We start from the raw sequence: 72,089 nt of genomic DNA, 5'->3' as shown, positions 1-72,089 counted from the left end.
TATGCCTTTTGGGTTATGTAATGCACCGGCTGTATTCCAGGATCTGATAAATGAGGTTCTTAGGGAATTTCAGCATGAGTGTGTTATTGTATACCTGGACGATATACTCATACATTCTAGAGAGATTGAGACTCACCACGAACAAGTCAGAAGGGTTTTGCACAAACTTCTTCAACATGGTCTGTACTGCAAATTGGAGAAATGTAGTTTCGATCAATCCCAAGTAAACTTCCTCGGTTATGTGATCTCTGGGGAGGGATTTAAGATGGACCCGGATAAACTCCAGTCCATTCTAGATTGGCCTCTACCCAAGGGTCTTAAGGCCGTTCAGAGATTTATTGGGTTCTCCAATTATTATAGGCGCTTTATTAAGGGTTATTCTTCTATTATTGCGCCCATTACCAATATGACCAAACAGGGGGCTGATACTAAGAATTGGTCTAAGGAAGCTCTCCTTGCTTTCAAAACTCTCAAGGAGCTTTTTGCTTCCGCCCCAATTTTAGTTCACCCTAATACCACTCTTCCTTTCCTACTTGAGGTTGACGCCTCGGAGACTGGCATAGGTGCTATCCTATCCCAAAGGTTAGGTGTGGATAAACCGTTACACCCATGTGGATTTTTTTCTAAAAAATTGTCTGGTGCTGAGAGCAGATATGACATTGGTGACAGAGAACTACTAGCTGTTATCAAGGCTTTAAAAGAATGGAGACATTTATTGGAAGGGACATTACATCCTGTTACTATTTTAACGGATCACAAGAACTTGTCCTATATTGGGGAGGCCAAGCGATTGTCCTCCAGGCAAGCTCGTTGGTCGTTATTCCTCACCCATTTCAATTACGTTCTCACTTATAGGCCTGGTTCGAAAAATTCTAAAGCCGATGCCCTATCTCGCCAATATGAACCTTCTGCTTCATCTGAACCGGTTCTGTCCTCTATTGTACCTAAATGCAATATTATTGCTAACACAAGTCTCAAAATCCATTCTCCGTTGCTTGCCCAGATCATGAAGTCACAACATCTGGCACCTGGACAGACTCCTGAGGGAAGAAACTTTGTTCCTCCTGAACTCCAATTGGAGCTCTTACAGTGTTTCCACGAAAGTAAGGTGGCTGGTCATCCTGGCATTCGTAAGACTTATTCCCTGATCTCCAAGGATTTCTGGTGGCCTTCCTTACGAAAGGATATTAAGGAGTTCATCGGAGCTTGTGAGATTTGTACCAAGACTAAACAGCCTCACACATCGCCATGTGGTCTATTACACCCTTTGGACATTCCTGAGAAACCATGGTCCTGCTTGGCCATGGACTTTATTGTGGATTTACCTGCTTCCAAGAGACAGACTGTTATTCTCACGGTGGTTGATAGATTTACTAAGATGGCTCATTTTGTGCCGTTACCTAAACTCCCGACTTCTCCTGAATTGGCGGAGATTTTCGCGAGAGAGGTTTTTCGCTTACATGGGATACCTTCTGAAATTGTTTCTGATAGAGGTTCTCAATTTGTCTCACGATTCTGGAGATCCTTCTGTTCTCAATTAGGCATCAAATTGAACTTTTCCTCTGCCTATCACCCCCAGTCTAACGGGGCTGCTGAACGTACCAATCAAAAGATTGAACAATATCTGCGCTGCTTTGTTTCCGAACACCAGGATGATTGGGTCGGTTTGATTCCTTGGGCGGAGTTCGCACACAATAATCTCGTTTGTGATTCTACTCGTTCTAGCCCCTTCTTCATGAACTATGGCTTTCATCCTTCCATTTTTCCTTCGGTCTCTTCTTCCCAAGGAGTACCGTCGGTTGATGATCATGTCGCCAATCTGAAGAAGTTGTGGGATCAGACTCGTCAAATTCTCCTGCATAATTCTATGTTGTTCAAAAAACACGCTGATAAGCACAGAAGAGCGGCTCCAGTTTTTGTTCCTGGGGATAGAGTATGGCTGAGCACTAAGAACATTCGTTTAAAAGTTCCCTCTATGAAGTTTGCTCCTCGTTACATAGGTCCTTACAGGGTTCTGACTCGTATCAACCCGGTTGCGTATCGCCTAGCTCTGCCACCTGCCTTACGCATCCCCAACTCCTTCCATGTGTCTTTGCTGAAACCGCTAGTTTGCAACAGATTTTCCTCTACGGTTTCCTCACCTCGTTCAGTTCAGGTGGAGGGTCAGGAGGAGTACGAGGTCAACTCCATTATCGATTCCCGAGTCTCCCGGGGGAAGCTACAATATCTAGTCAACTGGAAGGGATATGGTCCTGAGGAGAGGAGTTGGGTACCTCAGGAGGATGTTCATGCCCCTCGCCTCCGCAGGGCGTTTCACTCCCGCTTTCCATCTCGTCCCGGTTCCTTCCGCCCGGTGGGCGTATCTGAGAGGGGGGGTACTGTCAGGGTACCTGAGGTCTCTACCTCTGAGAGAGGTAGAGACTTAGTCGTTTATCCGTCTAGACGAGCCGTTTCCTCCGTTCCTCGCGGTCCATCCAGTCACTTAAACGCTGGCCGCGAGGGATCCGCTTCCTTTTCTAACATGACGCTCAGTACGTGACGTCATGACGCCAATCCCGAGTGACCAGTCACTCAATTGTCCGATATCAAATCAGGACTTGTCGGAGGCGTGTCTACTCTCCGGAGTCAGGGTATTTAAGCTTGCTTCTCTCTTCAGCTCATTACCCTGTCGTGGTTCTAGCTTGTCTAGTCACTCAGTGCTCTTATATTCTAGTATTCTCTTTGGTTCTGACCCGGCTTGTTGTACTATTCTGATTATCTCTGTTATCCCTCTGACCCGGCTTGTCTCTCGCTTACCTGTCTTCTCGTTCCCTCGACCTCGGCTTGTCTCTGACCATTCTCTGTTATTCTCTGTACGTTAGTCCGGCCATTCTAAGGCCCGGTACACGTACCTTTCTACTGTTTGGACTCTGCGTGTTGGATCCCTGTCCCGATCCTGACATAGTGCCACTGACGTGGACCAATCAGTGTGCACCATAGGTTTTAAATCAAGTTTTAGCTCCGTTTCTCATTGCCCTGTTTTGGTTTTCTTGTGGTTCCTCATATAGTGCCTTATATTGTTCCCTGGTTTCTTTGGTTCTTTGATTTTGGCTTCTTGTACTGACTCTTCTGACTTCTGTACTCCTAACTTGGCTTGTTATATCGTATTCACGAAATTCTGGATCCTGATCTTGGCGTGTTTCATGTTGGTGCTTTCTTTCATTTTTACATTAAACCTGGCCATTATTAGGTCCAGTAATTCGGCCTTTCTTGTATTTGTTCCTGACCTATACTTGTAGGTTGGGTAGGGTACGCGTGACATTTATCCACTCAGATAAACTTAGCCACTTGCACAGATACTGCTGGACACAATCAGATAGTGCTCAAACACACACACATACAGATACACAAATTCCCACGCATACAATGCCACACACAAACAGAAATATATGTATACACATTTTTAAGCACTCTCCTGTTTGTCTTCCTTATGGGTGGGAGGGTACTTCCCTCGGGTCTATAGGATGACAGACTGGAAGAGGATGAAAGCATCCTTCTTTATCTACTCAGCATCCAGTGTGTGTAGAATGGTAATGAAAGACATCACACCCTCTCAGCGTTGTAACATGTGAAGCTGCCGTAATGCTGTTCCATGCAGCTTGCTAAGAGTTCCAATTCCATCTGCAATGCAGACTTACTGGGGAAGGAATGTTATCTCCCCATTTGGATTGCATATTGTTACAGTGCCCAAAGAGGGTCACAGAGCCAGTCTATACACCACTACACTATATGTTGTTTTAAAGTGATTTATTAATCTATTTTAGTTTTTGTGTACTGAATTTACATATCCAAATCTGAACAGTTTTGTTTCTAAAAACAAACAAACAAACAAAAAAAAGCAAGCCAGTAGGGAGTCCTATCAATGTGAAGGGTCAGATGTCTTGAAGCTAATAGACAGATATTCATGCAAGGCCCAAACAAAAACACCAAAAACATACCCAAGTGGCTAATGATAAAAATAAATTTCAAAAAAAGTAAAAAAAATTAAGGCTTTTGTTTAATAATAATTGTTGAAGTACGGGCCAAATGGGTGAAACACGACTAGAGAAAGGTGCTGAGCTAACAATACCACCCTGTTATTTTTGTTACTAGATCATAGCTGCCATTCCTCCTTCAGTCGCCTTGGCTGTGAAATGGGGAGTACTTATTTAAAAAAGGGGGGGGACCAAGAACACCACTCCATGGCTGATGGGTGAGGAGTTAATAAGGTAAGCGTGAATCAAACAAGCTGCCCTCTGTTCCACCTCCCCCAATTCCCTGGATGTGGGATACGGGTAACCCGATACAGGGTCCCCCACATTCTCTTCACTCATTGGTGGTAAGTGAGTCATTTATTGCTAGCTAAGGTCAGCAATAAGCAGAAAAACTACTTTTGCTTCCTCTCCTCAATCCACCTCACTGTTGGATGGTGGTACTTAGTTTAATGGGGGGGAGGGGAAGGCTTGCCAATGGTCCAACATGCAACTCACCCATTAGATGGCTAAGATTTTAATAACAGGAGTAAGAGGGCTGTACTCATACCTTTTTACTCTGGCCTCATCCCGTGCACTGTGGGATAGGGACTAATACATAGATACATAGTGCTTTGGCCAGCTGTTGTGTGCCCTCTTCAGTGATCTGCATGATGGTGGCACAATTAAAGTTGAATGATGGGCCAGCTCAATGGCCACCCAAATAATAGGGAACACAGGCAGAGTTGCTGCACAACCTCTGATTATATAACTGTGTCAGTCCTTCCTTTACATAAAGCACTATTCAGTGAATAAATCATTTTAGATGTAATAAAAAAAGGCATCAATTAATGAATAATCAATTTTTAAGATGCCATACAAAAAGCCTTTTGACTGCGGTACTGTGTGAGGTGCAGTTCTACAACAAATAGGGTTAGTCTTGTGGTCAAAGGCGAATTAGCTCTTGCAAATCTCTAACTCCTGTGATGCTTGTGGTGAAACATGTACTATTTTAACCTTAATCCTCCCTTGAAGAGCGATTCCACTATCCCTGGCTAAGGACTATGCCCCCTCCATGTTAAACACCTGAACACACCTTTATCCTGGCAGGAATTCAGTTCTAGATAACCAAATGATCCACAGCGGTGCCTAGCACCTAAGTGCGTGGAACTCCAGATCGGCCACTTCCCTGTTGAATGCCCGTCAACTTATCCGGATGTTTTACCCCACTTCCCGACCTGCCAAGAGAGCACTATTTGGAGGGGAGGTACTATGGACTAGAAAGAACTAATTCTCCCTGAAAACCTGAAGGAGCCCCCTTTTGTTTGTCTGCAGGAGTTCCCAGCGCTTGACCGGCCAGAAGCCCTAGTTGATCGGGTACTCTTTTGGGCATAGACCATGTGTGTGGCCTGTCAAAAATTTACCCTGGTGGCGATTTGTCATCTTTTCATGGATCCAGGTGCTATTTAACCAACATGGGCACTCAGATCAGAGCTATCCAGGGATATATAATGTGTGGGGCTCCTGTGTGGGCTTATTATGATTTTGTGGTATTTTTGTATTCGGCACTTTGTACCCGGGAGATCATTTGTTTAGCAAGAAGCAACTCAATCATCCTCTGGACACATAGGCACCTGGGCGGACACTGTAAGTACTGAATGGAGACCCCATGCTGGGGGCCTGTGCCTAAAAGGCTGCATTCAACTCAATAAAGACAGTTGTACTCCCAGAACTATGTAACAGTGGAGAAACCCAGTCGGGTATTTTAGCTCCGCTACAATGCTCATCCGACCTTGCTGGCTAAGCCTCATAGCAGGGCCGGTGCAAGCAATTTTGTATACGCAGGGAAGACGCATTTTGCTGCCCTCAAATTTTGTCTACACCTGTGTGTCTATCCACCCCCCTTTTGCCTATCTTACCCATCCTTTTGTCCCTTTTGTGCATCTTGCTGCCTTTTTGTTTCTCTTTTCCCTTTTTGCAAATTGTATCCTCTGTTTGTCATTCTTTTCACTTTTTTACTTTTGAGTCTTTATCCCACCTTTTGTGGATCTTAACCCCCTTGTGTCTTTCATCCCCCTTCTGAATGTTTTTCTCCTTTAATATAACTTATCTCCTTTGCCCCATTCTGTGTTTTAGCACCTTTATGTCTCTACCCCCTCTGATTTTCTTACTCCTCTCTGTAGCAAATAGGAATGGAAACCCTCTCACACATTATCGCTCACTGACCCATGCACTTACTGGCTCATACTTAGGCATGTACTTACTGGGTCATAGACACACACACTGGCTACATGTTTACATACAAACACGCAGTCACTGGCTCATATACAGTTAGGCTTTAACACACACACAGAGGAGCGCGCACTCACACACACACACACTTATTGTTTCTTACCATTGTTAAACAGGGGTCCCACGAGGTGTTGGTGCCCTATGGAAGCTGCCATTCTTTCTCCAGAGCACTAGGCCGCCGGGATAGGACATCATGTATCCCAGCGGCCTTTAAAGCGTTTGGCCGTGGCTGCTCCTCTCAGCTACCATCCCCTCTGAGACTGCACAGTATTTTATTTTCCCCCTCCCACGGCCGTCACCGGCCTCAACGTACAGAGGCGAGCAAATTTGGCATGGCAACATTCAGTGATCTTTGTGCTCCCACCTCCTGACGGTCACCCGGACTCATTTGCGCCCCTAGGAGCGGTGCGCCCTAAGGTGGCCGCTTGTGCCGCCTTATGTTAGCGCCGGCCCTGCCTCATAGAGATTGCTGCTCTGCAACTAATCAGGGCTAGTCTTTAGGTGCTGATCCCTTTCCAACAATAACTGTGCCCACACAAGACAGCCATGGTGGTGGGGGGACACTGTGCGATGGATACACAGAGCAACTGGCAATAGCTCTTATCTAATATGCATATTGGCCCTATCCCACAGTCTGGGTATGAGTACAGCTGTTTTGCACCTGAAATTAAACTCTTTACTAACCTAATTGGTGAAGGGCATAGGAACATTTCCATATTGCCCCCATTAATCCAGGTACCCCACAGCCCAGGGGATTGTGGGCAGCTTGGTTGCCTCATTCTTTCACTATTAACCCCTCACTCACTGGTATTGGGCGAGGGGCAAAGAGAGACCCTATGCATGGCATAAAAATTGGATTGATAAGAAATCTCCCATCCCATAGTACAAAGGTTTAAGGGACGAAGCAGTAGCTTCTTCCATTAATAACCTCTCACTTGTTGGCAAGGGGTGATGTGCACAGAGAAGACCCTGTTGTAGCGGAATAGACACTTACTAGCTACGTTTAGTCCCTTAATTGGCTGTCCATATTCCCCCTCCTCCCCCCCCATTAAAATACTGTGCCTTCTCCCCTGTTATTTCATGTGGATCGTTTTTTCTGTTCGGGAGACTTCATACGAACGGGATCCATTCATCTCCCGAACGAGGACCACCCCTGTACCCCATTAGAACGTTGACACCAGCCCCTTAAGTGTGAAAACCGCAAGGGAAACAATTAATGCGTGCTTCCCCTGTGTGGCCGCCATTTCGGTTAACCAAGCATGTGGCAGAGAGAATGGTGGCCATCTTGTCTCCCGAACGAGGGCAGCGGTACATGGTCGTCGAGTGCCTGGAACTCTTTTCGGCTAGGCACTCGCATGAACCCCTGTAAACTTTCTACCGCTGCTGGTTTCTGTTTCCGACCACCTACATGAATGGCGTTTGGGAGATTTGTATTACGAAACAGGGGGAGCATTCGTATCCAGAAAGCTATAGATTCCCTTCTATGGTTTTCGCACAGGAACCTCACAACCGGAGACAGGCCAGGACACCTATTTCTCTGGAACTATTTTGGGCTAGCGCCTTGTGTCTGGTCGGTCAAAACCATCACAATGGCATTCCCGTTTTGCTGAACCGATCTGAGTGATTCTTGGATATGTTGGTCATTCAGATCGGGGGGCTATCAGGGTATGTACCTTTTGTGGGGTTCCTATGTATGGTTAGGGTACTTTTGGGGTACAGAATATTTTGTGGATTTTCTGTGCCTGGTAGATAATTAAATTAGATGAGTTTACTCAGGAAATTATCTCTCAGGCACAGAGGATCCTGGGATTGAATCCCGTGCATTTTCTGCTTATGAAACCCCTTGCATGGGACTGGGCATAAAAGCCATGTATATGTCAATAAAATTCAGTTATACCCCCAGAGCTGTGTGTCGTCCAGTTGCTGGGGAGGAGGTGGGAAATTCTTGGATTATTTTACTGTGCCTGACTGCTCCAATGGATGGTTTTACTTGTTCCTGATTGTACTTTGGTGTAACCAGCGGAGTAGAGTCCCTGCTAGGACTAGGGCTCCGCTACACCTGTACTCCAATCTTTAATAAGTATCCCCCACCTAACATCTCAGAGTATTGGGGAATGCATTTTAAATGACAGTTAAAAACGCTAATTAGATGGAGGTGCCACGGAGCTCCCTCATTATAATTAACATAACAAAACCAGAAAAACTAATTGTATGAACAAATTTGCCCATCAAGCAACTAATTTTTTTTTTTACATTTCAAGATAAAGTCCATTTGTCTGTTAATGTTTCAGAATAATTAACGAAAAAAATGACCCAAAGTTCAGGTGAATTTGCAGTCATCCAATACACAAGGGTAGTTCATATCAGTGCGATGATAGTGGTCTGCGTCGGGAGGAGTTTTCTTTCCCATGCCCATAACTCCACTAATTGGCATGGTCCCTTTCAGAAAAATTATATGAACACAATATAAATATTTACTACTGAGTATGGTATAGTTTTTGTGAGTTAGAGAATGCTGACATATAAGGGGGGTTATTAAACACCGTACACACTTCTAATTGTGTAATAAAACAGCCCAGCCTTACAGCAACATTCTTTTGAACTGTAATTGTGTGTCCAAATCCCAGCCAAAGAATTCTTCATTATATCAGTATAGCCTTGTTTCCCTGGTGTTGTGAGGGTTTCACAGGTGTGGTCGAGAGCAGAATGTTTGTATTAAAAATAAATGGATAACAGAGGCTATTCAAATGTTACATATTCAAAACAAAGCATGTTCCTCACTTTTTGGAGGAAATGGTTTCTTCTTCAAACCAGGCCTGTGGACTCTATATCACCTTTATGCTATATACTATTCCTTCGTATCTTATACGCACTTTGTCTCCTTCCCTTCCTCTGCCTCTCACTAAAATTTTCAATCTCTCCCTCTCCTCTGGCACATTTCCTCTACCCTTCAAACATGCAACCGTAACCTGTATTCTGAAAAAGCCCAACCTTGACCCGAATTCCCTTTCAAACTACCGCCCTATCTCGCTACTGCCGTTTGTCTCTAAGATCCTTGAAAGAGTTGTGTATGCGAGATTGACAGACTTCCTCGAATCCAACTCTCTGCTTGACCCGCTTCAATCTAGATTCCGCGCTCGTCACTCTGTTGAAACAGCTGTGACCAAAGTATCCAATGATCTTATCACAGCAAAATCCCATGGCCATTACTCTATCCTAATTCTCCTCGACCTTTTTGCTGCTTTTGACACTGTTGAACATCAACAGCTTCTTCTCATCCTCCGTAATCTTGGTCTACGAGATACCGCAATCTCCTGGTGCTCTTCCTACCTCTCCCACTGCTCATTTAGTGTTTCTTTCTCTGGCTCTGCCTCTTATCCAAAATCCCTCTCTGTTGGTGTTCCCCAAGGGTCTGTCCTTGGTCCCCTATTGCTCTCAATCTGCACTGCCTCCCTTGGTAAACTCATCAGCTCCTTCGGCTTCCAGTATCATTTCTATGCAGATGACGCGCAAATGTATCTGTCCTCCACTGATTTCTCACCACCCCTCTTCACTCGTGTCTCTGACTGCCTCTCTGCTATTTCCAACTGGATGGCTGCTCATTTCCTTAAACTGAACCTGTCCAAAACAGAACTTCTGGTCTTCCCTCCCTCAAGTGTTGCTACTCCATTGTCTGTGTCCCTTTAAGTCAATGGCACTACCATCCGCTCTACCTCTAAGGTTCGCTGCCTAGGTCTCTGACTCCAACCTCTCCTTTACCCCTCATGTGCAATCAATCGCCAAATCCTGCTGCTTCCATCTCAAAAATATTACGCGCATCCGACCCTATTTAACGCTTGATATGACAATGGTGCTTATCCACTGCTGGAGGTGGAGTTACACCTTTGGCAGCAGAGGGGTTAAACTCTAATTGTGCAATGTTTCATTATAAAAAAAACATTATGATCTATTCCACTTAATACTACCTGTGTTTTATTTACAGTTTATTTCAAGATTAAATGAATGACATTTAGGAGCTGTTAGTTTACCTGTTCTGTGAGTGTATGCAATAGGTATGCTGAGGACAATGCGGCTAGTGTATATTGTAAGCGGTTACTGAGTGTTAGACATGGGTGAGGGAGAAATGCTAGCCAGCCCTGTTAAAATGTAGGTCATCGTTTCTAAACTACGCACTGGGATTACCTTAACATATCAAGTCTTAGTATATCCTTTACTAAGCGTAGGTAATATAATCTAAATGACTGAGCCAGCTATTATCCTCCATGTGCTCAGATGGGAATTTCCTTAAATGGTATCTGTAACATAAAAATGACAAAGTGTATATTAAATGCTGAAAGGGAATCTTCCTGCTGAATATACAGAAAAAAAAACCCTGACATTATTAATATGTGCTCTCTCGTTTTTAATTAGCCACCATACACACATTTTTTTTACATGTTGTATAAGTGATTGCAACTTTGGGGGTGATTTATAAAGTGTTGTAAAAGGTAATGCAAAGGTCTAAAAGTGGAGGAAAAATACCATGAAAACCAATGGAATGTTTCTGTTTATTGCATTTATTGTCGTGGTGATTTGTGGAACCATCATCCATAAGTAGGATCCAGAATTACCAGATCTTCGTCAATTGTTTATTATAGGTTTACTCCAACACTTGCAAATGTAAAAAAATATTTAAAAGAATAGTACTCTATTGGGCATTATTCTTCAGGTCCCCCCATCCAAATGCTTTAAAAACGGTTATAAAATAAGTTTTACTTACTAGAAAACCTGCTTTCCACGCCTCTCCTAATGTCATAGAGAAGCTTTTGATTGGACCATTTAGCTGACTCTGAGTGCATGAGCCTGCTAAGGGAAAGGGAGTCTAAAATAAACTGAACAGGTGAGATAGGGAGGTGGAAGGGCTGCAGAGAGGGACAGTAGGGAGGCATAAGAGTCCCTTTGCAGGCTCTGATTACATATTACGTATATTGCCAGTGTGCAGTGTGCGTTGTCGACAGACGCAAAATACGCAAAGAATTAACATTAGGCAGTCTGGAACATAATTCTGTCTACGTCACGTGTGCCAGCCCCCAGCCAGCACAAAAGTGCAAATAATTCTGGTTGAGCAGTGTTTCAAGCTGAAACATTGCAAAGCCATTTTTCTTCCTCCATTACCACTTCAAAAAGTAGTAGTAGTCACGCATGTTGGAATAAGCCTTCAATATTTTAGAGATAGGAAGAATTCCAATGTCAAGGATGAAGCAAGGTTTTATTTTACTTGGTTAGTAGCAAATTTTGCTTCTTTGCATTGCTTTACAATAAACAGTGTATGTGCTGCGCAGTGCACTGCAGTAGTTATGGTGCTTTAGTGTTCCTTTAAAGGCTTCTCCAAACTTACATTTACCTTAGCAACATTAATTTTGATGCAGCATACTTTGTGTCGGTTTAATTACCCACAAATTCAACATCATTTTTAAGTTGTCAGGAACATTATAATGTGACTGTTAAAATACTGAGATTTTAAATGTATAGGAGACACAGTTTTAGCAGGTAGACATTGTATGAATTGTTCAGTGATATTCACAGAAAATGTTCAATAGGGGGCAAAGTTGTAGTATGTATAGGCAGCACTCTTATGTGATTTTAAGTGGTCATGCTGCCTGGAGTCTTTGAAAACGCAGCACATATGGAGTTTAACCCCTATGCTGCTGGAGGATTAGCTCAGTGGGCAATCTGGGTCTGTGGACAATGGTACCAATGATCTCGCACAGAGTATTCTTGAAGTGTCATCAGCAGGATTTGGATCGGTAGGAATGAAACTCCATTGATTAGGATTTGTTGGTCATCCCTATGTGTTACATAAAATATTTGAGACTCATTATACAAGTAACCGAGTATTACCTTACTGTCGGAGTAGAGGGATATGAAGTCATTGTCCACGTTAAAGTTCCTTTCAATGAACTGTCTAGCTTCTGATCCATAATCTTATTCTCCCTCTAGGGCAACCTCTTAAGCCCAGATGGCTACAGCTGGTGATGGGCTGTTACCAAAAATGCGTACCCTCATTCTGCACTCCATAACTTCATCTTCATGGTAATTTTTGCAGTACTCCATAGAAGGTGCAAGCTTGTTATTGTCCTTATTGTTGTAAAAGGTTGAATTTCATAGTTGATATTGAGCCTTTGTGAAAATATTCTCTTTACCCAGGTTTTGAGCTGAAGAGATCTTGAACTGACTTTGACAACCATATCTCTCCTTCACATGAATTTTATTTGAGTAAGGACTCCGGCAGCTAGGACATTTGTCAAAATATTCGTCTTGATGGTATTTACAGATGAAAGTTTATGTTCACCTATTAGGCAGACATCTCCAAAAATGACCCATCCTTGGTCTAGTCTTTGAGAAAATGGAGCATGAGGAGGACAATTTCCCTGTTCGCGTACCTTGTGCACTTGGATTATGTCTCTGCCTAGAAGTAGGAGGATCTCAGCTTTAGTGTCTACGGTAGGCATCTCTGTAGCAATAGACTTAAGGTCAACATGGTGCTGTGCAACATCCATAGAAATGTCAGTTCTGTTGTCAGGAAATAGGTTAAACTCAATTAGAGTGGGAAGTGGCAAGGTGGTTCTTCCATCTATTGACTCCAAAATAAAGTTGCTAGCTCTGCTACCTAACGTTTCTACCACCCCAGCACAGGTCTAGAGCGTGGAAGCTACAATGTTAAATATTTCCAAAAATGCTGATCTTGCTAGAGACCTGATGCACTGATTGTCTAAGATAGCATACGTTTTGATCCTTTTTTCAGGATGGCCGCTTGGGTAAATGCATATGAGGCAGATTTTTCAACAAGACTTTCTGCATGTGTTATGTCAACAAACTTCAGTACACACACAACTGGTGAAGTTCCTCCCCACCATGCTCTGCAGAGAATTCTTTCTTAGTCCAAAGTACTGGTCCGGCATGAAGGGCTGATATATATGTGTCACTGTAACACTCAGAACAATTTATGATGGCTTTACAGTTCTTTGCTTGATGACTGTTTGAAGCACAGCATTGGAAGCAAATAGAGTTTTCCTTTAGGAACATGTTCCTCTCCTCTAAATGCTTTGAAAGAATGTGGTCTTTTGTGAATAGGACATTGTCTATTTAACTCTTCACCTATATTCTTAATCATCCACATTGGTATTATGGTCTAATTCTGTCTTGAGCACTGCAACAGAAAGTTTATGAGGTTGGGTAAAGTGCTTCTCTCCTTTTGGTTGAGGATGGTTAGATGTTATGACAGGGAAACTAGGATCATTTCTCAACGTTGCTTCATTTTTTATGAAACTGCAAAAGAATGAAAAGGATGGGAAGGTTAAACTGTACTCTTGCTTGTATTTCATTCTATGTTCGATACGGTTTAAGAGGGCTGCCTCCGTTGCCTCAGCAGAGTCATAGCATTCTTCTAGTCTTTTCCAGACCATATTGAGGCCGATTACAGGGTGATTGATATGAACTGATCTTATTCGTCTCGCATGCTCTGCCAACTCTGGTCCTAGCCACTTGGCTAACAGATCCCGCTCTTTACTGGGCTTGAGTTGGAGCACTTCAATACTGTTACAGAATGTGGATCTACATGCCTAGTAAGTTTCTGCCTTACCATTTGACTTGAGAGTCCAGTTACAAGCAAGTCACGTAGAGCCAGAAATGTTACATTAGCATGCTATGGTGTAGGTCTGTACTGCTTGGCACGGGGCCAATGTGACTTATATTCAGGATAAGGCGTGTTCTTTTTTTGGTAGTTTGCTGGTTGGAGTAGCGCGTTTGTCGATCCAGTCAGTGGTACAGCATTCACAGGCGAATAGAGTTCGATGCCAGTTGGACTTTCAACAGGTCTACCTAGAGAATTTGAATTAAATGACAGATGCGATTCATGTGGAGGTAATGGTTGGAGTTTGGCCTCATATGTTGTGTCTGCCTCAACTAGTGTAAGCCGGTTGCTGCAGTTGTGGGGACCATAGTCTTCTAGATACTTCCTTGTCCATTCTAGTAAGTAGTGGGAAGAGGCATGCGTATTGACCCCAGATAATTGTTCTACATTTTCTATGTCTGCAGTTGACTCCAAAACTTCCGCTTCCACTAGAGCGTATTTGCCTATTTTTTTTGCTGGAGAGCATGTAGCGTAGCTTCTAAGCAGGTATATCTTCCACTTTGAGCAGAGCTCTTAGTACTCTCACTTCCATTTTATTTCTGAACGAATGAAGCTCTTGTTATGCAGCCTCTGCCTTGGGACATGACTCTCATGCAGATAGGCTAATTGATGACTACTTAGAGTGCCTATATTATCTTGATGATCCTGGTGATCGAGAGCACAATGACCTGTTTTTCATACTCTATTTGTCCTCATTTAACATCTTGTGTTGTCAGTACTGAGGGCTTAGGGTAGGATAAATATGATTCCCTCGCAGATTAATGCATTTTTACTATTTTGTTCTCACCCAGTGTTTCCCTAGAGAGCTTTACAGAGCTGAACTCTCCTCACAGGCCACACTGATGAGAATTATGATGTTGATCCTGGGTTTATTTGCACATCACCAACCCAGTGCGATACATGAAAAAGAGTAAAAAGACAATACTATCTAGGAGCAAATACATATGAAGACCGGTAACAGTTCACATCTTCAGTTTTAACAGGATGTGGAACAAAATGGTGTCTGCAAGGGTTTCTTCAGTTGCTATGGAGAACATAACCATACCAAAGGTGTACAAACTCAGGAAAGCATCACTAAGTGTTTTTAAAAATGGCTTAACTGGAGCCAAAACAATTAACACTGTGTGTGCTTGCAAAGAAGAAAATGAAGGCTCTTGGTCCATGTATAGGTATGAGATGTGGATTAATTTGGATCACAGTCCACTTTACAGGAACAGCTGTATGAGACTTTGACATTGTGTGAGACATTCACATACAGTCACAACTGCGAACTGATGAACTCACCTGTGCTGGAGCAGGGATATGGACCTGTCAGAGGGCCTTAAACAAAATGTGCATTCTCCATTTAATTGCACATGTCTACAATGCCTTTTGCAAGAGTAAATTATTCACTTTTTTTCAATACATTAAACGTGTACTTACTTGGCCTTTTTCTCCAGCATTTACACAAATAGACATTAATAACATACAATTAAATGCAATCCTTAATACAATTGCTTCATGGATTATCTTCCTGGCAAGTCATATTTGTTTTTAGTAGAATGCCACCCCTTAAAATGATCAAACCCCCTTGTACCCTTTATATGCACAATAATAAATAATGAAACTGTACACATTTCATTTCCCGAGCACCCGGTCTGATAGAGCTAAATAAAATAGCATCCCTCCCCGTCTATCCCAGTCTTGCGTCCCATCTTACATAAAATGCATATACTAACATGTCATGCAGCGGTAAGCCCTGCTGTCATTCTGTACTAACCTCGTCCCCTCCGGCATATCCTTCCCACTGAATCCTTCAACTGAAAGTTGTATCCGTCTGCCAAAAACTCACTGACCTACTTCTGGTTTTATTTGCTTCTTTCATCTTGGGATTATCTAACAATTCAATTTTTAATGCTGCTGTGTGATGACCTTCAATAAAAAGAAAGTCTTTAAACATTTCACCCACTCCTTGCTCCCCAGGGCTTCTTCATGGAATTCCAACCCAGTTCCTTACTTCTCTCTTCTATCTATGCTTTCTCAGGCGGGTGACAGGATGTGGTGAAGGATTTCACTGTAAACCTAAGTAATAACACATTTTCTATGGAATACAAACTTAAAGAGATTCTGTAGTGTTATGAATACAAATCTGTATTCCTAACATGATTGTGCAATCAGGTACCCGCCTCACTCGCAGTTCCCCCTTCGGCAGATAGAAGGTTAAAAAAAAAAAACAACGTTATTTGCCGTCTTTAAGCCTCAATGCTTTCCTATAGGGATTTCACTAACGCTAGATGTCCTCATGCAGAGTGTGAGGACATCCATAGTCATTTAAGGGACCCAGAGTCCGATAAACTCCTGGAAGCGCCTCTAGTAACTGTCTGGTAGTAACTGTTCCTCAAAAACTGCAATGTTTTACTTTTTAACAATTCAATGAGATGAAGTGATATGTGTGCCTATAGTGTCCCTTTAAGGGGAGATATTACATAGTTACATAGCTGAAAAGAAACATGCATCCATCAAGTTCCCCCTTTCCCACATCTTCTTTTGCTGATTATCCAAAAAAAACACCAAGTCTGAAGCACTTCCAAACTAGGAAAAAAATTCTTCCTAACCCCAGAATGAAGAAGCTATTACTCCACTTATTAAAAATTATATCTCTGTATATTATGTTTTTGCATGCGTTTATCCAATAGACTACGATAAAACCACCTTTTCAGGCAGAGAATTCCACATCCTTATTGTTCTTACTTTAAAAAAAAAAAAAACCTTTCTTTTGCCTTAGACTAAATCTCCTTTCTTCCAGTCTAAATGTATGACCTTGTGTCCTATGCATAGTCCTGTTTATGAATATAAAATATAAATGTTCCATTCCTTTTATAAATTTTGTAGCCTGCCTCTGCACTTTTTTTAGTATCATAACATTCTTCTTTAGAAATGGTGCCCCAAATTGCACAGCATATTCAAAACATGGTTTTAAAAGGCAAAATAATATTTTCATCCTGAAAATTAATGCCCCTATTTATACATGACAATGTCCTTAGCAACTGTCAATTGACATTGCACATTGTTGCCTAGTTTATTTAGAACAATGACCAAATCCTTCTTGTGGGTGGCTATCCCTAATTCACTACCATTAGGGTGTAAGTTGCTTGTGCATTCTTGACCCCGAAGTGCATAACTTTGCATTTCTCTACATTAAATTTCATCTGCAATTTGAGTGCCCAGTACCCCAATCTATCTAAATTTCTCTGCAGCAAAGCAATACCCTGCTCACAATGTATTACTTTACAGCATACTGTGTCATCTGCAAACACTAAAACATGTCTTTCAATGCCCATTTCAAATTCATTTATAAATATGTTAAATTGAAGCAATTCCAGTACAGAACCCAGAGGGACACCACTCACCACTTTTGTCCAGCTTGAAAATTTACCATAAATGACAATTCTCTATACTCTATCTTTAAGCCAATGTTCTACCACAGAACAAGACTTTTCGTCAAGACCAATTTCTTTAAGTTTGAACACTAACCCATTGTGAGAAACCGCATCAAATGTACTTACTTTTTCATAGAATGCTATTAGGTTAATTTGACATGAACTATGTTTCATAAAAAAAACGTTGATATTTGCGAAAATAAATGTTCTTCCCAATGAATTCCTGAATAGTATCACTTAATAACCCTTCAAAAACTTTCCCAGTCACAGAAGTTTGAAGCGGTACTGTCATGCCGACCTTACTTTTTCCCAATCGCTTCTATTCCTCTCTCAGAATCTGTTATTCTTTTCTTTCTATCTGATCTAGTTTTCTTTAAAACATAAGTCAAAGTAGGGACTATTTTGTCTTATGTATTTTGGCTACGCTTGACCAGCTTTGACCCAGATGAGGAGCTAAGTCCACTTCATTTCCTGTGTTCAAAGCAATTTCCCACAATGCTTATCTCTCCCCCTGTTGTTTTGAACGCTGGCGAAACTACCGAATTTCGTCCTAACAGAATGAGAACAGTTTGTCCATTCGTGTTAGGACGCAATTCAGTAATTTTTGTTCGGATCGGAATTTCATTAAAATGAAAGAAACACTGATCTATTCGTGTCGCGGCTGCATCTTGCAACCACTCAGTAAATAGCTCCCTAATTCCCACGCTATTGGGGAACTATTTATTAAAAGGCTGAAAGACCAAAATTGGATTACTTAGTATTAGTAATCACATCAGTTTAAAATCTCCCTTTTGCTCCTACTCGCTATTCCGTGTGTAGGGGCATGTCTACTAAACAGTGAGCAGCCAGTGGCCAAAGCAGAGGCAGAACAGCCAGTGTTGTAAAAACAAAACAAAAACCCATGTCTCTAATAAAGTGCCCCTTAGTGTGGCACCTATAAAGATAGTGTCCCACCCGAGCCCCCACTTGTGCACCACTAAACTGAATGGGGGACCTAGTGTCCTGCCTTGGTCTCCACCCATGAACGGCAATTGGGGACCCTCAGCTACACTAGGGGGGACCTACTGCCTCCCCCCTCCAGCCCCACCCATGAGCAGTGGGTGGGATCCGTAAGGTACAAGGGGGAGCTATTGTCCTGTTCCCCCTGGCCCGCCCCATGAGCGGAGAGTGGGGGCCCTAGTGACAAGTGATAGGTAACTCTTGAGCCTTGCCTGATTACTTGCAAGGCTCAAGATTTACCTATCAGAGCACTCTTATTGGTTGTCTTAAAGCAACCAATTAGAGGGCTCTGAGTCAAATTGCTGGGCGTGGGAAGGCTTCTTCTCCCCTGCGGAGCTCAGTCTGCTCGGTGCCCTCGCTGGGTGAAGATGCATTTTTTTCTGCATGTTTTTTTTATTTTATAAATTCGACGGGAATTATGGATTATTATTTCGCTTTTTTGGGGCCTGAAAAAAGGTTCTAGAAAAAAAAAAGAGACATCCAATGATCAGTATAATTATTTTTTTTACAGGTATTTAGGTTTATCAGTTCCCCCTCACTATTTTTATGGCGAGGGGGGTAGGGAGGGCTTTATTTTATTTAACCCCTTAAGGACACATGACATGTGTGACATGTCATGATTCCCTTTTATTCCAGAAGTTTGGTCCTTAAGGGGCTAAAGGGGGTGACTAGGGGTTTGGGTGGGTTACTTTTATATTTAGCCGCCACCCATGGGTGGAGAATATAGGCCCCCTCCTATTGTAATTTAGGGCACCCACCGCTCATGGGTCACCCCTGAATGTGAGACTGTGCCCTGTGGCCTTCTGGCACCATAACAACTCTAATTTACATGAAGTTGTGTTGGTGCCTGAAGTGTTCCTTTAAGAAAAGCACAGCATATTTAGCATTTGAAGATCTATATAGTTCAGACATTGCGAAAAAAACGCTTCAAGCGCTATAACCACTACAGCCCACTGGTTATGTGGTTATGGTGCTTGGAGTGTTTCTGTAAAACTTTAAACAACAATGATTTATGTGTATCAACTGACAAGTCAGAAATAACTTACGTAATAAATGCAATCACAAGTAAATATTGTGGAAATATTTGGTTTATTATATAAATAAATACAATTACTGTTTATGAAAATGTATATATATTTAAATTATCTATGATTATAGACATTATTTACATTTTAAGGTAGAGCACTGAGAGCATATGTTGGAACACAATAAAAATTTATTGAAGTAACTCAATATCATGAGGTCCAGTAACAAACAGGACAATGCATCCAGACTCAAACCTGCAGGCTAAAAGTTGTCATTTTTGAAGATCTGAAGAAGTGTCTTGCACAAAACAAAACGCATTAGCTTCTCTCTCCTTTTTGTCACACTCCCCATCCCCCATGTGTCCATAAGGATTCCAGTTTATATTAGTCTTCAATGAAGGAATGACTTTTATTCCCTACCGTATATTTAACCTGGGTCCCTCAGAAGACCCTACAGATTGGTTAGGCATTTGGTTGTCATTAACTTCACTCATTATGCATTACCCATCAAGAGCAGGGATATAAAATACTTTTTCGGTGGTACCTCACTCCTCAGCATCTAGCCTCAATGTAAAGGATCACCTCCAATTTGTGCTAGAAACAATGTGAAGAAAAAGGTTCCTTTCTCCACTGCTGGTGGACCTGTCCCAAACTTACACCACTCGGGAATAGTATCACTTGCCTTCTTACCAGACTCCTGAATAGACCTTATCCAGACTTACAGTCCTATTCAAACCAGCATACCTCCCTCTCCCCCTCTTTAATAAAAATTGGTCTGTTTTAAGCTTCTCTATGGCCTGGGTCCAGCAACATGCCCACAAAGGAACATAATAGACCACAATATATCCCCTACAATGGTGTCGTTCTAAATGCCAAGACCTTACTGTAAATATAATTATACAATCCGTATATGAATAACTAGTCTTCTTCCTGTCAGTATAAGTTGATTCCTGATCAATATCGTTTTGTTTTATTTCTGTTTTATTTCAGTTACTGGTCTATGACAATGATGTTGTAATTCTCTTTTGAATTAAAAAAAAAATAAAGGTTGACTTTTAGCCTGCACATTTGAGTCTGGATACTTTGTCCTGTTAATAGACCAGGTGGCATAGCTTTACTGCAGCGTTTCGTGGGAGGAAAATCCCACATGGCAGGACTCTCGTACAGTAGGGCCCTGCTTTTTTAAAAATTCTGCTGCTGATTACTGCATATTTACTTTGTATTTAACATGAATTTATCACTAATAAAAGGGAAAAAAAAGAGAAAGTCCATTGGGGCTGATATGCTTCTCTTCGTGCACCATAATGGACTTAAAATCTGTTTTGTGCCATCATGAAAGGCTCTAGCTATCTCCCCAGGGGACACTAAAGGATTCATGAGGGTCTGTAACATGAAGGCACCTACACTAGGTAATAGTCTGAGTGTGGACACAATATTGGTTAGAAAGTATATTAAACCACGCGCACAGACTCAAGGGGCGCTATAAGAATCATAACAATTATAGTGCGTGGGGTACTGAATTACTCTGACCATACACAGTGTCTTAGAACTCTAGCGAGTTTTGTTGCAGCTATATGCCAACCTTCCACAGACATGACTTTGGGAATCTTAATGCTTACTCCTGCAAGTCCAGAGTACATGTTGTATGTGTCTCCATCAACTGTCTGGGAAGAAACAAGCTCAATTGCCACATGGTTCCATCTTTGGCTTCATTCAAATAACGGATGGAGCTGTCAGTAAGAGGATAGCAACCAAAGTACAGCTGCTATCAGCTTAAGCAGCAGTTTAAGTAATATTTTCTGGTGAATAGAGCTCGGTGGGGTGTTTAAAACATTTAAGAACAAACCATGGTAGGAACTTTAAATGTATCCCTTTATTTTAATGGATACATAATGTACTAAAATAGGAGTCTACTTCCATTCAGAGTGTTCTTTTTATCATCGTACCATAATTTATGAAAAACATGCTGTGAATATTTTAAGGCAAGCCATGCTTTGTAAGTGCATACTATTTCCTAATTTCTGTCAGTAATTTAAAAGGACATTAAAGTCTGGGTTTATGTCTTGGAATATAAGGAAAATAGACTTCTGCTAACCTTCAAAACTGGTCTCCTAAATTGATCTTTAATGGAAATGGAATCATGATAGAGGTAAGGTATATCACAGATATATGAAATTATATATGAGGCCTTTGTTGTCCCTTTTAATGAGCAGCCAATCAAGAAACAGCAGTCAGATGCATGAAGGTTTAAGAGGCAATAAATCTCAGTATAAATAAATGTTATGCACTTAACTATTGCAGAACTGTTTAATAATATAATATAACACTTAGTGGTTTATTAAACAGGTAAGGTGAAAAATAGTTTTTTTCTAAACAGGCCTACTGTCTTAAATTTTCCAAGTTTGGCACTCAACACAACTTACTGTTTATAGCGATTAAACACTATCCTCCTTTGATTTATGTCTTTTTAACAGTAACGCTATAGTGTGAAAATTCTGATTTTGAAAGAGATTTTCAAATAAGATTTTTCCAACATTCTGTTTCTTTGCTCGTAGAGACGTGTGTTCTGACATAGTCCTTTCAGACAGAAATGTCTTCCAAGCCCGCTGGAAATGTAATTGAAACAAATTGTTACTTCACAAGGACAAATGGGAAATGGGAGTATCTCCCATGGTGCAATGGGTCACTGTCAAGCAAAAAAGCAGGAAATTCCTCATTACAATGCTATCCCTGTCTCAGAGACAGAACATAAATTTACCTGTAGCAGCAATACTTCAGTAAAGAATGCAACTATTAAAAACCTGCATAAGTAAAATAGACGTATATATCACATAATGTGTTAGCAAACAAAATGTCCTTCTTGTGGTATATGCCATGTATATTTATTTATTTATTTATTTATTTTAAACAGACTAAATCGATCACAATATCTGTGTGTGGCGAAGTCTCGATCAGATAAGTGTACATTTAATTAACTGTGCCAATGTAAGTCATAAATATACATAAACTATGTCCAATTCCTCCAAGGTGGCTGCCAAAAACCATAGTGGTTGCAGGAAGGTGACAGGCTCTCATGTAGCTGTCATTTTTGTTCTGGGACCTTAAGACCATGATATTGGAATTGAGAAGATAATGAAAGGGTTACTCCAACCAAAAAACAGACGCCAAATTTGCACAGAATTGATATTGGCCAGCCTGGTAATCTTGTTCCGTGCTAGCTGATGATGCTGTCGGAGTTGAAACCAGCAGCTGCAGAGGGGGTGATTGCCAGGCACCATGAGTGGTCATGGTGCTTGGAGTATCCCTTTAATGTTAAATAATAATCTATACATTTGTTATTACAATGTATAGGTAAATTTAAAAGCCCTACAAAACTAAATGTCATTAGTGTCTGTTTAGTGTCCCCTCAAACCAAGTATTTCATTAACATAGAATCTTTATGAAATACTCAAATGGACTGTGTTGGAATTTCACTGAAATTCCAACCCATTCACAAAATATACTGAGACAAAGTAGTTTTCCTCTGCCTGAGAGTGTTTGACACTAGGCGGAGCTACCGCCGTCAAGCTTGTCATTTTGCCCAGCTGTCACCAATGACTGCATGGAAATAAGCTTGTTGTATAGAAGACTGCGTGGTCTAGCAAAATCTTCCCTGGACCTGAATGTGGTACTCTTGCGCATTCGCAATTATGCAAATTCTCTGGACGGTGACAGATCATCTTTAATGACAACTAAAAATGTATTTAATAATAATTTGTTTTTTAAAAAAAAAAACAAGATTTAAAATGTGATTAATTTCCATTATTTGAATCCATGTGTTACAATTTAAACCAGAGATAGACAAAAGGTAGATACCCTACAACAGTCAAGGATCTACCTTAGGGCTTAATTAAGAGGAACAAGTCAATGGCAGAGAATTGAGCAGTGACACTGCATGGGCATGATCTGCACACCACAGCTGCTTAATAAAGCTAAAGTTGCTTCTTAACATACCATACCATGCAGCATTTTACTATACTACAATTTAGCAATTGATTCAGTGGTTATTCACAAACTAGCAGAATGGATTAATATTCTACATATCGAGAATATTCATTTCCTTCCCTACTGATTCGAATAAAATGCTCATTCATATGCTTTAAAGCGGTTAATAAAATGTATAATATCCATAGGTATTTGTTTTCACCAGAGGGGAAATACAAACATATTTCAAATGTCAGCATAATAATTCATTCTTTAAATTTTTCCCACTAGTCCAGAATCTGTACCATAACCTTGTCTACTGCTAAATGTAACACACAAAAAATAGCTCAAAATAACCGTTACCAGATACGTAAACGTGATTATCTTTCTAGGAATCAAAGCCGTTGGTAACAATGGCAGTACTTGTGTCCCTGCATGAGTCAGATTATGCACAGACTTGTATTTTTATGCACAAGTACCATACTTACGTTTCACAGCAAGCAGAGTGTTACCATGGCAACACGCTACTGATGTAACAATGTACGGGTGGCTTTCTTCTAGTTGGACCATTTTGGGCATGCCAATTCCTTCATCTTTTCGTCCTAAACGCCCTCTAGCTCCTTTTCCCCAGGTGAAGACCTGGCCCTCTGTTGAGTAAGTATTAACATTTCAGTAGCAGTTGGGGAACTCTAATACATCCAATAAAACAAAACTGCAGTGCTTAATACAGCAGGCAGGATCCAGAATCATGGAATTCTACTAAGAATAATAATTCAACTCTGTAATAAGTAATTCTAATTATTTTATCCTTACTCACAATCCTACATATTGGGTGGATGGACAGGATGATATGGTCCACTGGGAAACTGTGGATAAAGGTAAAACAACAGGCACATGCTTGCCCAATGTAGTCTCGTCTCTGGCTCCTCCCTCAGCCTGAGCCCTCAATAAGCAGCAAAGACACACTCACTTCCCCAACGCTGGCAGAGTTTGACAAATACATTTAAAAAATAACAGGTCTCATCCATTTCTTCTTCACTTACACCTTTTTCTCATAACTCAACCCATACTCCAGGCATATCCCCTTTGTCTATACTCACTTAATGCTACTTTCGAAATCTATGGTACAAGCCTGCAAACTTCTCTAGTTAGGCATATTTATCTCACTACAGGAATTCTTTGCAAATTCCACCTTGGTGGGGGTCTGAAAATATGTGATGCCATCAACGAACGATTTTCTTCAAAAGCTTTTAAAATTCCCATTTGTTATGGCAAATATAGACTACAGAGCAATATCCTGCCCACCTTTTTTCTGGCCTTTAGTCCATAATACTGAGCCTGACAAATCCCACCTTTCCCCCACTTTTAAGGACACTATATGCAGGGGACATTTGGACCACGTGACGGAACTCATGGTAGCCTACCTGAGAAGAACACATGCTAATATAGCCCAAATGTGGTTTCACTTAAAATAGTCACTAGAATCAGACACCCTCCTATTTTTAGATCACTGAGTGTATCTCCATAATGTCCCCGGCATTGTTAATTATATGAACTTTTGGTACTTCTAACCAAGTAGATTTATTGGCTACGACTGTGCTCTAACTCCACCATATGAATACTTTATCACCCCTCCTTCTTTTCCCCCCTTCCCCCATACCCTCAATAATCGCCTATTTTCCATTTCTCACCCTTTTATGGTGGTTCACCAGTACTGTAACTACACTGTTCCTCTTCTTGCAAGTTCTTGCGGTCATACTGAACTTCGCTGTAAATGTGTTCATGTTTCCACATGAATGCACTTATTTCGAAATCATAATCACTGATAAAGGAAATCGCAGATTTTTAAACCAGTGGTTCTCATGCCATCACTCATGACCCACCAATGGGCCACATTTTACAAATCAACTAATTTAAACAGACCTGGACAAAAACTGCAATGTGGATGTGGTGTAAAGCTTTGAATCAGATGGTTTTCAAAACACTTCCCCGATTTATTTTTCACATATCCTACAGGGGGATATCTACACACATTTCAGAGCGTAAATAAATACTCCATGTTCTCATAGCATCATGCTGTGCTCTGCTCTAAGAAAAAGATAAAAATTGTGCTGCTTAGCAAGTTACATGAAAAATAATTAAGCTTAATTTGCTTAAAAAATGCATAAAGCTTCCTGCCATCAATTTTGATTTTGATGGATACAGCAGTTTATCTCGGTTCTCATCCTTGTATATGGCATCACTCTCCCTCCCCTAAACTTGGCCATCTCTCATGTAAATCCAACTCTATCCTGTCCCTAAGACAATGAGGCCCCAGTATGCTAATTAATCAATACAATTCAATCAATAATGCATGCCTTGCATGTAAACAGACAAACGTGAAGAAACATTTATATTTTATATAGAAATTAACTTATAGTTAATATCTCTTAAACAGAGCCCTTTTCAAAGAACTTTATATAGATTGCAACAGCTGATTAATAGCAATTGGATGATGTATTTAATGTATTATGGAATTGTTTTAATTACTCATTCATTGGGACAAAATAATGCACATTACAAGCAATCTGGATTCTCTTTTGTGTTTTATAACATGCAGGTATCTACAGTACTTTCTATGTAGATGGATCATTACTTCATGTCCCACTCTCCATACTCAAATCAATGCCTTTTGTGATGATTGTATTGTGATTAGATGTGTATAAATAATGTTACAATGGAAACTAATGCATGTCAATTGTACCTGAACAAACAGCAACCGTGAAGGCATCTCCACATGCCACCATTGTCACCTTCAAATCCTGAGCTTCACTCACAATATAGGGTACACGGCTATGTCGATGAGCAGTTGTACCCAACTGTCCATGCTGGTTACTGCCAAAGGTATAACATTTACCCAAGACTGAAGGAAGAAAGGTAAAACATGCAAAGGGTTAAACATGATGCTATGAATGGGGTAGATTACCCCTCCGTTCAGAACACGTAATGCAATAAATGGCTTGTTTTCAATTTTCCCAGGCTTGAAACTCTACCTAGCCATGAACACACATGCAGAACTTTCCAGTGTCTTTGTTTAGCAATAAACCATGAATCCCACCTCCCCCACTCATCTAACGTGCCAATGTATATTTATCTCAATTGCTGTGTGTGTCAACATTAAATGTTAGCTTTAGTAAATGCCAAGCAAGGAACTTTCCTTCCCATTCACAAACCTATAGTAGTGTAGGTCAGTCAAGTGAACAGCTGCATATAGACCGTAAAGCCTAATGTAAATAGGGTTTCTCTCACTTTCCTTACACATATCTATATATCTCTTTGTGTAACATTGTTTCCATTCTGCTAAGAAGTAGAGTTTAGTTAACACTCACCGGTTACTGCTGCAGAATGTGAAGTCCCCACATCTGCAGATATGATGGCCTCCTGGTTTAAAGGTGCAGACTGAACAGGAGTGAAGATAAAGGCCTCTTCCACTTGCTGCTCCTGGGTGGGCTCAGATCCCAACTGAATGTGGTCCAGACCCAGCTTATTGAACCTGACAAATCAATATGCAGGGAGGTCATCGACTGACAAACCTAAATCTTGGTTGTATCTGCCCTTCAATAAAAGTGATCCCGGAAACAATGACAGCAATTACTGTGGTAAGCTCAGTGTAGGATCTGCTTACTTTAATAGCTAAAAACAATATGCAGGGCTATTCGCTTAAATATGAAGTGTTGGGAGTTCGAAATAAAAAATTTGATGCCAAAATAAAAATATAAAAATGATTAATTGCGGCAGATGCTACCATACACATGTTCTCTTGGGCACTATGGAGAGACCGTGTCGGGGTGAGTAATGGCTGTGGAGGAAAGGACTCTCCATCTTTAGGAATTGGCTAAATGGCCCACTGACCTCTCAAACAATAAGGATGTATTACCTATGATACAGTTCACAATTTGCAAGCAATGTCTCATTCGTTATGTTTTGCCATTGAACACTAATAGTTTTATGCAATGGTTAACTCAAGTCCCAGTGGTTTATACATACGCTTAGATTCTCGCAGTTTTATTTAATTTCCTATACAAACATGCAGCTCTCCCAAAATTTCATGCAATGCATACACTTTTTCATAACTTTTGTGAAATGTCTCAGTACTCATGTTTGTTAAACCATGTACATTAAAAATAAAGAAATGTAAAATGATTAACTGAAACCATAGCTAACTTGCAAAATGTATCTGAATCGCCTACTGTGGCTTAATGCATTTTGAATATATTTTTAAATAATCAACAATTCACATTTTAGTAAATAACTCTGTGGGGTTTATTCACTAAATACCAAATTGACGTGAATTGTACAATTTCAGCAAAAACTCCTGATTTAAAATTAAATTCGAAATCAACTTTAGTTACAGCATGACAATAATTGTAATTTACTTTCCATTCAATACTATATGCATGTTGAGTGAATAACGGTCTACATAAAATGTTTGAAACTGAGCTTGCAAGAGGTGACACATTTCACACCTAATTTTTTATTTTTTTCTCGGTCTTCAGAAATTTATTAGCCAATGCAGGTCTTCCTTTTGGAATACTGGTTTAGGAGTGAACACTTTAGGTGACGCCTAGTTATGTTGGGTGCAGTTACCAACCAGTGGACGTGCTCGTATACTGTACAATACCAAACGCAAAGAAATCAATGTTGGCATCATAACTGCACCAACTGGTTTGCTATAATGCTAACCTGTTACTGCCACAGGCCAAGATCTGATTGCCCATGGTGAGTATCATAGAGCTGTCTATTCCACACACAACTCTCTGTGCTTCATACTCTGGAGGAATAAGGACTTGCTGCGGTGAATTATGAGATTCTTGATTGCCTAATCCAAGCCGTCCTGTGAAGAGAAGGTGAAACAGAAATCGTGCAAACTATCATAACATCGCTTATTTTACATTTACTTAGTGTGTAAAAGATCATTGACCGGTAATATCTACTTGCATAAGTGGATAGCAAAGATACCAATTGACTATCAGAGCTACTATTTACGGAGTAGTTTTATTAACCTCTTAAGGACCCATGACAATCTCTGCCCTCAGCATGCTCTGGTCCCTGAAGACTTTATGCCAGCACGAGAAGTCCTACTTCTAATATACCATCAGCTGTTACACAGACTCTTACTTAATAAGAACTTTCCACATCAGATTAGGTTCTCCAAACGCACTTAGTTCACCATAAATTCCCCTAAAAGAAAACCGTCATGGCACAGCGTCCATGTTCAGTGCTCATGGTTTGTTGCTCAAACTCTCAAACGTTGTCCCTAGACTGATATATAAATACTGCACTTTAAGCCTTTAAGGACTGCATTTAAAACCCCTGAAAGATCACAATCTGGTTCCTGAAGAGCCTATGCTAATTTGGAATGTCTGCTCATTTTGCATTTGAAGTTCGGTATGTCCTTATATAGAGATTCACATGCTCTTTAAAGGCTAGTTTGTTATGACATTTTATTACATTATTGTTCCTTAAGGAGTCCAAAATATACATATATCCCAAACCGAATTAATTAAACCACATCCATATTTTAATGTACTGGTTCTAGTCTCTGGAGATAGTTTTTCACATAGTGCAACAGCAAATATATCTCCCTTATGTATTGTTATCTCATTCGATCTATCTTGTACATGACTAGGCCCTATTCAGATTCATTTTGCTATTGGCTCCCTTTGCATCCATATTGATAAGGCATGTTTTTTAGTGCCTGAGGCATGGTGTTAAGTATATGATAACGGTGAACATTTTCAACACAGCCCTGTGAAAGAATTTATTGTCCCGAAGATTTATGGATAGAAAAGTCTAAACAAACCTCACCATTGTCCCCACGGCCCCAAGAAAACACTTCTTTCTCATTTGAAACAGCAAGAATATGTGAAGCCCCGCAGGATACGTGAACTATCTCATAACCCAGCAGAGCCTCTACGATCTTGGGCTGTGGGAGCAAGCAAGAAAATAAATACATTTGCAGATGAGTTCTAGATCACATACTGTTACTATATGGCCAAATTAAAAAAAAAAATCAAGTATAATGCAGACTATCATAGTGGCTAGACTATCTATTACGGCCAGAAATATACGAATAGACTCTTTGCTGGTGTCAATTACACAGTATTTAATTAAAAATAACCTAGTTTAGTTATTCAAGAAAAATACACATAGCTTAATAGCACATGCAATCAAACTTAAATCACTATAATGGAACTATACAATCAGTGATTCTTTTTTTAGGTATATCATTTGCTCATTACCCAAATAGTGTCATAAAGAAATTCCTCTGGGTGCAACACAAATATGAAACATGCGGACCTGGTCAAGAGATTTAGCTGTAATCAGGAATGTGGTATGTCTCTCTCTGCAACCCTCAACCAATTTTTGTAAGGTAAATTACATTTGCATACCCACATTCGCATAAATAAAGTTATACATTCATATTCATATATAACTTACATTCACATATACAGACACATTTACACATTGATATACATACACAGACATTCTCAAACGCAAGGACACAAAGACACAGATAGACTCACATATATGCATTCATATACACACAGACTCATATATATACACATTCATATATGCACACAGACTTGTACACACATTCATATATGTACACAGACTTATACAAACATTCATATATGCAGGGCCGGATTAACATAGGGGCTGATGGAGCTGCAGCTCCAGGCCCAGGCCCATGGGATAGGCCCATTTAAAAAAAAAAAACATTTTTTTTACATTTTTTTATTTTTCACACAATACTCTTAGGTTTTCCACCTGACTGGTATTTTACTGGCACAGCTGGTATTTGAGGCTGCCTGTCCAGTACCAGTATTGCAGTAATACCGGCAATACAAATGCAGGTATTTTTCTCAGTATAAACGGAAATTACGGGGACACTGAGACACTAGGAGACACATGGGGACACAGACACTAGGGGATACTGGAAGACCTGGGGACACAGACACTTGGGGACACTGGAAAACACGGGGGACACTGGGAGAAATGGGGACACTGAGACACATGGGGACACTGAGACATAGGGACATTGGGAGACACTAAGACATTGGGACACGGAGACACTAGGGACACAGTGTCCCCTAGTCTCTCAGTGTCCCCTAGTCTCCCACTGTCTGTGTCCCAGTGTCTCAGTGTCCCCATGGCTCCCAGTTTCCCCATGTCTCCCAGTGTCCCTAGTGACTCAGTGTCTCCATGTCTCCCCAAGTGTCTTAGTGCCCCATGTCTCCCAGTGTCTTAGTGTCCCCGGGTCTCTCAGTGACATGGGGACACAGTGAGACATGGGAACACTGGGAGAAATGGGAACACTGAGACACTGGGCGACTAGGGGACTGGGCGACATGGGGACACTGACACTGTGATACATAGGGACACTGAGAGACTGGTTGACTTGCGAGACTGAGACACTGGAAGACAGGGAGACCCCACTGGGAGCAGTCCATCTATACAGCAGAATCAAACTGTGAGTAGTTTGTTGGTGATTTTACAGAATTTTCTCTTATGTCACTCCTTGTGATTTACATCATGTGATGTCACGCATAACTAATTCATTATACAAATGTATAAGACTGGTATTTTTTTTCCAAGATAGGTGGCAACCCTAACTACTCTTCACATACTCTTGCTTAAAGGAACACTATAGGGTCAGGAACACAATCATGTATTTCTAACCTTATTATGTTAAAACCACTATTTAGCCTCCCTGGCCCCCTCTTGCCTCCCTAAATATAGTAAACTCTTACTTGTATTCAAGTCTGCAGCTGCTGGCTCTGTCCCTGTCTGCCTCTGAACTGACTCTGTCTGCTGACATCGATAAAACGTGGTGGTCTGAGCAAATTACAATGCTTCCCATAGGATTGGCTGAGACTGTCAACTAGGGAGATCAGGGGCAGAGCCAGCACAAGTCAAACATAGCCCTGGCCAATCAGCATCTCATCATGAAGATAAATTGATTCGATGCACCTCTATGAGGAAAGTTCTGCATGCAGAGGGTGGAGACACTGAATGGCAGTGCTGCACACTAGGCAGTACTGCCCCAGGAGGCATCTCTAGCAGCCATCTAAGGAGTGGATATCAGAGTTATTTTCTCTGAAAAGACAGTGTTTACTGCAAAAAGCCTGGATGGAATGATTCTACTTACCAGAACAAATACAATAAGCTGTAGTTGTTCTGGTGACTATAGTGTCCCTTTAAATTTGGAAGCTTAAGAGGGATGCATGGCTGACAGTAAAATTAGTTTAGATAATGCAGACTTTGGTCTCTCTAACGCTGTGGCATGTCCCCTTTCTTCTACACTCACTACATACACATTTTCTCTGTCTCAGACTGTATACCAGGAGCTTCTGCCTGCTAGTAAGATGATAAGGAGACAAGTGGACATGTGAGTGCTAGAGGACAGTCCTTAGAAAGCGTGGAGTAGGCGCATCATTTGATGCATTTATGCCAAGCTCAGGGTGCTGCCTGCATAGTATGCCCTTAGTTGGACAGCCTGCATGATTGGCAGGCAGCCTTACATGCATTCATGCCAGACTGGCCTTCCAATTCTTTGGACAGACATGCCCCCTTTTTGGGCATGTTCACCCCTTTTGGCAGGTCTGGTCGGTGATTCGCGCCAGTGGCACACTCTTTCACCCCGCCCATTGACTTCCTGCTTCACTGGACACTGCTGTTAGGGGTTATAGATTTACTTGAAAGATGAAAGCATAAATTAGAGAGAGATTAGCATAGGGTATGTGTTTTCGTAGATGCATCACCATCTCCATCAGATACATGATGCTTGGGAGGTATGATTGTTTGTGTTTTTGGTCGATAAGATTCTGTAAATAGGCCCATCATAATTGTCAGCACCAGGCCCACTGGACTCTTAATCTGGCCCTGCATATATGCACACAGACTTGTACACACATCTAGTTTTTATTCTATATATCTTTTCACTGTGAGGTCTACGAACCTTTCTTAGCTTGAAAAGGAAGTGGACTAGAACCTCATCCCTGTTGTTCAGTGATCTGCAGCTGGTTGGCTGTGGTTCGACCAAACATTATAATGGGAAAGATGTTTGATCTAAGATATTTGGTGGTGCCAAATGTGGTGTAAGCAACTTCTTAGAACTAGCTGTTCTATTGGGATTTTTGTGTACTACAGTCTCAAAAGATAACAGAGAATAGTACAACAAAAAGCAAACACCCATTGATGGTCGCTAGACAACGAGATCCAAGTATGAGGACAAATAAAGTCACCATATATAAATAATAATAAATGCATAATGATTATCATTTTTGATTGCTGACCTTGTCAAATCACTAATCTTTCTAAAGCAAATAAACAAGCTATGCATTAAATTAAAGTGGATGATATACAGAGGCAGATGAACACATTTGTCCACTTTAGCTAAATCTCCATTTTTCTTATGAGCTATGAAGACAGAAATGAAGCTAAAGTGGACATTTGATCACCACAACCAGACAAAATAAGTCTGGAAAAACTTTGCATGACCTGACAAAACCTTGATTTCAGAAGTGAGATGGTGATGGCAGAATCGGAACTTGGCATTGAACCATGCCACTTACAATTCAAGCAGCACTGTAGACGATCGAAGGTCGTTATCCACTACAAGATAAGTGTACATTTTAACATGGTCACTGACAGCCTAGCCAGTAAATATAAACATGTACTGACATTGTTTTCCTCAAAAAGCGGTCAGGAAGGGGTGACCCTAGCACACAGAATAGAGAAATAATTAGGAAAATAGAAAGTAATAGGTTACAGAAGTTACATATATCAGACCTTAGAGCGGCTGGGCTCAAAGTGATGCCCAAAATAGATGAAAATAGCAAAGTAGAAAATAGACTAAAGTTAAGCTATCCAGAAGTACACATAAACAAATAGACAAGCAGAGGTCAGGGATACCAGATAAACAGAACAGTCAAAACAAAGCCAGGTAAGTACCAGGAATACAAATGTTCTCTAGTAAGAGTAACCATGAGAGGGGCCCTACCACTAGGAAGAGGGAAATATATATATAGGGAGGACTTAAACACTATTGGTCAGCATCATCACCCTGTATCAAATCACACAAAGGAGTGTGACTTAGGAAAGAAACAAGTAATTATATATATATATATATATATATATATATATATACATATCCCTAAATATGACCCTTAAAAGTTTTATTATAAAAATACAGAGTTTTGCGGGGACCTGAACTGTAACTTTAAGGATACCAGAACTATGCATGGAGTTGCCATGGCTACCCGGCAACCCCACGATCCATCCGTCTTTAAAACAGTTCTCACTATGTGTAAGAGTGGTGTGGCTGACACTAATAATAATAATAATAATAAACCAACCAGAAAAGAACATGTAATTTATTCCATAATTTGAACTACCTTTCCACAACTATACTGTCTCCTTTTCTAGCCGGGATTAACCAAATTTTAGATCTGTGCCGTATTTGTTGAGGCACACTAACTAGTGTGTTGCCTGTTAGTTTTTTATTACTCTCAGTACAATTATAATTAACTTTGCATTGTATTGTTTTACTTTCTCACTGGTATCATCACATAATAATAGGGATCTGGACTGTAAACTGCAGACAGCAATTAGCATTGTCTTTAATTATAACTATATTCTCTAGTTAGAAACTGTCCACATAGAAAGGCATGTAATCGAAAATTCACATTTGTAAAGGAAATCTTGATCCATTATACATCAAAAGTCTCATCAATAACAAAAAACAAACGTGTTTGACATATATCCTGTAATCCTAGACTTTTACCTAGAGGTGCATCTCACAGACATGAATCCACTATAGAGTAAGGGCTAGGAGACCTTGTCTGTGGGAACGTGCACAACGAAACACCCAAGCAGGAAAAGTAACATTCCGCTCACCCACATATTGATGTATGTAATAGGTGAGTAGCAGTCATGGGTACTGGTACCGGCCACCCAACAATCAGCAACAGTAAAATTGCAGGTATTGTTTGTGGATAGTGATTCATACTTGTTCGGAGACCATTTTAACGTAGTGCTGTAGACCTTTTTGCATTTTTCACGTACGTTTCTGTTGTTTAACTGCTTAATACGGTAAAGTGCACGGACAGCATTTGCCAGGCTTACCTGAGTGACATCGTTGAAATTGCCATGTCCTAAGCAACCATTGCTGCCGCTGCCAAAAGTCATTATTATACCCCTGTCTGAGGAGAAAAAACAAACATCAATGTTCTGCTTTGCACATTCATCTTTCTCTGTACTAAAGAAGTGTTTCTAAATAAGCAATTTTTAAAAGCCTGAGCCAGCATTTCAGCAAAACTATGTTTTTATTGTGCAGTGTAAAAATCCCAGTTTGTAAGGGCAAGGTGATAAAATAATTTTTTAAAAAAACAACAACAACAACAAAAAACCTCTAATCCATATATCCACAATGTTGGATGAGAAGGAAAATGTTGTGTGCTAGGTACATAATTAAATCTATACTACATTTGCTGACAATTTCTCTGCACAAAGTAGAGACCAAAAGAGCTATTTACTAAAGTGGGAATTCAGCGTTTTGGGAGTTTGGCTACTTTGGCCTTGAATTTGAAATTCACTTAACATTTCGGACAATTCTCACTTTAGGGGAAATCCCTGTTAATCCATGCAGGTAAACTTCATCCAAACGATTTGTGAACGAAAGGTGCACTTTAAAAGTCTTCCTAAGAGAGGTCTTAGTTTCTGTCATAACTTAAAGTTGGATTTGTGCTTCATTGTTATTTTATTTTTATTTTACTTGATGCCACTCATTTATTCATTGAAAGAGAAGATCATGCTTTTGCTGCACCAGCACCTTAACTATTGATGCTGTTTCTTCAGTGATACAGCCATGGGATTTTAACTAATTTTTCCTGGCCAAACATGGCAGCATCACTTAGGGTTGGCAGCACTATATATGTATAGCAAGGCCTAGAAGATGGATCTCCTTGACAATTACTAAAGCTTATGCTTCCCAGGGTCTCCAAGCTCCCAGCACCACCAGACCAAATTCAACCAGAAGTTTGGCAACTTCATGGGCTTCTATGGGGGAGGTGCCGGTAGAGGATATCTGTAAGGCGGCTGCTTGGTCCTCTCGTCATACGTTTTGTAAGGCACTACAAACTGGATTTGTCCTCCTCTAAAGAATCTTGTTTTGGGAAAAGTGTCCTCGCTTCAGTGGAACGAAGAACCTAATAAACCTTCTGTGTGTTGAGCATCTACAAGGTCTACTGTTTAATTTATTTAACCCACCCCTCATGGGAGCTTGGGTAATACCCATAAGTGATGCTGCCATGTTTGGCCAGGAAAGTAGAAAATTGTTTACATACTTACCGTAATTTTCTTTTCCTGGCTATTCTACATGGCAGCATCACGCTCCCTCCCTTCTGAATTCCTCAGCTATTGCTTTTTAACAAGACTGGGGAGTTTGGAGGAGGGGGCTTATATTGACAATTCTTAATTGTTTGATTAATTATTCCTGTCCTGACAGCTGGGGAGGAGCTAACCCATAAGTTACGCTGCCATGTAGAATAGCCAGGAAAAGGAAATTACAGTAAGTATGTAAACTATTTTCTACTTTTTTTTTTTTTTTTTTTTATTCTTTATTTTTGTAGTGCAGATAAGAGAAACAACATGCCTGGGGTACCCCGACGGCATTCCCCATGCTTTATCAAAAAACATTTATAACAATCAGGGGTATGTTAGAGCTTGCACATTTTTTATATTTAGTATTCAGTTGATCAAGGTAATTCACAAACTAACTTTTGCGGAGCATGAGCGCAACTTATATAGGTCGCATAGAATAGGCAAAACATTGCTAGTAATAGGGTTACGTGGGTAATAATCAAGATTAAGTAACATGCTGGACCGGACACAACTGCGATTATGTGTGTCGTGACTGTTTGGTTACATACTAGGTATTGCGCAGTTGGCCTAGTTTAAGGGTTAATATATAATCGGTAGGTCGTAAGCTAATATCAGGTATGGATTTTTCCACACTGCTTAGGATTAGCCACCGGGAGGCAGCTAGTCACTGGGTTTGCCGGGAAATGCATACATTGAGGTAAGACATTTTTTTTAGACTACGTCCCTGCAATTTTGCAGTGATTACAGTAAGGTCAGAAATGATAGGGAGGTAAATGATAAGAAAATCACAGTGCTAAACTAAGGAAAGTTCAGTGCTCTGCTGGGCTGTCGTTGTAGAAGGTTAGCAGCTGCTTTGTTACCCCTGTGGCTGCGCTGGGTCGGCTGCCGTCCTGGTCACCAGCGTCAAGTCCCCCATTTTCCCGCTGCGTGATGGAGCGTTTCGGTACTTGCCGGTCAGGGGTGCGTTTGTGTCATTTGCCAGCATCAGCCTTGGGTGCAGAATAATGCTTGTATGCTGCGATCGCTGCTCCTCTCAGGGTAGGCTGAGTGAGAGTCTTGGTAAAGTCCCCTTAGTTCTGCCAGTGTCACAGGGAGTTGTAGCTTCTGATACTGTATGTGGGAGCTTGATCTCCGGCTTGCATTAATCGCGGCGGCCATCTTGGATTTTGCCACGCGGTTCTTGTGTGATCGTGTCGCCGCCAAGATGATAGAAGCGGTCACTGCCTCTCCGTTGGGGTCCGGGATAACCCCCCCGGCCCACAGGGGGGGGGAAACGGGGCCCTCTCAGTAGGCGTGCGAGAGGTCCCACCGGACTGAGCACGGGAGAGCGGCCGCCTCTCCCGCCAGGCCTCCATCTCAGTCGCCCAGCAGTCCGCTTTGCCGGCAGGACTGGGGTTGATACCGACCTCCAGGGTATCTGCCTGTGTCCCCTTTGCCTTCATGTGGCTGTTGAGCCGTTTTCGGGGGGGGAAAAGGTAGGTTTTGCCCGATTATTCTATTTTTCATAGCGGAGCCGAGGTGCCCCACGTCCAGTCGGCTCGGCGGTCAGGCCCCGCCCCCCACAATTTTCTACTTTATCTTGTAGGTGTGTTACAATAAAGCAGTTTGTTAAATCACTTTACCCTGTTGCACTTTTAGTTTTCCACGATTTGTCTTACATACCGTATTTTACTGAGAATACAGAACATATTTTATACCAGAGAAGTCATCATTATATGAGATGAGCCCTCATTTTATCTACTTTTGTGAGTTCAACATTGAATTTTAAATACCAAGTGTACATTTTGTATTACTCTATTTGGTCCTTGTCTAATTATTTGTTTGTAGATACATCTTTGTATAATTTAAAGTGGCTTACATCTTCCAAATTGTTCACAGCTAGTACCTCCTTGTCAGTTCATGAAATTAAAAGGTACTCAGCTGCCACTTAGTGTTCTATCTACAAATCTTACTCTTTAGTTATAATAAGCACAATGATCACTGCAAGGTGCCCCGAGGGCTTTATTACTCCTGTAAACGGTAAATTAATAACATATGCCAGGTGAGTAAGGATTAGTGGCCGGAGTGGGGAAGTAGATCCTCTTAGCCCAGACAGGTACTTGTGTCTTTCTTTCAGATGGTTATTGCCATTTAATCTGAATGCTCAATAAAATCTTATGGTCCATTAGAACTCTGGGCGCGTTTAAGAGCTCTCCGGAGCCACACTCCACTTAGACACCAGCTCTAATCACTCTAATCCATGCTGAATAGAAAGTCTCCATTCACATATTCCGCCCTGAGAACTAAACCACACAGTAAATTAAGTGACTTGCCAGGCTAGGGTAGGACAGAAACCCATAACAAAAACAATATATTGCTTCACATCATTGTGGTACAATTCTTAAAAAAATATTTACCGGTCAAACAAGTAGTAAACAAGTCTCCGCAAGACACGTGCTTTATAGTTACTCCAGACTGGCCTTCCAGAAAGCGTGAGATGAACTGAGGCTGTGTGTGATCTATGGAACCAGGAATTGTGGGGGACCCAGCTCCAATAGGTGCAGCCTGAAAGAACAGAGGAGAAATTTGTTTTACAAGTGAATTATTCATTATTTAGTGTTTTGCTTTTTATTATTTTTAAGGGTGCACACATAGCACACTGTTCTCTTATTTAAAGTATAATTGTATTGTGACTATCACAGCTAGGCAGGGAGCATCCATCTTGTTTTGCTAATGTCATATTAATGTGATATGTTAAAAAATCAGTTATTTTTGGGGGTTTTAATAAAGACAGAATCTTTATAAATAATTTCACTGACATTTCAACACAAACAAAACAAATAATGAGAAATGGTAGAGATTGCTTTGTCTTACAAACTAGTTGTTTTGTCAAAATTCTGCAAAAGCTTCCACATATTGCAGCATTAACTATCATTAAATAATTTCTTATTAACTATCATTATGGAATTTTACTGAGCAAGTGCTAGATGTATGGAGGATTACAGGTCTTACAAGGTCATAAACCTCATTTTGTATTTCTGCGTATGTGAAAGAGCACATCAGTAACACAATCTTGGTAGCTTCATCTACCAAAAACTAAAGATGAAGCTTACCTGAAACATGGGGAAAGAACTTCGGGCAACTGTATCTCCCTTTCCCTTTCCCCTCCCCCGGGGTGTACCTTGTAAGCGGTAATGATACCTTGGGAAGTCTTTGCAAAAAAAAGTCCCAATCCCTTTAAGGGAGACTTTCATATCTATATATACACATGGACACCAAATATTTAGAGGATACATAAAGGTGAACTGGGCATAATGAGACAATAATGCTATTGAGAGGTTCAGGAGACTGACGTTTTTATTGTTTTCTTGCAAAATATCAATGCAATATTTTTATAAAACAAGTGCTCATTATTAGCTCACTAATCATCATGCGTGGTCACTGACAGTGTCATTGTTAGTTTAATACATATTCTGGCTGAATAACATTAAATAATATTGGTTCCTCGTTTCATTATTATTATTTTATTATTTATAATATAATTCCGTAGCGCTGTACAATGGGTGGACTAATAGACACGTAATGGTAACCAGACAAATGGACGCACAGGAACAGAGGGGTTGAGGGCCCTGCTCAATTACATGCTAGAGGATTTGATGTGTGCATTCAAGGTATTTTGTTACAGCTTGTTTACAATTTTAAATGTTTAATTTCATAAGATATGTCCATGTCCCCAGGGCTGTACATGTAGCATCATGCAGAACTGGTGAGAATGATTTATTTATTTACTACGTTTTTATCTTTTCATCAAATGTGATTTCTCTACATTCATCCCCCCCCCCCCTAAAAACAAGCACATATCCTGTCAAGATATTTTGTGTTTGTACCTGCTTATGGTATTTCAACCTGCCTTTCCTAAGACACTAACTCATTTTATTGTAAATGCTTGTTCTTTTGAGGTGTCCCTGTGTTCCTGGATTACCTCCCACATGATGAGTCTTCCAGACTTTGTGACTCCAGCCTTTTGAGTCCGTCCAGATGATACCTGCACAATCTCAGTGTTTAACATAGGCAGGCGCAGGGGGGAGCTGATTCCACTTCCCCAGGTGTACACAGATGAGAGAGGAGGAGGAACGCCAGGCTTCGCTGGAGAGTAGCCAACACGGCCACCTGCTCAAAGCAAAACAGACAAAAAACTTTTTTTTACTAAATGCCTACTATCAAGAGAAACTTCAGCGCAAAACCTTAATTATAATCGCATAGAGCTGGCACATGTCACACTGAATAAAGGGGTCGCTGTGCCAGCATTTCATTAGAGTAATGAGACAGCTGACAGGTAGTTCATACAAATGACAAATTGTAATGCTTTGGGAAATTATGTGCATCCAGGACATTTTTAGCAGGACTGGATTATGAGAAACAAGTAGAGGCTGGCAAGACATTCAGATCTGCACACGATTTCACAGTAAGCATCAAGAGATTATATATGAATACAGGTACACGGACAAATGATGGAAAGGCTTCCTTTTTACAAAAATCCTATGATCTGTTAAACATGGTAATTAAATAAAAGTGTAGGCAGCTGCACGCAGTTCTATATTTTATCTTAATTAGAATGTCTAACTAGTTTAACACAAGTAAAAAGACAGGTTGCAGTTCCCTCTATGAGAACCATTCAATTTTCCATGTTCTCATGACCCTTCACCATTGCAACACATGTAATCATTAGTAAGAACAAATGGCTGGTTTTGATAGCTACCTTTGCATAACTGGATATGCAAGTTTAACATCAAACGAAAGGGCTGTTGTAAACACCAAAGAAAGAATGCTCACAAATACCAAAAGCAAAGGCATCAATTCTGACCCATTAGGTTTTACATTCTAATTGTTTACTCTTAGAATCAACAATGCAATATTCAGATTACATTTTATTCAATGGATATGACATTCTATAGCGGAGTATTTATTGTTGCTGTATAAGAACATTAGAAATTATTGCTTGTTATTCTGGTATACATAAAGTATGAACTAAAAGTATACAGGTGTTCTCTAGCAGCTAAGCTTTAACCATACCTACCTCTGGATCTGGCAGTGGGGATCCGTGTGGTCTGGCGACCACGATTCACTGCAGGCACAGCAGTCAAAGGCTTCTCCACCCTGCAGAATAGAAACACGGACATTTAAAGGTTAACTGTAAAGTAATATTACAGTGGTTTTGCAAAGCATGGTGATCTGTTCATCTACCACTCCATGGAACAAGAGCAGTTTGTCCTAAGTCTTAAGACGTTCCTTCACAGCTTGGTATTAATAGGAATATTATAGGTATACTGAGACGTCATAATACTCCTAATACCAATAACTTTAACTCAGCCTTTCTGTAACTCACAATACCTCATTTTGACACTTCCAATGTCACTGTACAGGTTGAGTAGAGCTGGGATGCAAATGGGATGCGCCATGATCTCATTCAACTGTGGTCTCTTCGATGGATCAAGGTTTAGCATACTAAGAATGAGGTGGCGGAGCTCAGGACTGTATCGGTCCGAGATAGGAGCAAATGTCCCACTCATAATCTTCAGCACTAAGGCAGGCAAATTCTGCAATGGAATAATTCTATTACTATGCATATTGCACTTAAAAACACATCTATATTCTTTACGGAGCCCTGGAACTAGGTTAACCATCAGTTTCAACAATCTGATGAATTATTGAAGAACAAAACTCTTCATAAAAAATGTCTACAAATAATGAAATGCAAAAATGAAATTATAAAAATAACCAAAAAAAGGACTAGTAAAGAAAGGACTAGTAAACTGTAAAACGATATTACAAAATTATTAGATTATAAAAAAAATTACAAAAATGATCAATGTGGAACAAAAGCCTTCTTGTTTTTAAAAATCATAGCAAACTAAATGTATGTTGCAGCAGGACATTAGAGAACCTCACAAAACCTTCAGCCTGATGAATTCACTACCAATGGTATTTGCAAAAAAAATAAATACCATCAGAAACTTGTTGATTTTATGGTGTTCTGGGAAGCTATGTGTAAATGTATTTTTCACATCATTTGGCTGATAAACTATTAACAAGGTTAAATCAGTCAAGCTGTTTTACGGGGTTACAAATTTCCTGATGTCACTTCTAGAACTGGAATCATTGTTGTTTTCAGAATTGTAGAAGTTCTCCAGCACTGGGGGAACTGTCTTCATTATTAGCCAGCAACCACCCTTTTATGTTCATCACTGATAGCTTCACCCAGTATGCGTGGAAAAGGTACTTTCTTTATTTCTGGCAAAAACTAAAACTCAATAAAAAAAAAAATACAAAAATAAAAGGCAATGCACAGGCAGTAAAATGCTGTATATGTGAACATGCCCATGTTATAACTAAATACATCATTTTACTGCATTTACAGGTTTATGCATTCTGTCACCTGACAAGTTCCATCTGGGTTATGTCATGTAGAATCTATTATTAAATCCGACACAGGTGCGAGGCTGTCAGTGCAGATAACCACTGCATGAATGGTGCTCGGCGCGGCAGCCACGTGTGGTCACCTTTAAGAGCCCACAGGTTCTCTCCCACCAGCAAATGCAATTTCTATTGGGGTTTATTAAAATAATAAAGAAAAGGAATAAGAAAAGGAATAAATAGAGGATTTGGAAAAATTCCAACTCAGCTATAGTCACAGATTAAAGAATATTTTAACTCAAATTCTGCAATACAATTTTCAATACAATACATGTTGATGTTAAGAGAATTGACTCCTGTAGAACTGGATATTTTACTAGTGGCGATACACCTCCATAAGGTTTTACATTTTTCTAGAAACATAGCTTGTGGATTTTGATGGCAGCAGATTTTGTTTCTTATAAACTATAACTGTCTTCCAAATTCGTCATTATTTTTACAGTTTGGTGTTAGAGCTCTGCAGGGTTTAACATGCAAAATATAATTAGCAGTCATTTTGGACGTTCTGCACGCTGGATGCAAATTTCGCATTCAGTGTCGCAGAAGCGCCTCTAGCAGCTGTCAGGAAGACAGCCACTAGAGGCTGGAGTAACCCTGCAATGTAAACATAGCAGTTTCTCTGACCTGGGGGGACCTGGCACCCAGACCACTTCAGCTCACTATAGTTCACTATAGTCACCCAGACCACTTCAGCTCAAACCTGGGGGTTTTAACCCTTCAGATGTAAACAAAGCAGTTTTAGAGAAACTGCTATGTTTACATTGCTGGGTTAATCCAGCCTCTAGTGGCTGTCTTCCTGACAGCTGCTAGAGGCGCTTCTGCGACACTGAATGCGAAAGGGTTAAGCTATGTGTGTTAAAATAGCCCATAATTGATATAGTAATCTACTGCATATCTGGATTGACAGACGGAATGATTGTTGGCATAAACAATGTTTCATAATATCCACGATTACACAAATGTATTGTCGACATGACACTCCTTGTCTCGCTGAAAGGTCTTGAAATGTAATGTTTTGCTAACTAAGAGCTGGATCGCAAATAATATCTGCGTGGGAATGCACTAATTTCTGGAGGGAGTGAAGTCTCAGGCAATAGATATGTGCTTGTGTTGTTAAATACTTTTTAAGACATATTTCCGGCAATTTGTATTAATATGTCACAAGGTTGAATAACTTAGCATGCACAAAACTATCAAAAACATTACACTCTGCTAACAGGAGATCTCATTTCATGTCAGAGGGAAAAGCTATTAAATAAGCAGAAGGGGTAAAAACCGTAGGCGTTTTACCCATAACAGCATTTAGCAACATTAATGCTCTGTCAAACTAGTTTATAAAGCTTTTCAAATGTCATTCTGTATTATTTGTAATGTAAGGAAAGAAAACGCAGTTGGATATCTCTCTGCTCCTAAAGCCGGCCTTTCTGTAGATTTATGGAGATATCGATTAAAGATCACGGAGGCCTGGGTAACCATTTCTTGTCATTTAAAAGAAAATAGTTCTTACATTGGATAGCTGTCTCTAAATAAAGTCTGCATCCCCAACCTATACATTGAGCTGTCTATCTCCCTCTCCTAGATTGTAAGCTCACAGGTCTTCTTGTACCTTGCAGGATGTTGAAGTCCATATGGGCAGGGTTTTATTATCCTTTTGTATCATTGTGTCTAATTATATATTCCATCTGTATAATTACCAATGATCTACATGTATAGATTGTAAAGTACTGTGGAAATAAGAACTGTTCAATAAAAATAAATAAATGTTATCCTCCACACTTCTGCAAAGGTCCCTGGTGATTCATAATACTCTCGAGTGAAAACATTGGCAGCATAGGCGTGCGCACGGGGTGTGCCGGGTGTGCCTGGGCACACCCTAATCCCCGCGGCACGCCTATGGAGTGAGACCGGCAGGGGAGATCTCAGGATCTCCCCTGTCGGCTCATGCAGAGACGGCGCTATCCGAGCTCTGGCTCCGCTCTAAGCCTCCACCATGGGTCGGTGGGGAGATCAAAGATCTCCCTCACTGACCCACATGCAGGGAGGGAGGCAGGAGTGGACCCGGGGAGCTCTAGCCAGCAGCTCCGACGGGTTCCTCTCGCAAGATCTGAGCGTTGCCGCGGCAACGCTCAGATCTTGCGAGAGTGAACTCTAGCCCCACAGGCTAGAGTTCACTCTCCACTGGACCACCAGGGATGGCAGCAGCACAGTTCCCCCTCCCTACAAAAGATAAGAAGGGAGGGGGGATATTAACTAATTTGCCCCCCCCCCCACCCCACACAACACACACAAACATACAGCACCCACACACATACAGCACACAAAAAGCACCCACACCGCACCCTCAAACTCCCAGATAAGGTATTTGCATCTTATTTATTAAAATTCACAAGTTTTGCTAGTCACTGCTTTACTATTTTCACCTCAGTTTTGCCGTCCTGTTTTTAATTCACTACAACTCAAGAGTTTTAATATTTTGATCTGACAAAAACACACACACACACAGCACACTAACAGCACCCTCACAAACACACACAACACCCACACAGCACCCTCACAAATACAACACCCTCACACATACAGCACACACACATACAGCACCCACACACATACAGCACCCTCAAACACAAAGCACCCATACACACACACACACAGCACCCTAACAGCATCCTCACAAATACACACACACACAGTACCCTTACAGCACTCTAAGTTAACAGCACCCTCACACACAGCACTCTAACAGCACCCTCACACACAGCACACTAACAGCACCCTCACAAACATGCACACTACCAGCAGCCTCACACACACGCACACTTCCAGCACCCTCACACAGCACATTAACAGCACACACACACACACAGCAGTGTATGTATGTGTGTGTGTATATATATATATATATGTGTGTGTGTATATATACATACATATACACGCGGCGTGTGTTTGTGCTTTAGAGTGCACACCCTAATGCAATAGGCTGCACACGCCTATGATTGGCAGCACTGTATAGCCGGGTGCCATGGGTTACACAGAAGTCCCAACACACAGAGAGAGGTCCCACACAGCCTAAAGTTTCAGCATTTCTAAGACTTTCAGAATTCGATTTCTATTTGTTGGGGATGATAACTGCACTGTCTTCCATTCTTTACACATAGAGTGAAGGAAGACACCCAGCTTTTTGCAGAGCCCTAAAGTTGTCAAAGCTCACAGGGGATCACCATTCGAAATGTTTCTCCGTCTCTAGCTGCAGAGACTAGTGGTTTACCAGGGGGGCGCTCGGCTCCCACCTGCTTCACTGGGCCCCTGGGAATTCCCAACATTATATATTTATTTCTATTGCAACGGTGGTAAAATGCATGGTTCCCTCTGGTGTTAAGAGGGCCTCATGCAAAGTGTTAGTCACCTGTCAATATATTTTGCACTGATGAACTAAGAAATAAAACAATAATAAAGTTAAATTATATCAAAATAATAGTTTCCAGCACAAAACCCACACCAATAAATAAATAATAATAATAATAAAAAAAAAATATATATATATATATATATATTTTTATATTTGTGTGTGCGTGTGTGTGTGTTGTGCTGGAAACTTATTTTATTAAATACATATTTGTAATGGGAGTGTTTACACTGTAAATGACAGGATGCATAGATTGCCCTGGGCAGCAAAGAAACCCTAACTGCATCAGTTCCTGTAGCCATTGGTCATACCATAAACAGTTACACATACAAAATCCCTCAGGTACACAGGGCAGGTTCTTAGTAAAATGCTGCAAGAGATTTAGCAATTCTAAATTGAACAATCCAACAATTAACAATGTCAGACTGAGAACTGCTCTGAGTAGTATATGGTTTGAGAAACAGATTGTAAAACAGTAATTTGTATACGGACGGCACAATATGTAATCCTTACAGCAGCTTCAAATGCTCTCTTAAGGCTTGTGAGTTCATAGAGAACACAGCCCAGTGCCCATATGTCACTCTTCTGGTTGTACGGCTTCCCTTCACAAAGCTCTGGAGAAATGTAGCATGGCGTGCCAACCACCTAAAGGATTAGGATAAAAGTATTTTCATTAACAAAACAAGACAATAACAGTTTTACAATCGTACATCACGGACACAATCAAATCATATGCAGACACAGAGCATCCCTGATGTCAAACTGAACGTAGCTCTATCCAATCCCAAGCTGAAGCACAATCCCCTTGGATACTGTAATTGCAAGAAGCAGTATACAATACATGCACTCATTCAAAGTAAGCTTTCACACATCAGTTCATTGGGAGCATTCCTTATCACTGGATTCACATGAAAACCCAAACTATTCATATAAGGGAAAACTAAGCACCACAATAAATACAGCTCACTGTAGAGGTTATGGTGCAAAAATGATTAAGATGCTGTCTGTCCAGATGCTGTTTAATGGTTTGATTAAAAAAAACAAAAAACTGTTTTCTCTTCAAGCTAAACTAAACGCCAAGGTGGGCTGACAGTGCTGGGCTAACCAGACCTCTATACAATAAACCTATTACATTTGTACACAATGATGTGGAAGTTCACATATGCATTATCAATTGACACTAAGGAGCTTTGACTACCTCTTTACCATTTGATAAAATACTGCCTGTCCTGCCAATTTTTTTTTAAGACAGGGGTAGGCAATCTTCACCACTCCAGATGTTTTGGACTACATCTTCCATGATGCTTTGTCAGCAGTATAGCTGTAAGAGGATTATGGGAGATGTAGTCAACAATATCCAGAGTGCTAAAGGCTGCCTACACCTGCCCTAAGACACAATAATTGTGTTCTCCTCATTACAAAATATGGTGTATTCTCTTTTTAAAATTTCCCATATGACACCTCTTCCCCAGACAGTTAATCTATATTTAGGGGACGATGACATCCTTTTCACATACGAATTGGTCCCTAAAGACCTGGGCAGCATGGAATTTCTTGCTCATTTCATTTTGCCAGTTCTATACAGCTTAGATGTAAATAAATAGGATATATATCATATTATAATCATATCATTAAAAACCAGATTGTATTACTTACTATATTACTGTCCAGACTGCCCTTGGTCCTTAATAGGTAAAATTCCAAGAATTCTACTTTGTTTAAAAATACCTTATTCCCACATACAAACATTTAGCTGTGAGTTGTATTATTTGGCATATTTTGTTTTGTTACCCCCATTGTGAAAGTCACACAGCCCTTATCCCGATTTATGTACATTTGTGTTTCATCGTTTGCATGTCTTGTTGTGTGGCCCTCATGCGTGGAATGCATTACTCCTTGTCAAATTAATAATGTTTACAATCTAATCTGATTGTAATGTTTAAGAAAATAATAACATTATAATGAAAATCCACGGTATGCAGAAAATGATTAATGACATAAAGATGAGCACTACCCTTACAGTCCCAGATATACTTGGAGAGAGAAAAAATCTCAATGTGTTCTTTCTAGTAAATGGCTTCTACATAAATGGAGGCAGGAGATAGCCACTGGTACTACATGGTATTTTAACCATCTCTAAGCAAGTAACAATTACTAAGTGATTCTATTTATATCATTGGTACATTTGGCATTCCATTCAAAGGATTATTTCACGTGTAATAATCAGTTCTAGTGGTTTGTCTTTCAAAGGCTCAAGGCAATTACTTATAAATACACAGTATATAATAGATTTTAAAAGGGTAATCTTTTTCCCCCTCAAAATATATGTTTAATTAAATAAAGTGCTAATTTTGAAATACATTGGAAAGGTGTGACTTTGATTGTATTGACCTTGCTCAACAGCAGCAGTTAACATGTAGATAATTATCAAATGACAGATTGTGATTGAAGCTTTGGCCATTAAGACAGTAAGACTATGACAGTCCATCTTCAATATATCCCAGACAGCAGAGTTAGGCTTAAGCAGACAGCAATGATGCAAGTGTAAGGGCCAAGATTGAAAATGAAAGGGAGTCAGGAGATGAAGACCTCTGTACACTGTTCACATACCAAAGAAAGCCTGATCCATGCTATTATAATAGCTGTGTACATTCCTTCCATTGTTAAGATCAGGTACCCTGTCCTTTTTATACCTTGTTGTCCCTTCTTTTCTAGAACTTCAGACTGTGTGGTTTGAATGAGTGTATCACGGTCCTCCGCAGCAATGAAACCCAGAATATGAGTGCATCCCTTATCTCTTGGCTCCACAGCAATTCAACCATATAGATTAATTTATTAATTACGAGGGTTAAAGCGTGCCGAGCAACAATCCAGACATGTCTGTGTGGAACTCTGCTGAAGCTCCACAAGCCAGCAACTAAAACGGCAGAAAAACGGACTTACAGATTGCAACCTATACGCTACCCCACAGCTGAATGTGGCACAAGCGGTTCTTTCCACTGGAGAGATCCTCACTCCCCGATATAAGGTTCTCCTTTGAGCGGCCTGTTCCGGCGACACCAGCCGAGATGGCGCCCAACCTCCAGAGAGTCTCTGAGGCCTCAGAGGAATCACAGAAGGATGGAGAAACCAGTGACACCTCCCTCTAGCAGATTATACTGTGGAAGTGAGTCGGATAATGATTTATCTCCCTCCATACTGCACCAGAGAGTGACTGCTACGGAGGAGAAAGAGGGGACCAGAGACAAGCAAATCCAGGGCAACACAGAACTGCTGGAAAACCTTGCCAAACTAGTCAGGCAGCTGCAGAAGTCGGTGGTCTCAATAGAGAGCCGCCACAGACGCCAAAATATACGCCTGCGCGGCGTACCCAAAACGGTTAAAGACAAAGGCTTACTACCATTTGTCCAAAAGATGACAGCTTCCATAGGTCTTAAATGTGGCATTGATACCCCGCTCATCATGTCCGCCTATCGGGTGCGCAAATCAGCAATGGCGTCTGAGGAAGCCTCAAGAGATGCCATTGCCACCACCAGAGACATAGCGGTACGAACCGCCATTATGAATAGGTCCAGATCCCTAGGAAAGGTGAAATTTGATGAATGTAGTATATATCCATCTACAATGATCTTCCCTTCTTGGTCCTAGTGGAAAGGAGGAAGCTGGAACCAGTTACAAGTGCCTTATGTGACCACTCCATCAATTACAGGTGGAACACCGACGGATCTCCAGCAATCTCACATAGACAAGAGACACTCACCTTCTCCTCAGCTGGCAATCCTGAGACTCTGGCCCAGATGCTGGGCATCCCAGTTAACAGGGGAAAAAGCATCCCAAGGCAGCTTCATACTAGAGGTCGACGCAGTGACTGGAATGAGTGAGAGAGGAGCAAGGAAGCAAACGGAACATTCGACTCATTCGAAAATAATCCAGGCCATGAACACACTGAACATTTACTATGATCATACACATGTGCAAGTTCAGAACTTGGAAGCAGCTCACCGGGAGACACTCTATGCACAGGAGCTGAACAGCGGCCTATCACACGATGACACAGACCAAAAGATTATTGCCAAATACTGCTTTACACCTTAGGTTTTTCATGTGTTCCTAGATCTGTTTCCTTTAATTTCATTGCCTATCTCTATATATTGATTGCAAGTTGAGTTTTGTGCTTGTAACTTGGGTCTCAAACGTTACCTATAATATTGTACAGTTGTATACTAATGAAAATCATCATTAAAATACAAATTTGAAAAAACAACAACAAAAAAACAACTTAGCAAATGACATAATGCAGTGGTATTAAACATACAAATTAAGCAAATGTATACAGCTTACTATTGCATGCTCATCTAATATGATTACGTTCTCTGAGCTCACTTGCATGGTTCTTTATTAACCAACCAAGACATATCAAACTAATACTACTAAAAATGGCACTCATGAAAACTGAAGGAGATCAGACAGGCAATGGGTAGTTTCGGGATGAAAAAAATAGAATGTTAATTTGAGTTAAAAGTCAGCAAAACTGGTGATTTACTGCTCTAAAATGAAAGTGCAACCAATTGCTACTAGAAACTCTGAAGTTACAATACCAGTTTCTCAAAGGATGAATTGTTCCAAAAAAAAAACAAAAAAAAAAAACACATTGCTTAGAGTGCATAATATGATGATGGACTTGCCTACGCCAAAGAACACAGAAACAGAATGCTTTAAGAATTGGTTGCGGTTATGAAACTATTTCTATAGGTCAAACCAAGGTAAGATTATAAAATAGATAAACAGAACAGGAGTTATCCACATATACATATGCAAAGAAACTCCTAACTGAAACACTTAACAAGAGGTGCCCTTTGGGTGTCCTTCTTTTAGTATACAATGCTAATGAAATGATCAGGATCTAGTCTATAGGAATCAATGCCCCAAATTCCCCCAATAAGGATCTGTATAAATGGTGACAAATTTTCTTTCCTTCAATGGAAGGCATTAATACATACACTTAATAAGGTAACTGAATCTGTAGCTATGTTGGCTTTTACTCACCGTATATGCTTTGCTTTTACTGCTTAGAATCTTCGAGATGCCAAAATCCCCAATCTTGACAATCATCTGCTGTTTGTCCAAGAGGATGTTCTGGGTCTTCAGGTCCCGATGAAGGATTAGCTTATTATGGACGTGGTGAAGAGCAAGAAGAATTTGAACAAAGAAATGTAGGATGGTATCTTCATCTAGTAATGAATTACAGCGCTTCTGGATGTACTCTGCCAGTGTACCACCTGCAATGCAAGCAACGCATTAAGTAACTGGCTTATCAAAAAGGCAAGAGGCGTGTATGCGACCATTTAAAAAGAGTCTGTTTACTAAACAAGGAATTGTGGAAAATTGACAATTGAATAGCAGATTTCAGGCCAAACCAGCCAAAATACAACAATAGCTGAATGGGAGAAATTCGGCTAGTTTGACCCAAAACTTGCCATGCGCTATTCATCTCTTCACAATTCCCAGGGCCAGATATAAACGTAAAGTTTTATGACGTGTTTGGGGTATAATTGAATGGTGAATATTACTATGTGGGTGGTTGGATGATAAAGTGTGACATGACTGGGATAGGGTGTGTGTGTGTATGTATGTGTGGAGACTGTGGTGTTGTATGTTTATGAGAATGCTGATTGTTGGGTTGTGTGTATGGGGGTGGCTGCTTGCTGTGCTGCATTTTGGGCTCTAGTGGCTATAATAGGAGCATAGGGGCTGCAGTGGGAAATTATGGACTATAGTGGGGGATAAGGGCAACAGTGGAGTAATAGGGGCTGTAGTGGGGGGATAGTGAATAAACTGGGGGAATAGAGGCTGTAGTGGCTATAGTAAGAAGATAGAGGCAGCAATTGGTGCAAAGAGGCTGTAGTGGGAGGATAGAAACAATAGATAAGAATTGGTGCTATAGTGGGGGGGATAAGAGCTATAATGGGTGATAGGGACTATAATGGTAAATAGTAACTATAGTGGAGGGATAGGGGCAATAGTGGGGGATACTGGCCCTAATGTGGGAAAGGGGCTGTTGTGTGTGGATAGGGTATGTGGTGGGGGAATAGGGCCTGTGTTGGGAAGGATAGTGCCTGCAGTGGAAGACACTTTGCTGTGGTATGGGTTCGCGAGGGAGGGGCAAGGTAGAGGGAGCTACAGTGCCAGGAATACAGCTTCATAGCATCCCTTTAAAAACATAAGAAAATCTCTCATAGACCAGAAGGAAAAGCTCCTGATTTGTAGGATCCCTTCCTGGTCTGTCCGTTTATTAGTTGAAGCAGCAGGAGCTTTGAAGGATCATTTATTACTTATGTGTTGTACATATTTTCACATGCATTATTTATATTTGTCATTGAAATTGGCTTCACTTGTTGCCATAAGGACATGTAAGTTTGCAAAGGCTGAAAAAGCATCTTAGATGTTATAATTGTATCACAGCTGGCTACTCCAAAATTAAGGCATGCTTTTTCCCCCACAAGAAACAAACTTACACAAGATATTATTTTGTTATGATCTTCTTTACACAGAGCTGTCATTACAGAAGAAGACAAAGCCACATTCTTCTAATTGCTCTAAAAACTATCCTGACCTTCCTTATGTCAACAATGTTAGTCACTTTGGTTTCTTGACCTACACTTACATAAGCAGTTGGTTTCGGTCCTGTTATCAGATTACAGTAAACCAACAAGGTGCTGACTTTCTGCTTAAATAAGGTGTGAGCTAAGCCAGGATGTTTGGGACAGAAAACAGAAAAATACAGACCCTAGGCATGTCTACAGATTGTTACTGCACAAATATTTACACTCCAGACACTGTCAATAAATGCTAATCTTTTCTGTGAAACTGCTGCTCACAAAACTATTCTGGGAAAACGCATCTCTAATTACTGATCATCGTGATTTCCAAGACACCCTCTATGAGATCTATATCTTTTATTTTAAGTGCAAGGTACATGCTGCCATTAAGTTCTCACCATTTTTTACCTTCTTTCAATCTGTACTGGTGTCTCATCCCAAACCCGTAAAAATAAGAACAACTATGGATAGTTAAGTCCAGTCCTTAGACGTTTGTGAGCCAAGGCTCAAAGACACCTAGGTTGCCAGATATTACTGGTGCCCTGTGGGTGAGACTTAGTTCAATTCCCAACACTCCACAACTCTTAGATTAATGGTTGAACTCTTACAGGGTTATTAAAGGGTTACTCAAAGCATTATAACCATTATAGCCCGCTGTAGGGGTTATAATGCAAGGAGTTTCTTGGCCCCGTTAATGGTAACAGGGCAAACCATTTAGCAATGCTTTGCCACGGGTCAAAGCCTGCCCTCCGGCAGCCTGTGACAACATATGGTTTCGGTAATGGTCCAAAAACCAGTAGTCAATCCTGCCAGTAGTTCAATGTCAGCTGACCACTCTCTGCCAATAAATGCAATTATGCACATACATACTCCTAGTACCATGACCACTTAAAATCACTAAAGCCTTTGGCACGGTTTTGGTGTGTTTTTTTGACCCAATGTATTTCGGTCTCATCCTGACTGACAGCATTCTTGGCCTGCAAGTCACCCAGGCGCCTTAACTTGCAAATATATCCAGTGTAGCAGCTGTGTTTTAAATACTGTGCTTGAGACTAGTATATTGTATTATTCACCTTAATTTGCTACAAATCAGAGTTTAGGTAAAGGGTCGCTGCAAGCACCATGCATGGAGTCAGTATGTGCAGAGTGTGGGATAGAAAGGCTGGTAGCATCTGATAACTGAAAAAAAAATGTAAATACAGAAGAAGACATACCAAGTAATAAAGTGTCACAAGGGCCTGCAATATATTGCAGTTAATGATGTGCTATCATTACCCCATCCAATATCGACTGGTTTCAAGTATATAGCAGTATAACGCGCTTGGTTTTATGATACTGCATGGATAGCCAGATTAACATTTTAGTTTTGATTAACTGATTTGTCTATACATTTTACGAACCAGAAAATCAATGTGTTTTTTCATTGCTACCACGAATTGTTGATACTTAGATTGTTGATAGCAATGTAGAAATATTAAGGTGGGCTGAACTGAGCAGTGTACGAGCAGCCGTTCATTTTGTCTAGAACATTTTGTCTTTTTCCCAGCCATGTTGTAAAGCATTCTAGAATTGCATATTTACCAATTACTAAATAAGCACGGGCTGATCTGAGAGAGAGAGATCAGACTGGCATTTTATTTGCTTTTCTTTTAACCCCTTCACAACACCAATCATATGTACATAATTTCCAGAATATGTTCTCAAACCCTGGCATTGTGTATGCATGATTTTAACCATTGCAAATAAAATTAGCTTATTGCAAACAAATTTTGCATACAACAGCTGTGCGGACAGGAAAGTTGAAGCTACATCTATAGCACCAACCCTGCTGAGCACCTTAGCCGCTGCAGGAGCCAATGAGGAGATCTGGGTGCAGACCTGTGCAGATGCTCCTTCCCAGTCACAGACTGGAAGGGAGCATTCAGAAGGGTATGCACTCAGCCAGAGGTGCAGTACTGCCTGACAGCTCAGTGGACTATCATAGAGCTCAATAGAATGCCAGGTAAATGAAGAAATGAATCTCATCCCTGTACAAAAGATATGCAGGAGTGGGGTAATGGTTAAATACAAAACAAAAGACACTGCAATATGTGGGAAGGCTGGACAGAGAATTACAGCCTCCCCACAACTCACCCTCTAACACATAGTTGAGCCCCAACCCTGCCACACTCAATCCCCTCACAGTCACCCCACAAAGTCACCCTGTCACAATCACACTGTGAGACTCGCTTTGTCAATGTCACACTTACACACAGTCATCCCCTCCACAAACAGTCACCCTTGTACACACATAACACAGCCTTGCCATAAACACAAAAACACAACACACAGATCAAGACCAGAAGCAGCCCACCGTACACAATTCAAGCACCTGCCCACCCAAATGCTTGCAGAAACAGATATGCACAGATACACATACACACAGATGTACACAGCCAGACACACAAGATTACTCACCGAAAGGCACACACTCTCAGCTACAGATACACAATGCAAGACACGCACACACAGATACAAATACACACTGCCAGACACACACTGTGACTGTGTCATTGTGATATCTATGTCTAATTGAAAAAAAAACAAAAAACACTTAAACATTACTTTAAATGACAACCAAAATATTCAACTCCTGGTGGTATTTTTTCACAAACTGCTTGGTATTGAAGGGATTAAACTACTAGATAGTTAAACTGCTAATCTATAGTACTCTACTCTAATATCTCAGATATGGTTTTTCACCTTCCTTAACTCTGTAGTTGTATCATTAATATGTGGATAATTTAAAGCAGTACTCCTTAGAGTGGCACAATTATAGATACATATTTTCTCCCCACAAGCTTTTGTCTTCTACACATTTCCCTCCAGAATGTAAGCTCACAGGCCTAATTGCGTAGTATTCGTAGGAGGTTGAAGCCCACAAGCAGGGTTCTCAGTTTAAATCAGTATTATTAGATGTAGCCCTATCACACCTGGAGAACGCCATGTTGGATATCCCTTTGCTACACCAATTCTCTGTGGGTGGTTGTACGGAGCACTATAGCATCTGCACTGGAAGCCTTACTTTTTGAAGCAACACAAAGACAGAAACAACACTAGGTATTACTCTCACCTGGGGCATACTCCATGGCAATCATCAGGGCCTTGTCTTCCAGGAAGTTTTCGTAATACTCAATAATGTTTGGGTGACTGAGCAACTTTAGCACCTGACATTCATTTTGCGCAGCGAGCCGCTCGTCTTTGGTCATTTGCTCGACTGGGATCTGCTTGATGATCACTAGTTTCTGATCAGCCTTCCTCAGGCATAGGTGCACAATCCTAAAATCAGAACCAATAAATTGCAAACATTGTGTGCAGAAACATTTTGGTTGGAACTGCAAATTGTGTAATTGATACAGTGTTTATTGTAAAATATGTATATGGGTCATGTATCAAAGAATGCTGCATAATCTTTATTATTATTATTATTATTATTATCATTTATATAGCGCCAACAGATTCCGTAGCGCTTTACAATATTATGAGAGGGGATTTAACTATAAATAGGACAATTACAAATAAGCTTATGGGAGCAATAGGTTGAAGAGGACCCTGCTCAATCGAGCTTACATTCTATAGGAGGTGAGGTGTAAAACACATTAGGACAGGAATTTGCAATCAAATAAGGTGGGCTGCCCTTTAGGAGAGGGCAAGAGACAGGTATGTGAGGTAGGGGTTAGTCTTGGGGGCCATAAGCTTTACAACAACAGGGGGGAGTGCTTTCTAATAAAAGGATTTAAACATGGAAACATATTCAGCTATGAAGAGAAAAAAAGGCTAGTATGCAAACACCAGGTTGGATTAAGCTCAACGAGCAGATCATTTACATGAGAGGTCACAAAATACTGACCCCGGCCATTTCCATCCCACTACATACTTTCATGCAGCCCACAGCCACCCTACTTGGTATGACTGGGACAGTCTTGGCACAGAGATGTATAGCAACAACAAAATAACTAAACAAAAAAAGAAGGTTGGTCTCCTATATGTTCCAAGTGTAGTTGTACAGGAACAAAGTAGCAATGTTTAAGTCCTAGAAGGGGCTTTTTTCAAGGACTTGCCTCCGGTAATTAGCCATTACACGCTCATAGTGGTTACAAGTAGCGGATGGCCAGTGAAAAGTAGCGACATGGTTATAAAAGATCCCTAAATTAGAGGTTGTGCAGAATGATTGACAGGATTTTGAATAGTTTGACAGGTTATTTGAATCATAACGCTCACATATCAGTTCAAACTACATTCAAATGAAGTAGGGATGTGCATGGGCAAAAAATTCAGTTCGGTTCGTAAAAATAAAAAAAAATTGCCTGCTTCGGACCAATGACATTCGGCTCGGCACTTAAGAACTTCGGAACTTGTGGTGGCAATCCTGGCACTGGGAGCCCTATAGATGTGTAAGTGGTTGTGGTGGCAGTGCGGGCACTGGGAGCCCTATAAATGTGTAAGTAGTTGTGGTGGCATTCCAGGCACTGGGAGGCTGGAGCCCTATAGATGTGTAAGTGGTTGTGGTGGCAGTCTTAGCACTGGGAGGCGGGAGCCCTAAACATGTACAAGTGGTTGTGGTGGCAGTCCTGGCACTGGGAGACGGGAGCACTAAAGATGTGTAAGTGGTTGTGGTGGCAGTCTGAATTTTTGCAATATTATTATTATTTTATTATTTATACAGCGCCAACAAATTCCATAGCGCTGTACAATGGGTGGACTATTGCATCAGCGATATAAGCGGATTGTTGTTGTTGCCTGATTACGATTAGGCTATTAGTGAGGTTTTGGTGTTTGTAAATGTGGATGCAAATGGAAGGTATTCCAAAAATATTGTTGGATTTACAAACTGTAAAGCAAAACCACTACATTGTTAAAAATAAAAATTATATATATATATAAACACTCCAGAAAAGCAAGGTGTACTATTCCAGACAATGTTCTCTTGCCGAACTATTTAGAGGTGTTGTCCAGTGACTGCTAAATGTTAGGACACCATCTGTAATAAACTACATTTCCCGTGATGCTTAGCTCATGGCTGCCTAGCTGTATCGGGTAATCTATCAGTTTTAATAGAAGAAGGACAAAGATAGCTGAGGGTGGTGCCACAAGAATCTCACCCAAAGGCACCTCTGCCGACCACTCGGATCTTCTTGTATTTCTCCATCTTGCAGCCCCCCTAGTTAAAACTTCCCTCTGTCTCCATGGTAACACTTCCGGGAATTCCTATGGGGTCCTGTACAGGACATACTCGGGTGGGCGAGACGCGCATGCTTGGGATATTAACACGTCCTCTGGTACTCTGCGCTATAAAGATGATCAGAAACGCGAGGACTCCCCCAAGCTGTTTGCGGAACAACAACTCCCATGACGCTTTACCAGCCTTAAGGTTGGCAGAGCATCATGGGAGTTGAAGTTCTAAAACAGCTGTGGGATCCAAGTTTTAGCACCCCAGCTGTATAAAGAGTTGCTTTATACTGTGTATGCATTTGCTGAATATATCTTAACTATAAAAAAATAAAACATCTCTAATTGCCATGTTAGCTTATATGCTGGAATGTGCTAAATCTATGGCTGCCAGATATACTATAATTTGCTACTCATATCCCTCTAGACTAGTTAGTACATATTGTCCTGCAGGCTGCAGCATATCATTTCTACATACTGTGGATACATATTTTTATGCGCTCTGTAGTCATTTTTAAAGGTAATAATAAGTGTCCTGGAAAACAAACCCTATTAGATGGTGAAACATTTTGAATGCATTTATAGATTGTAAGCTCATTTGCTACATTATTATTAATATTTATAAAGCACCAACAAATTCAATTGGACAATAGCGCTGTACAATAGGTGGACTAACAGACATGTATATGCAACAAGGCGAGTATAACTAGGCCCTTTGTATACAAGAGCTTCAATGGCTAGATCTCAGCTCACGGACAGGCCCCTCTTTCCCATTTGTATCAGTGTTTGTATATTGTACCGTTTGTGTCCCCTCTCTCACCAACACTCGCAACTTTTAAGTGGGCAGTCTTTTTATTTTATATCCTATTATTTTTATGTTTATATTATTTTATAGTCGGGGGGCGGGGCCGGACCGCCGACGGGATCAGACATGTTCCGTCTGAGCTCCCGCTTTAATCGGGGCTAACTGGGGGCTCACATCCCCCCATCCACCCGCAAAGCAGATCACGACGACCCCCTGATCCAGAGCTACGAGGGGATACCTTTTGGGAATCAGCCCGGCACCTACAGCGGCCCGACGAAGGCCCAAGGCGCGAAGAAGCTTGAGCCGGGACGAGACGGCCGCTCTCCCGGGTCTCCGGCCGGCGTCTGGCGTCCCCCCCCCCCTCTGGACCGGGGGGGTTATCCCGGTCTGCCCAAGCAACTACCATCACTCCAAGCAGGGCCGTAAGCCAGCAATCTGCTACAGCACACTTTCCGGCGGCATCCCCCAAGATGGCTGCCGCACGCCTGCCACATGCACAACCTGCCAGTAAGATGGAGCCTGCTGCAGCGGCAGCCATCCAACGCCATCCGACTGCCACAGCAACCTGCCCCAGAGAAGTGCCGGCTGACCACATTGATCAGACCAAAGGGAAGCCTACAGCACATATATTAAGCTGAAAAAAGGAAACCTTATACCTGTGGAGGGCATCAGCATTCCACTGGGCCCACCTCAAACGCTCTGGAAACGACTCCAATGGCTGCACCTCCATCCTGGATTCCCTTCTGAGGCGCAAACAGCCTGCCAGCACAGGGTATGGACCACACAAACCCCAACTCGAATATGTTCCACTCGGGACTTTATCTGATCTCATCCACAGGACTGACCCAGTGACTATCCTAGCCCAACTTGCAAAACTAATTTTTATGTTTTGATTTCATGCACATAACTATCTATGTCTATTTAACCCTTGTAAAATGTGGTTAGCATAGCAGAATTGTTGGTTTGGATTAAGCTTACGTACCATATACCTAGCTTGAGATGAATATCTACTGTTTCCAGCTGCTTAAAACCATACTGTAATAATCATATATGACACATATAACCTACGTTCTATTCCAGCACCACAAGTGTCAGTACAAGCATAGACTCACATCATTTAAACCTATTACTCTTTACTAAACTTGTATTGTAATTGTCAATCTGCACCGATGCCAACAAGGATTAGTACTAGTCTGTTTAGGTAGCTACCGTTGAATATATCTGTATTACTCTTGACCCATAAAATTTATAAAATGTGCAGTTATCTCAAATGTCACACATGTATAACACTGTTCTATTAAGCCTGCTAATGCTGTCGTGGCACTGCATGCATGTATGTTACTCCTTGCACAAAAAAATAAAGAATTAAAAAAATATATATATATATTATTTTATAGTCCTATTATTTTAGATGTGGATGACAAGTTTACTTTAACAGTTGTGTTTTTTTTATTCGCTAAAAGAGCTTCACGCCATCATGTATATAGAACAATCTATACATTTAATCTGTCTCTTGTTATTTTCCATCCAAGTGCCCCTTTTTTGCAACCTAAAAATGTAAATTCCCCCATCAACTCCCAGTTTAGTAAAAAAAAAAAAAACTATAGATCCCCATACCACCTAATCTCAATGAAGTGGCCTGGGTGCAGTGTCTCTGTCCTTTTAACCCTGCAATGTAAATTATTGCATTTTTTTAATTTATTTTTGAAACTGCAATGTTTACATTGCAGGGTTAAGTCCACCTCTATGAAAGCCACTAAAGGCACTTCCACTGCACTGACTGAGTAAAAGTCGGTAACGTAATGTGGAAAGCCCCCGTAGGAAGTGGGGTGATGCTATTTGCTTAATAGACACAAGGGCACTATTGCAGGTTTGTATTCCTAACACTATAGAGTTCCTTTAATAACCTGGATTGCAACTGTGGTTCCGTTACAATAAATGGAACTGGAGTTTGTCTACATTTTGCAATTCACTTTACAGTTCTCTGTTTAGTGAAGGAAGCCCTATGTGTTGTCCCATTGTTGTGGCAAACAAGTTATTTTAATGAATAGATAGCTGTAAGACATCATGGCAAAGTGATTGAAATGGTGAAACTCAAACCTCATTGTGTTTTTAGTGGTAAATGTATCATTGGCCCTGCCATAACTTAACACAAAAACAGGAATTGGCCCACCAGCAAAAGCGCTGTCACTGGCTGGCCATTACGAAATGCCGATTGTAAATACCATTAGTATTTGATTCTGGCTGAACAAGTAGGGGGTAGTCTGACGAAACTAAAAAACAATGCTGAATTCCTAACAATACATTCCTAGCTAATTAAAGCTGTTTTTATTGTCTTTGAAAGAATCTCCATGAGATGACATGTTGCTACTTTGTAATTGATTTGAGAGGTAGAGTAATTAGCTGTTGCGCCAGTGGTCCTCAGAGAAAAATAAGTGCTTGTTAGGAGGTGAAAAAGGTTTAAGTATTTCAGACAATGCACGGAGAGTCCTTTGTAGTATAACAATCAGTACCTTTGGCCACTGTGGAAACACAAATAACAGAAGATACCAGTCATAAAGTGGGAGACTGGTAAGCACCCCCTTTCATTTTATCACAGAGTCAAGGCATATCCTAGGTTTTAGTAGACCTATGACATGACCTCTCCAAAGTTCACAGACAATATATTAAATGTAGTATATTTACCATCAATACCGAATAACCACCATTAGGCTGCTGTATCTGGATTTAATGGTTATTTAGTGTAGGGATAGTAGCTAGTCTTCATGTTGCTGCTAGCAAATGAAAATTAAACAAAATGAATGGAATCTACCAGTTTTATTTATAGAGATTAACATTCTACACAAAGATTTCACTTATGAATTCTTTGAGTGCCAAACGAGGGAGCATCGAAAATGTACCCGCCCCAGGGGGATAAGCTGTGCAACAATGATTGAGATAGGAGGCACAATAATAAGTTTCTATATGCCTGTATCAATAGACAGTAAAGTGAGTTTGATCAAATCAATAGGGTTTATTAACAAATGGGTGAATTATCTACTAATTTAAAGATTTCAAACATACCAGTGGTTATAATCTGCTATTTTAGGCATTTAGTAAAGCAAACTAGGCCGTGGATTCAACACAAAAATATGTGGGTGGGTTTGGGAGTTAACAAAATGTAATACGATTTTGTGTCTTAACATAGGAAGTATGAAACTGAAGTTTCTTGAGAAACATCAAATTGACATCCCTAATTGCAAAGGTGATGTTATAGCCCTAGGCTTGGCCACTTAGGATGGCTATCGGAATGTTTATACAGCATTTGTATTCTCAAAAAGGCACACAGACAGTAATAGTTTAAGGAGAAATAGTCTGTGTTACTTTTAACATTTCAAAAACCGTCGTACCGTTTGATTGTAAAATAGAAAAAGTCACATCCAGTCAGATTAAATGGGTGAATTTCATGAAACTGACATCTCAAGTATGACTGGTATTCTCAGATAAATGTACACCAGATTATATGGTTATTTTTCAAAATGCTGTTGACAGATTCACTTTGTAGATATGCTGAAACACTACTTACAAAATTCATATACTTTTTACTTTGTCGCTCTAGAGTAAGATGTGAGAAAGGGTAGGAGAATATCAATGACCCGCCAATCTGTTGCACATAAAAACATAGAATGTGACGGCAGATAAGAACCATTCAGCCCATCTACATATACCAATGAAAGTCCTACCAAGATTGCTTGCTGTTACCATTAGGCATAGTTGAAGCAATTGTTCCACCTTAGTAGGCCAGCGCCTAACTGTGTATCAATACTTACTTGAAAATGATTAGGATACCCCAGGAGGCTTCAAATCTCTGCAGGCATTTTTCACAAGGTTACACTTTGTTCCTTGTTTTGAAATTGAAGACTGTCTAACTGTTCCCTCATCTCTCTAGCCAAAACTACAAGGGGTAAATCCCTGCAGCCTTCCAATCCACCCCGAAAAAAATAAATAATTAAAGTGATTGATGGGACATTTCAAATGAGTGTGTTGTTTAATTAATGTCCAAGCTGTGATCCTAATAACAGAACTTTTATATATTCCTTTTTTTTTTTTTTTAAACACCAAATAGATTGCTGTATATTATGAATAAAAAAATTTAATGAGTGAATTCCTTCATCCAGTATCCTTTTAACACTCTTCTTAAATTGAAGATGTGTAGTCATCAATTGTTTATGCTTCTTGTATCATGCACTAAACCTCAGGAGCGTCTCTTCTATAAAACACAAGACTTAGAAGTCCATTATACTCTATCGTTATATTGCAATCGTAATCACATCAAACTGTTCTGATACTTTTCAGCAATACTTTTTGCTATTATCCATTCAGTGAAAAAGGGCCCTATAGCGTAAGTTAAACAATAAAACAATACAATAAAAACAAATACAATAACTTTATTGACACAATTACAGAACCATTTTAACAATATTGAATGCAAATGCCAGAGGGATTTGATAGATCACTGAAAATCTAACCAATACCCTACCCTGGAAATTAGCAAACAATTCGCATGAACAGAACAAACAATACAAACAAAACCTATACAAATGATTCCCCTTTAATCAATTAAAGCAAATTAAGTACAAATAGGCACTACCACAATGGTAGTAACATAACAAATACACATCTACACTATGCCCAAAATATATGCTGTAAACATAATTAGAGAAAAACACACATATGTTATTATTAAAGGATCACTACAGTGTCAGGAAAACAAACCCGTTTTCCTGACACTATGTCAGCCCTGGGGGACCCTCACCATCAGGGTCCCCCTCCCGTGGCGGTGAAGGGGTTAAAACCCATTCAGCAGCTTTCCTTGTTCCAGCGCTGGGCTTCCTCAGCGCTGGTGTGAAGGGTTACATGTGAAGGGTTAAAACTTGAGGGACCTGACACCCAGACCACTTCATTGAGCTGAAGTGGTCTGGGTGACTATAGTGTCCATTTAATGACAGTTTGAAACACAACTGGTTAAAGCTGCACACTTTACCTGTTATTATACTACTGCTGTCGTTAACTTTCAGACTGTAATGTAATTGAAAATCTAACGATATTGCCACTTTGTCATTAATCCAAGTTGGTCAGGTTTTCTATCTTCAGCAGAATGATAATCAGAAGATAAGTCTGCAATTATTGAGTTGGGGTCATGTTGTTTCTAGCAAAAGTTCAGAATATGTTGCCAATCAAATATCAGAGCTAGAATGGAATCAGGGCCTGCCAACGCTACTGTGTACATACTTAAATATATATCTAAATAGTTCCATATGTTTACATTTAAGTCATGGGATCCATCATGCAGATGTAGCTTATGTGATTTCATTTTCCAAGTAATGGGTACATGCACACACGCAACTATGATGATATAAGCAGACCTGAAGATATATTTTTGGCAGCTTGACTGACAGCTCTTGAGAGTTAGGAAGGTGGTCTGGGTTATAGCTCATAGATTTGTACAAATCACTGCTGTTATAAACCACTCACACAGCTGACAGCGAGGGTACTCTCTGTACCACAAACTTTTTAGAAATGCAAAGTTGTTATTGTGCTTAGAGTGACAATTTCAATGATGAATTAGGACAGACGTAAAGGAACACTTTAGTGTTAGGAATACAAAACTGTATTGCAAACAATAAAGAGACCTTCTGCCCCGCAGCCCCCACCTACCTTAAAAACCCTTTCAATCACTTACCTGATTCCTGCACAAATGTCCCTTGGCATTAAGTTGGGCTCCACCAATCATCAGCCAATGGGGGGAACCTAACACGCATGGGTGGCGAGCACCACACACACATTAGAAGGCGCTGGATGTCCCCCTGCAAAGAGTGAGGAAGTCCAGCGTTGTTTCATGAAGTCAAGGTCCAGGATACTACAGGAAGTACCTCTAGTGGCTGTCTGGTAGACAGTCAATAGAGGAAGTCTTTAAGACTGCAAAGTTTTACATTGCAGGTCTAAGGGGGTAGGGACACTGCAGCCAGACCTCTTCAACGAGATGAAGCGTTCTGGATGTCTATAGAGTCCCTTTAAGTGAGAGAGAGAAAGAAGTTATATTGCTTGGAATGTCCCTTTAAATAAAGTTACTTCATTATTATATTTCCCTTTTCATTAGCAAGCTATTAGACATCTGTATATCACCTGAAGTTGGAGGTAGTAAAATATAGCAGAAACATAGGAAAATCGTTTACTGCACCTTTAACTCACAAACTATACAGGTGTTTTAAACAGACCCCATGGGTTAAAAACACTTATAAACATGTTCAACAGTGATGCTTTCTGCAGATATGAGTGACTTCCACTCACTAATGAGTCACCCTCGATGTGTACCTGTACCTTGATTCCAAACAAAATTCCAAGCATTCTTCTTGCAGTGCAACACGTCAGCTGATAGCCCTGGGGTATAAAGGTGACAGCAGTATCTATCAAAGTTGCAATAACATGCTAACGCATTATAGCCTGGGGTGTGGCTGTGAGTACAAATAAAACAAATGCTACAATGTGTAACAAAACTAGCGCAATAGCACCACCTATTAGTCAATTGGCGAGATCTTTACAGTTTGTTTTACTATTTGCTGTTTTTTGCATGTACGTAACTGTGGCATAATAAAAAAAAATAAGCTTCTGTTTAGAATTTGTTGTCCCAAATGTGGAGTAAATCACCTCTAAACTTTACATTTAAAAAAAGAGTGGAATACTCCAATTACTATGGCATACCGATATATCTTGCATACATTTTGATTCATTCTCATTGTTTTTCTGCACCTAGAGGGGAGATTTATCAGAGTGTTCTTTTGTAGGGTTGGAGACAGCACCCATGGGAGCTAGACGCACACTGCTGCAGTTCCGCACTCTTTTGCCACAGTATAGTATAGCTGTTATCGACTCCAAATGGAGTGTCCTCTCTGCAGTTCAAAATTGGGAAGAAGTCGTAGAAACACCGGAAGTATCCCGGCTCAGTGTCCTGAGAAATCAGGGTTTTCCTGAGAAAATCTAATAGGCCTGGGCCTTCAAAGATAGCGCCCACAGAGGCCTAGGCTTCCCCACACTTTCGTCTGTTGATGATAGCCTGCCAGCTGACTTACCAGTCTTTCCTTAGGTAGACACTGATACCCAGCACCCTAAGGCAGTTAGAATTGTGGTAGATTCCTGCATTCATATCCCCAGTGCAAAATCCCCCCCAGAACGCTTCTTGAGATGTTCTGCTTAAATTTGTGTGGGACTCTGATCGGGTGGTCCTTATTGGGGCTGCCAAAGGCACACCCTCGGTGTTCTTTGATGGTTCCCCGCTCACTTTATAATATCAAGATGCACATTATCGCATGAAGGCAGTTGGTGAGCTACTCAGGGAGAACACTATTTCCTACAGGTGTGCCCCGTGTCGTCTTCAAGACACACCTATTATTATCGCACCTTTCTGAAGTGCTGGCTTTTCTCCAGGCATTAGGCCGTCCGGCGGAGTCTGTCCTAGCCACAAATCGCCCTTCCTGGACAGTTGATTTGATTTAACTTTTTGTGGCTGTGCCTCCAACTTGAGACAAGTGAATGCATTTTTATTTGCTGTTCTGATATAATGTGTTTGTTCTGCTATATCATCCTAGCTCCTCAAGCTGACGTTTCATGTACGTTACACTGCTTTTTCTCCGCCTCATGTCTTCCAAACATCCCTCCAAGCCCTTTGTGTAATGTCACTCTCCTTTGCTCATTAAGCTTGTGTATGGCGCCCTCTACCTATACGCTAAGTTTTTTAAGACATGCAGTCTACTTGCTGGAGGCTTTTCTGATGTTCTTATACACAAAATAGGGTCTGTCCTTCTCATGTTTTTATTTTTTTTACCTGTATACTGATGTCTCTAAATGCACATGATTATGGTTTTCAAAAAAGATATTAACATCAAACACCTTTATAGTGCCACCAGTGAGAATATGAATAAAAAGAACAATTACCCTATCTATTTAAAAAAAAAAATGTAGAGAACATAAGATTCCTCCAATTCTTTAATAGTTAAATAGTTAAACTGAAAACAGAGATAAATAGAATAGCACTGCTCAAAAATTTTGGTTGGATGCATACATGATTGCACTCACGGCAGAAAGGTGTATCTCCCATCAAAGGGTATACTACTTATTCCTTAAATCTTCTGTGTAGAATCTCTTATTGTGAATACATATGAAGGAAAACCACAAAACATAGCTCTTTAAAACATAGCTCCAAAAATCACTTTGAGGGGACGGGGCTAGCTGGCATCGTGTTCAGATGCATTCTCTGAGAGCTCAGAGGGCTACAGCTAATATTTGCTGCATATCGCCATAAAATCACTATTATTTCCTTCCTATCTGATCATGTGTCCATCCGACAGCAATGGGATAGATATCTCATAAGCTTCTACCTGAAAAGGGAGAGAAATTCCACGCTATCGGAGATCTACTCCACTCCCAGCAGAAAGTCAAGATGGTGAAACCGCACCACAGAACTAATGTAAGGAACCGAACTTGAATATTCCTGACTCCCGTGCCTAAGGAAAATATTAAAGGCCTATTGAGGGACATCAGCAAGCTATTTCAAACTGATTTAGCGGTAGTTTGTGAGTAGGTCCACACCGTAACAAGTTGAGCTGAAAGACAGGCAACATTGCAGAAATGTGAAAATCTGTGGAGTGGCTTACTCAGTGGACGGTGCTGAGCTGCCTCAATATGACCCATGCCTCTTCTTCAGATTGTTGCCTCCAAAACACGTGTTACTTTCTATGAAGATCTCAACCGGGCCACACAACCACACAGCCGGGCAATCCATAACTCAAAGCTTGCAGGCAGCAGGAATAAAGTACTGATGGAGCCTTTACCTTTCTTCACTCCCTAGGCCCAGCAGCCCACTCGATCGGCAAACATCCCAGCTCATCAATGGGACATTGATAACATTACCATTCAATCCGAGACAAACAAGGTTGATGGCGCATGAAACTCAGAAAGAATCCTTTTGGACTCACAGTCGTTGGCCATATTGGCGTGAATTGTTATTTTTACATGCCGCTAGTTTTGCGTATTATTAATTTATTCGTTTATATGCTTATTATACTTCTGGCTATATGTTTTTTTTTTCCACATATTTCTACCAATTCTGTTGCTACATAATTGCCCAGTGCCACCTCACGACAGGTGCTATTGATACCGGAGAAACTGACGGAAGCGAAGCACAGAGAGATGGACACAGGTTTCTTCAGGAAGGAAGAGATTCTTTATTGGATCACCGATCGGGACTCAGAGGGACTAGCGTCACCAAAATACCACAAGTTCTGAGCCCCGGACAATAGTGCAGGCTCCTTATATAGGCACATAACTCCTCCCATATTAAGCTCCACCCGCACATTCTCTTGACCAATCAATACAAATAAGAATTAACTTCCTGCTTGACCGCATGGCTTGTCCAGCACAATGGAGGAGGGGAATACTACATCCTGTATTCTTGCACATGCTCCGTACACTACTGATCGTATCTTGCCTCGTGCAACCAACTGATCGATACGTCAGCATATGCACGTACACATGCCACGTGGTAATCTCGGCCTACTAAATTTATTTTTACCGAGATTCCACCACATTCCCCCCTTTGATGCCTCTTGATATTTCACAATTACTTGAGGCATCACTTAACCTTAGTTTGCATACACCGCAAGTTACCTTGAACCAGACCAGACTTATCTTATGATGTGAATCTTCAACACTCATCTTCCTGCATTGGTTCTCCCTGATCTAGAGCCTTATACTTATAAATCGCCATTATCTGTGCAGCAGCCTTCCTCTCTGCTATATTTTCTATCAGGCTTTGCACAGACCTAACTACTAAGGGTATAAGACACGGCAGGAGTAGACACAACATTAAAATCAGTAGGACTCCACCTACCACTGCCTTAAGCCCTCCAAACCACTCATACCAGCTACCAAACCAACTACTTGGATTATACCCTTTCCATACCTGAGTAGGCACATGCGCTAGTTTAACCATATGGCTAGTAAGCTCAGCTATTGCTTGCCCTTCGTCATCTATTTGAAGACAGCAATTGCTCAGGTTAAACTTCCCACATACACCTCCCTCTACTGCCAAAAGGTAATCCAAGGCTAATCTATTTTGGTAGACTGCTGTCCTCATTCTGGTATTATGCTTCGCTAGAAGATTGAGCGCTTGTGATGTTTCGTTAGTAATAATCTCAACCGCCGCCTGTAATCTTATAATACGGTTGAGCATATAAATAGGGGTTCTATAACCAAAGGTACCATCCTCTGCCCACGTGGCTGGCCCATAATAATCTATGATACGCTGGGGAGGCCATTCATCATCTTCCCAGGCGCCTATCTCTATGGGTCCCCTTTTCTTCCTATGATTCACATCATACACTTTAACACCTAAAGTCTCACCTGTTTCAATCGGTAACAAGAAGAAGGATGGTTTGAGCATACCCAACACACATGCCCCTTCCCAGTCCTGTGGCAACTCCGAATAGGCTTTCTTACCACAGATCCAGTACAAATTTGCTGGGGCTCTCCAGGTAGATGTGATGGATAAATCAAACCACACATCCTTTAAATTGGCGTATCTAGCAAACGGGTTAGATGGTTCTGAGACATTTGAAGCCGACCACCAAGTTGTATTCTTTGTATCATCATCATAAGCTTTTTGCCCTAGACAAGTTAATTCTCCTACAGAAGTATTATACATTATTCCTTTCCTTGCTATGCAAACATAACCTATGATGGAGGTCTTTAATCTCCACTCAGATTTACCTCTAACACTCATATGATAATCGGCTTGTGTAGATATTAGTTGGTCAACTGCCTCAGAACCGGACATCACCTCCTTTGCTTCCCAAGGCCATTGGTCTCCCATGTTAGTACCTCCACACACATAGCAGTTGGTAACATTAAGACTACCGGCAATACTTTCGGCTAAATCAATAAACAGGTTTTTAGCATTATGGGGGATCTTATTATCTATACTCATCTCTTCATAAAAGGAATGGTATACTTGATGAGTTTGGGAGGATACCGTATCAGTCTCTATCCCTATAAACAATACTGTCCCAGGATCTAAACCCGTCCCGTATATCTGAAACCCAAATAAATTGCCATATTTGTCTAAAAACTTATCGGGGTTATTTATAAGTATATGGATGGGATTACATTCCATAGACTTACAATATGGGTTGGTAGGCAACTTAGTCACTATCATGTCTTTGTCTACTGTCTGTCCCCAAGTCGCCCACCCCACACAAGACCAATATGGGCAAAAGTTATAGTCTTTATTTGGGCATCTAGGACTCACATATTTATTTTTACTACTGGGACAAATATATTTATCATTAGACCCATACGTCCTCTCCCATCTAAGATCCCCACATACATTCCACGGCTTTCTACCACTCGATATCGCTTTACACGCATCAAATAGCAGAACACCCGAAGAATGTACGGATTCTAACACCGTTTTATTAATTAGGGTCCCCTGAGGATCTCCATTCCTGAGAGTCAACCAAACTGTACGGGGTTTATACTCCGGACTGAAGCACTTAGGTTCTCCTACTCCTAAATGGCACACACTATAGTCTATATTTAGGTATCTACATCTCGATACATCTCCTTTACACTCGTATTGTGAATGCCAAATTAGGGTTTGGGAAATATGGTTACCTGTTCTTGTAGTCTTAATGCACACCTCACAGCTAGGAGTGTCGGTACCTCTACCTTCCTGAATATAAAAACACACATAAATAAACACTATCATCAACACATCTTTCGCCGTCATCCTCAGTCTTCGTCCGTGCGAAGGCACCTCAGCTTCCAGGATGTAAGGGCTGCAGGGAATGGAGTTCTGCTCGTCTTCACAGGAGTCCCTTCGAGACTTTCCCTGGCTTATAAACTATATGTCGGTGAGCGGACAGGCTTTATTATGGCCGTCTAAAAACACTCACTTCACCAAATCCCTGTAACAATAAAATTTGTAATCCACAATAGTTCCTCGTTACTCCGACTGAGTAGTGCGTTTTAACCGGATCTTGCAGGGATTCTCTGGATCTGCTGTAACTTGCCAAGAATCGACTGCTGCTGGTTTAACCCTGGAGTGATGTATCCACGGAGTCACTTCAGCTACTTTTATCGCTGTAGGGGTAGACAAAAGAACAACATAAGGACCTCTCCACTTGGGCCCTAACGGTACATTATTCCACTCTTTAATCCACACTTGATCTCCTGGATGATAACTATGAACAGGGGGATAAATATTCACAGGTAATCTATCTTGTACCCATTTCTGTACCTCCTCCATAGTCTTACCCAACTCTACAACCTGCTGCCGGGTAATTCCTTCTCCCAACTGACTCAAGTCCCCCCTTAAGTTACCAAGTACGGGAGGTGGTCGCCCATACATGATTTCAAAAGGAGAGAGGCCCATCCTTCTGGTAGGGGTACTGCGGATTCGCAATAAAGCTATGGGTAAGAGAACGTTCCACTTAAGTTGGGTTTCCTGACACATTTTAGCCAACTGATTCTTAATAGTTCTATTCATTCTCTCTACCTTACCAGAACTCTGGGGTCTATATGCTGTATGAAGCCTCCACTTTATACCAAGCATATGAGTCAGTTGTTGTAGGCACTGATGAACAAAAGCTGGACCATTGTCCGATCCTATAGAACAGGGTAGTCCATATCGGGGTATTATTTCTCGTAGCAGGAATCTCACAACTTCTCCTGCTTTTTCTGTACGAGTAGGACATGCTTCTACCCAGCCTGAATAGGTGCACACAATTACCAGCAGGTAACGATGTCCACCCGATTTAGGCATCACTGTAAAGTCAATTTGTAAATCGGACATGGGGAGTCCCCCCATAAACTGGACTCCTGGTGGCTTTACTGGTCCTTGTCTTGCATTATTTTTAGCACACGTTACACATCTTCGTACAATGGCCTGAGTCAAGTTGGACAATCTTGGTATGTAGAAATGTTTTCTGAGAGATTCTTCAGTGCTGTCTCTCCCAGAATGTGTCCCGTTGTGATAATTTTGGACAATTTCTACCGCTAGTGATGCTGGTATGACTATTCTTCCATCTTCTAGCTGATACCACTTGTTCTCCAAATACTTTCCTGGTTCAGTCTTTAACCACTCCTCTTCTTGAGCTGTATAAACTGGAGTCCATTGGGACAGTGGAGTTGGTATAAGAGCAGCTATATGCCCCACATACTCCTGTCTTCCTGATTCAGCAGCACGCTTAGCTGCACTATCTGCCATCCGATTTCCCTTGGTTACATCACCATCTCCTCTCAGATGCGCTCGACAATGTATGATACCGACTTCTTTCGGCTCCCACACTGCTTCCAATAGTTGTAGGATTTCAGCTGCGTATTTAATTTCTTTTCCTTCTGAATTCAGTAGTCCTCTTTCTTTATACAAAGCTCCGTGGGCATGAGTGGTTAAAAACGCATATTTGGAGTCCGTGTAGATGTTCACTCTTAAACCTTCAGCCAATTGTAACGCTCGTGTCAGTGCTATCAATTCTGCCTTTTGTGCTGATGTTCCTTTCGCCAGTGGCCGAGCTTCTATCACCTTGTCTATTGTTGTCACTGCATATCCTGCATAGCGGATCCCTTCTTTCACATAACTACTGCCGTCGGTATAATATTGAACATCGGGGTTCTGGATGGGAAAATCACGAAGATCTGGTCTACTTGAGAATACTTCATCCATTACTTCCAAACAATCATGTTGACTTTCAGTAGGTTGTGGCAAAAGGGTAGCTGGATTTAAGGTGTTTACAGTCTCTAAAT

General features: G+C 40.8%; 1 protein-coding gene across 1 annotated transcript; it reads right to left on the bottom strand.

The window, feature by feature from the left end:
- Positions 1 to 19,481: 19,481 nt before the first annotated feature.
- NEK8 (NIMA related kinase 8) lies at positions 19,482 to 57,543 on the bottom strand. The gene is made up of 15 exons (XM_063449979.1): positions 57,382 to 57,543; positions 55,353 to 55,558; positions 50,688 to 50,920; positions 46,155 to 46,286; positions 41,156 to 41,361; positions 40,842 to 40,921; positions 39,747 to 39,934; positions 38,182 to 38,329; positions 34,529 to 34,605; positions 29,207 to 29,324; positions 28,082 to 28,232; positions 26,728 to 26,891; positions 26,103 to 26,261; positions 23,848 to 24,006; positions 19,482 to 22,002 (listed from the first exon to the last, which is right to left on the bottom strand). The coding sequence occupies exons 1-15, from the start codon at positions 57,426 to 57,428 to the stop codon at positions 21,977 to 21,979; spliced, it is 2,094 nt and encodes a 697-aa protein (XP_063306049.1). The 5' UTR covers positions 57,429 to 57,543; the 3' UTR covers positions 19,482 to 21,976.
- Positions 57,544 to 72,089: the final 14,546 nt, after the last annotated feature.

This window comes from Pelobates fuscus, chromosome 1 (assembly GCF_036172605.1).
Source record: "Pelobates fuscus isolate aPelFus1 chromosome 1, aPelFus1.pri, whole genome shotgun sequence".
Classification (NCBI taxonomy): domain Eukaryota; kingdom Metazoa; phylum Chordata; class Amphibia; order Anura; family Pelobatidae; genus Pelobates; species Pelobates fuscus.
The sequence above is the reverse complement of the archived record's forward strand: the minus strand, read 5'-3'. Positions and strand labels throughout refer to the sequence as shown.

Coding starts and splice junctions, on each gene's coding strand:
- NEK8 (XM_063449979.1), bottom strand. CDS start 57,428: ATGGAGAAATACAAGAAGATCCGAGTGGTCGGCAGAGGTGCCTTTGG. Junction 34,606..38,181: donor GTTTACTACTTGTTTGACCG/GTAAATATTTTT, acceptor TTTTCTCCTCAG/ACAGGGGTATAATAATGACT. Junction 24,007..26,102: donor CACGGTTGCTGTTTGTTCAG/GTACAATTGACA, acceptor CTTACTCAACAG/AGGGCCAGGTCTTCACCTGG.